Raw genomic sequence first — 71,642 nt, forward strand, 5'->3', positions numbered from 1 at the left:
GATTTCTGAAGGTAATCATCTCCCCTCTGTGACAATAACACACAACTGGGGGATGTTGTTATTACACAGTTGTGATAATAACAGCCGGGAACTCCCTTGGCAGCCGGAAAGGTTTACACAGCAGCACCAGGTACTCCAGATCCGGGGAACAAAAGGGTTTGAGGGCATGGACATTCCGGGGTTCCACCAAGCATTAATGATCATGAAACATACCCTAAATCCTGTTCTCTTCCCAAATAGATGTGTGTGTGTGTGTGTGTCTGTCTGTCTGTCTGTCTGTGAGTGTGTGTGTGTGTGTGTGTGTGTGTGTGTGTGTGTGTGTGTGTGTGTGTGTCTGTCTGTCTGTCTGTGAGTGGGTGTGTGTGTGTGTGTGTGTGTGTGTGTGTCTGTGAGTGTGTGTGTGTGTGTGTGTGTGTGTGTGTGTGTGTGTGTGTGTGTGTGTGTGTGTGTGTGTGTGTCTGTGGGGGGGGGGGTGTGGTGGTACTGGATGACGACACGATTGTTGGTGACGGTAGAGGCCAATTCTGGATCTGTGGACCCGGGAGCAGTTGGGACAGAGGGACAGCTGGGATGCAGGCGCTTGGGTAGTTGGATCCTTCTTGCATCCCCTCTTCTTTCCAGCAGTCGCTCTTCTGGGTTCCTCAGAATTCCTGGCTTTTCCGTGGATCAGCGGCTGCCACTCGTTGACCTCCATATTTACCTGAGAGAGCCTCTGCTTAATTTGGTCCTTGTACCTCCTGCGCGGGGCACCACGATCTCTCTTGCCCTGAGAGAGTTCTCCGTAGAGTACTGCTTTCGGTAACCTGGAGTTATCCATGCGAGACATGTGGCCTGTCAGACGGTGGATCTGGCTGAGCAGCGAAGTGGCTTCAGGGCCTGGAAGTTGAACATATATAGCTGTGCATGTCTGTGTGATTATATGAAATATTAAAATAAATTAGTGTAGAAATAGAAATTTAAAAAGAGATTAGTGAGTCACTATCGATGGGTTCAATGTCCATTCGGAAACTGGATGGCAGAGATGAAGTTGTTCTGAATCGTTGAGTGTGCGCCTTAATCCGATCCTGTACAGTAGTCCCCATGAAGCAGACGGTGATGCAACCAGTTACAATACTCTGCAAGTTACATCTGTAGAAATATTCCAGTGATGTTGGAAACTCCTGATGAACTATAGCCACTGTTGTGCCTTCTTTGTAGCTGTATCGATATATTGGGTCCAGGTTAGATACTCGGAGAAATTGACAGCCAGGAATTTGGAATTGCTCACTCTTTCCACATCAGATCCCTCTGTGAGGACTCGTGTGTCGTGCTCCGTCATCTTGCCTTTTCTGAAATCCACAATTAGCTCTATTGCCATACTTTCATAACGCTAGCAGGATTCAGCACTCCATACAAGCATATGCAAATCTGATAAGGGGTACACATCACTGAACGTAAATGAAAACATAACCCATAAAAGAGAAGAAACTATCATAATAGTAGAAAACGTTAACCAATGGAAGAGTCTGACTCCCCACGGAGGACATCCCCACGATCTGAGCCGATTAGATGTCGACAAGGAAGCGTCGAGCCCCTGGCTCAGAGTTGGAGACCTCTTCCCAGAAACAGAAGGGATCATTGTAGCAATACAGGACAAGGTTGTTGACACATGTAGTTATCAATAATACAGAATAAACGACCAATAGATTCAGGACGATAAATGCTGAAAATTACAAGGGAAACCAGAAACAATCCAACACTTTACAACATCCTGCAGTAATTTAACTGAATCTCATGACTTGCACAAGCACAATCAAGTGGTGGACAACATTCCCAAAAAGCTTGCTTGAACTACAACTGATAAAAAACACGATAACTTACAATAAGTACAAGCCTGCTCCACTTTTAGGTTAGAGTCCTTCATATCATACTGCGTCCGATCATTATTTCGGATAGGATAATACATGATCTGCGTTCGGATGTAATTTTACAGGATAAACAAGCAAAAGCAACTTTTGAAATATATATAGCCATTCCAAACACACATAACTTGCAGAAATGAATTAGTAAAAAACAATACCAGAAATATGTTGAATTGAAAGGGCAAAATGAAAGACTGTGGAACACGAACAGGGTATTATTTATCCCAATCGTAATATCGATAACTGGTATCATCCTAAAGGCTTTACAGAATAGTATTAATAAATTAGGCCCACACGGCGATACTTGTGTAAATCTTCGAAAACCCATAACACGATACACCACGAGAATAGTCTGAAATCTCCGATCAATTGAGACATGAGTGTGCTTGGCTATGCCTGTACCTCAAGTTTTACCAGTTTAGGCTATAATAATAATAATAATAATAATAATAATAATAATGACTTATTTATAAAGCACCTTTCATCCAGACGATGCCGTTCAAACCGCATCACAACGGGATAAAGTGCAAACTAGAAAATAAAAGACAAAATGTGTCAGTCCTAATATACACCTCAGACTTCTGCACAGTACTGTAGTTTAAGGTGTTGAATTCTACAGTTTAGGATCATAGTCACAAAAAAACTCAACGCTGACCTCCCAATGATCCTTTGGCCTTCTACCTTATCGTCTGCCTGCACTGCATTTTCTCGGCAACTGAAACACTGTTTCCCTGAACTATTCTGTTCCATTTTTCCTTGTACAACCTCATTGCACCGATGTGATGTAATGATCTATTTGGATCGCATGCAGAAAAGTTTTCCATTTTACAGTGGTGCATGTCACAATAATAAACCAATTTACCGATTCATTGTCAATAATACAGCGCCCCTTGGTTGCTTAAGATTGTTATAACCGGGGGGGGGGGGAGGGGTGACATTGCGGATCAGCTGCCACGACCTATTAAATGCTCCCAGTGGCGAGTAGCCTCTGTCCAGATCTTGGCCTTCACGTGCGGTTTAGCCACTAATCCCGGTGGAAGCGTTTCTTCCGACAGGAGAAGGGGCAGAGGTGGGTTACTGGTGCCTTACAACCAGTCGCTTTGGGCAGATGGGGCTCATCAGCCGTGATTGGCAGCTCATCCAGGAACAAGAAAACTCTGATCTCAAAACTCCACTGCCTTGTAACTGTAACCCCTCATGGGGAAGAGTTTGGGAGTAAACCCAGTGGGAAAAGCCTGGAGCTGGAGTCCCTGAGTCAGTGTTAAATGGTGTTCAATGCAGACTGGCATCTCCTGCGACACCTCTGGTGCCAAGCTGTGTCAGTCTCTGCCGTTCCTTTGTGTACATCAGATGCATGGAGAGAGGGAGCTTGCTACATCGGCAGAAGCTTCCTCTCCATATCGGAGTGTCCCGGCTTGCAGGGGCAGGACATCCATGGTCGACTCTGACAGACGGAGGCCTCATTAGACAGCGCCCCATACCCCCACAGCAAGACTGATGAGTAGCAGTTGCCAAGACTTCACCACCCTCTCCCACAGACACGATGTACATCACTGAGACAGACGCTTGTGGCTTCTTCCATTCACACAGATTCCACCTTTCCACCAATCCTCCATCACTGCGATTGAAAACTACCCATTTTCATTCCTGTCATTCCGATGGGTTATCGATCCGCAACTTCACTGTGAATTTCCCCCAGACGCTGCCCGACTTGAGTATTTCCCACGTATTCTGCTCCTGTTTTGATGCAAGAGCAGTGGACACCTGTGACTCCCCAGTGTGCAGATTGGCCAAAATGCACAGTGTCCTGCTCTCCATAGTTCCACACCAGATCAACATTAACATCCTCTGTTAATGAGGCAAACAATGCTTTAAATATAGTGAAATGTTGTTGTAACGGGAGTGCTGTCAGGACTGCAATAGGATATTCAAGATTCAAAAACTTGATTGTCATTCCAACCGTACATCAGCTCTGCAGGGCAGAATGAGACAGCGTTTCCCAGGAGCAGTCCAATCATTACGTAACAAACGCAACACTAAATAATAAACACTACAATAAATAGTAAAACACAACAGCCACATGTCGCTTTAAATCAAGTTATAAGTGTCCGGTGCAAGTTAAAAGTGTCCAAAGCAGAGTCAGGTAGAGCAGCTATTTAGCAGTCTGACTGCCTGTGGGAGGAAGCTGTTTAGTAGCCTTGTGGTTTTAGTTTTGATGCTCCTGTAAAGGTTACCTGATGGCAGAAGAATACACAGTTCATGGAGAGGGTGTGAGGGGTTTTTAATGATGTACCGTGTCTTCTGGAGGCATCGACTCAGAAAGAGGTCTTGGACAGAAGGTAGGGAGACCCCAATAACCTCCTCTGCTCCCCTAACCACCCCCTGCAAGGCTTTTTTGTCGGCAGCACTGCAGCTGGAGTACCAGGTTGTGATGCAAAAGGTCAGCACACTCTCAACCACGCCTCTGTAGAATGTAGTTAAGATGTTAGTGGGGAGTGATGCTTGTTTAAGCTTCCTCACAAAGTACAATCAGGGGAATGTTCTCCTTCACAAATAACTAGAACCAGAACATGAGGATTGGATATTTTCAGGGACATCCATTGCTGTCAATTCCGTGTCTGCGAACAGAGTTTTACTTTCTGTCCTAATATCCATGGAAGCATTGAATTTATTCATGTAATCTCAAACACTGAATGCTGAAATACCGTTATAAAGTTCTTTGTCAGATGAGCCGTTTAATGTTTTGAATATGTTCTCTGTTCCCATGGAAGATGTTCAACAGAAACACAAGGAGACTCTGCGTGCACAAACTGAAACACTGAGAGTGAACACAATCCTGATGACGGAGAAGGTGAAGGTTTTCCAGCTGGCTGATCGATACGCTGAGCTCACGGTCATTTCTACTGTTCGAGATCGGACACTGGTGGAACATGAGCTGCTGGCAAGAGGCAGAGACCATGAGGATTATAGAGAGGAACAACTCCGCAGACAGCTGGAAAAAATCCGTACTGATCAGTTATTCCAGAGCAGCTTTTCCCGGAGTAAATCCAAATCTGGGAGTTCAGCAGCAGTGGCCGGAGTCCCGGGGATCGGGAAAACAACGATGGTACAAAAGATTGTTTATGACTGGGCCATGGGGAAAATATACCAACAATTCCAGTTTGTCTTCAGTTTCAAATACCGAGATTTAAACAGTATTAACTGTCGAATAAACCTGAAGGAACTGATTCTGGATCAGTATCCTTACTTTGGGAATATCCTGAGAGAAGTCTGGAAGAACCCAGAGGGATTGTTGTTTATATTCGATGGTTTAGATGAATTCAAACACAAAATCGATTTTGCGGACAGTCGGAGAGATACAGAACCCAAGCACCAGTGCCCAGATCCCGAGTGGAAGTGTGAAGTGTCGGACATTGTGTACAGTTTAATCCAGGGCAAGCTGCTTCCAGGGTGTTCAGTGCTGGTGACCACCCGCCCCACTGCATTACATTTATTGGAAAAGGCGGATATCAGGGTCTGGGCTGAAATCCTGGGATTTCTTGATGAGGAACGGAAGGAATATTTCATGAGACATTTTGAAGATCAGACGGTGGCCGAAGCTGTTTTCAAACACGTGAAGGAGAATGAGATCCTGTACACCATGAGCTACAACCCCTCCTACTGCTGGATCCTCGCTCTGGCACTGGGCCCCTTCTTCACACAAAGAGTCAGGGACCCACAGCGAGTTCCCAAGACCATCACCCAACTGTACTCCTACTATATTTATAACCTCCTGAAAAACCACGGCCGTGAGATTGAGAACCCCTGTGATGTGTTACTCAGGGTTGGTCAGATGGCCTTCAGAGGAGTGTCCGAGAAGAAGATTGTGTTTACAGATGGAGATTTGATCAAGTACAATCTTCAGCCTTCCCAGTTCCTGTCCGGGTTCCTGATGGAGCTTTTGGAGAGAGAGGATTCTGCCCAGAGTGTGGTGTACACATTCCCACACCTCACTATCCAAGAGTTTGTAGCTGCAGTCGCACAATTCCTGAATCCACATCCTGGGGATATCCTGATATTCCTCACTGAAGCCCACAACATGACAGATGGGCGATTTGAGGTATTTCTCCGTTTTGTTGCTGGTCTCTCCTCCCCAATGACAGCTCGGGGCCTGGAGGAGTTTCTGGGTCCATTTCTTCATGAAACAACCTGCCGGGTGATTGACTGGGTGAAGGAGGAGGTTAAACGCAAGAGTGGAAACACAGGGAGTGAAGCTGGTAAAAGGAGCCTCCTGAACACATTGCACTACCTGTTTGAGTCTCAGAATCGTGGACTGGCTCAGGCCGCACTGGGATCTGTGGAAACACTTTCATTCAGTACAGTGACACTGACCCCGATTGACTGCGCGGTGCTGTCTCATGTCATCGGACTCTGTGATACAATAAAACACCTCAACCTGGAGAACTGCCGCATTCAGTGTGAAGGAATCCAGCGGCTGGGACCCGGGCTGCACAAGTGCCAGGAGTTGAGGTAACTTGATTTATCTCTCACTCGGAACTGTGAAACTGTTCTGTTGTGTCATTTCAATGGAAAGAGATTTGGGTTAAACTGTGATAAATCAGATTGTGAAGAATTCTGACAAATGCCCAGGGGATCGGTCAGTAATTCCCCAAGGACGGGAGGGTTCTGTGGTTCCTTGTGAAGGGATGTTGGAGACTTCATCAGATCAGTGAACAACGACCATTGGTTTAATGGTAGAAAATCACAGGAATGGCCGTGTTTCCTGCTGCCTGTGACACGTCCATTGACAATGTTCCTTCTCACTGTTACTGACACCCAGACCGACACTGACTGCAGCAGGTGGGTCAGAGATTCACAACCCCTTCCCGGTGAGGGACAAGAGACCGTCTGCAGACTGTCCCAGTGAGAAGGAAAGAAATACCATTGTGAGATTGTCCTCCACTGGCCTTGATAGTGTGTGACTTTGCTCACTAACAGATACACAGAGAGCGAGGCCGCATATCCTCTGGGACTCTGTTCAGACCCAACACACATGTACAAAAATTTTCTGCATCCTCTCGTCTTGTAGGATTATCGTTTACCCTTGGAATCCTCCTGTGGGACTTTTTATCCCAATCCCCCTTCGATTCTTAGGGATCTCGTCCCCATCCCCTTTCCTCCTGTCGGCTCTCTATTACCCTTTCCTCATCCTCCAGTGGAATGTCTTTTTCCCACCCCTCTTCCTGCGGGATCACCCTTCCCCATCCCCCTTCCTCCTGTAGGATCTCACTCCCCAATTCCCCTTTATCCTGTGGGTTCTCACTCCTCCATCCCCCTTCCTCCTGTGGGAACTCTCTTCCCCATCCCCATTCCTCCTAATGGGATCTCACTCGCCCATCCCCATTCCTCCTAATGGGATCTCACTCCCCCATCCCCCTTCGTCCTGAGGGTGCTCTCTCCTCCATCCCCCTTCCTCCTGTGGGATCTCTCTCCTCCATCCCCCTTCCTCCTGTGTGTTCACTCTCACCTATCCCCCTTCCCCCTGTGGGATCTCTCAAACCCATCCCCCTTCCTCCTGTGGGTTCTCTCTACCCCATCCCCCTTTCTCTTGTGGGCTCACCCTTCCCCATCCCCCTAACTCCTGTGGGATCACTCTCCCCCATCCCCCTTCCTCCTGTGGGATCTCTCATCCCCATCCCCCTTCCTCCTGTGGGTTCTCTCTACCCCATCCCCCTTTCTCTTGTGGGCTCACCCTTCCCCATCCACCTTCCTCCTGTGGGATCTCTCGCCCCCATCCCCCTTCCTCCTGTGGGATCTCTCATCCCCATCCCCCTTCCTCCTGTGGGTTCTCTCTACCCCATCCCCCTTTCTCTTGTGGGCTCACCCTTCCCCATCCCCCTTCCTCCTGTGGGATCTCTCTCCCCCATCCCCATTCCTCCTGTGGGATCTCCCTTCCCCATCCCCCTTCCTCCTGCGGGATCTCTCTTCCCCATCCCACTTCCTGCTGCGGGATCTCTCTCCTCCATCCCCCTTCCTCCTGCGGGATCTCTCTCCCCCATCCCCCTTTCTCCTGCGGGATCTCTCTCCTCCATCCCCCTTCCTCCTGTGGGTTCTGTTTTCACCATCCCCCATCCTACTGTGGGTTCTCTTTTCCCCATTCCACTTCCTCCTGTGTGATCTCTCTCCCCTATCCCACTTCCTCCTGTGGGATCTCCCTTCCCCATCCCACTTCCTCCTGTGGGATCTCCCTTTCCCATCCCCCTTCCTCCTGTGCGATCTCTCTTCCCCATCCCCCTTCCTCTTGTGGGAGCTCACTCCCCCATCCCCCTTCCTCCTGTGGGAGCTCTCCCCCATCCCTCTACCTCCTGTGGGTTCTCTCTCCCCCATCCCCCTTCCTCCTGTGGGAGCTCTCTCCCCCATCCCCCTTCCTCCTGTGGGATCTCTCTCCCACATCCCCCTTCCTCCTATGGGTTCTCTCTTCCCCATCCACCTACCCCCTGTGTGATCTCTCTCCCCTATCCCCCTTCCTCCTGTGGGACCTCCCTTCCCCATCCCCCTTCCTCCTGTGGGATCTCCCTTTCCCATCCCCCTTCCTCCTCTGGGATCTCTCAACCCCATCCCCCTTCCTCCTGTGGGTTCTCTCTTCCCCATCCACCTTCCTCCTGTGGGATCTCTCTCCTCCATCCCCCTTCCTCCTGTGGGATCTCTCTCCTCCATCCCCCTTCCTCCTGTGGGATCTCTCTCCCCCATCCCCCTTCCTCCTGTGGGATTTCTCTCCCCCATCCCCCTTCCTCCTGTGGGATCTCTCTAACCCATCACCCTTCCTCCTGTGGGATCTCTCTTCCCCATCCCCCTTCCTCCTGTGGGAACTCTGTTCCCCATCTCACTTCCTCCTGTGGGACCTCTCCCCCCCATCCCCCTTCCTCCTGTGGGACCTCTCTCCCCCATCGCCCTTCCACCTGTGGGATCTCTCTTCCCCATCCACCTTCCTCCTGTGGGATCTCTCTCCCCCATCCCCCTTCCTCCTGTAGGATCTCTCTCACCCATCCCTCTTCCTCCTGTGGCTTCTCTCTCCCCCATCCCCCTTCCTCCTGTGGGAACACACTCAGCCATCCCCCTTCCTCCTGTGGGTTCTCTCTTCCCCATCCCCCTTCCTACTGTGTGATCTCTCTCCCCTACCCCCTTCCTCCTGAGGGATCTCCCTTTCCCATCTCCCATCCTCTTGTGGGATCTCTCTTCCCCATCCCCCTTCCTCCTGTGGGAACTCTGTTCCCCATCTCCCTTCCTCCTGTGGGATCTCTCTCCCACATCCCCCTTCATCCTATGGGTTCTCTCTTCCCCATCCACCTACCCCCTGTGTGATCTCTCTCCCCTATCCCCCTTCCTCCTGTGGGACCTCCATTCCCCATCCCCCTTCCTCCTGTGTGATCTCCCTTTCCCATCCCCCTTCCTCCTCTGGGATCTCTCACCCCATCGCCCTTCCTCCTGTGGGTTCTCTCTTCCCCATCCACCTTCCTCCTGTGGGATCTCTCTCCTCCATCCCCCTTCCTCCTCTGGGATCTCTCTCCTCCATCCCCCTTCCTCCTGTGGGATCTCTCTCCCACATCCCCCTTCCTCCTGTGGGATTTCTCTCCCCCATCCCCCTTCCTCCTGTGGGATCTCTCTAACCCATCACCCTTCCTCCTGTGGGAACTCTCTTCCCCATCCCCCTTCCTCCTGTGGGAACTCTGTTCCCCATCTCCCTTCCTCCTGTGGGACCTCTCCCCCCCATCCCCCTTCCTCCTGTGGGACCTCTCTCCCCCATCGCCCTTCCACCTGTGGGATCTCTCTACCCCATCCCCCTTCCTCCTGTGGGATCTCTCTCCCCCATCCCCCTTCCTCGTGTGGGATCTCTCTCCCCCATCCCCCTTCCTCCTGTGGCTTCTCTCTCCCCCATCCCCCGTCCTCCTGTGGGAACACTCTCAGCCATCCCCCTTCCTCCTGTGTCATCTCTCTTCCGCATCCACCTTCCTCCTGTGGGATCTCCCCTTCCCATCTCCCTTCCTCCTGTGGGATCTCTCTCCTCCATCCCCCTTCCTCCTGTGGGATCTCCCTTCCCCATCCCCCTTCCTCCTGTGGGATCTCTCTTCCGCATCCCCCTTCCTCCTGTGGGTTCTCTCTTCCCCATCCCCTTTCCTCCTGTGTGATCTCTCTTCCCGATTCCCCTTCCTCCTGTTTGATCTCCCTTCCCCATCCCCGTTCCTCCTGTGGGATCTCCCTTCCCCATCCCGGTTCCTCCTGTGTCATCTCTCTCCCCTACCCACCTTCCTCCTGTGGGATCTCCCCTTCCCATCTCCCTTCCTCCTGTGGGATCTCTCATCCCCATCCCCCTTCCTCCTGTGGGTTCTCTCTACCCCATCCCCCTTTCTCTTGTGGGCTCACCCATCCCCATCCCCCTTCCTCCAGTGGGATCTCTCTCCCCAATCCCCCTTCCTCCTGTGGGATCTCTCATCCCCATCCCCCTTCCTCCTGTGGGTTCTCTCTTCCCCATCCCCCTTCCTCCTGTGTCATCTCTCTCCCCAACCCACCTTCCTCCTGTGGGATCTCCCCTTCCCATCTCCCTTCCTCCTGTGGGATCTCTCATCCCCATCCCCCTTCCTCCTGTGGGTTCTCTCTACCCCATCCCCCTTTCTCTTGTGGGCTCACCCTTCCCCATCCCCCTTCCTCCTGTGGGATCTCTCTCCCCCATCCCCCTTCCTCCTGTGGGATCTCTCATTCCCATCCCCCTTCCTCCTGTGGGTTCTCTCTACCCCATCCCCCTTCCTCCTGTGGGATCTCTCTCCCCCATCCCCCTTCCTCCTGTGGGATCTCTCTCCCCCATCCCCCTTCCTCCTGTGGGATCTCTCTAACCCATCACCCTTCCTCCTGTGGGATCTCTCTTCCCCATCCCCCTTCCTCCTGTGGGAACTCTGTTCCCCATCTCACTTCCTCCTGTGGGACCTCTCCCCCCCATCCCCCTTCCTCCTGTGGGACCTCTCTCCCCCATCGCCCTTCCACCTGTGGGATCTCTCTTCCCCATCCACCTTCCTCCTGTGGGATCTCTCTCCCCCATCCCCCTTCCTCCTGTAGGATCTCTCTCACCCATCCCTCTTCCTCCTGTGGCTTCTCTCTCCCCCATCCCCCTTCCTCCTGTGGGAACACACTCAGCCATCCCCCTTCCTCCTGTGGGTTCTCTCTTCCCCATCCCCCTTCCTACTGTGTGATCTCTCTCCCCTACCCCCTTCCTCCTGAGGGATCTCCCTTTCCCATCTCCCATCCTCCTGTGGGATCTCTCTTCCCCATCCCCCTTCCTCCTGTGGGAACTCTGTTCCCCATCTCCCTTCCTCCTGTGGGATCTCTCTCCCACATCCCCCTTCATCCTATGGGTTCTCTCTTCCCCATCCACCTACCCCCTGTGTGATCTCTCTCCCCTATCCCCCTTCCTCCTGTGGGACCTCCATTCCCCATCCCCCTTCCTCCTGTGTGATCTCCCTTTCCCATCCCCCTTCCTCCTCTGGGATCTCTCACCCCCATCGCCCTTCCACCTGTGGGTTCTCTCTTCCCCATCCACCTTCCTCCTGTGGGATCTCTCTCCTCCATCCCCCTTCCTCCTCTGGGATCTCTCTCCTCCATCCCCCTTCCTCCTGTGGGATCTCTCTCCCCCATCCCCCTTCCTCCTGTGGGATTTCTCTCCCCCATCCCCCTTCCTCCTGTGGGATCTCTCTAACCCATCACCTTTCCTCCTGTGGGATCTCTCTTCCCCATCCCCGTTCCTCCTGTGTCATCTCTCTCCCCTACCCACCTTCCTCCTGTGGGATCTCCCCTTCCCATCTCCCTTCCTCCTGTGGGATCTCTCATCCCCATCCCCCTTCCTCCTGTGGGTTCTCTCTACCCCATCCCCCTTTCTCTTGTGGGCTCACCCATCCCCATCCCCCTTCCTCCTGTGGGATCTCTCTCCCCAATCCCCCTTCCTCCTGTGGGATCTCTCATCCCCATCCCCCTTCCTCCTGTGGGTTCTCTCTTCCCCATCCCCCTTCCTCCTGTGTCATCTCTCTCCCCAACCCACCTTCCTCCTGTGGGATCTCCCCTTCCCATCTCCCTTCCTCCTGTGGGATCTCTCATCCCCATCAACCTTCCTCCTGTGGGTTCTCTCTACCCCATCCCCCTTTCTCTTGTGGGCTCACCCTTCCCCATCCCCCTTCCTCCTGTGGGATCTCTCTCCCCCATCCCCCTTCCTCCTGTGGGATCTCTCATTCCCATCCCCCTTCCTCCTGTGGGTTCTCTCTACCCCATCCCCCTTCCTCCTGTGGGATCTCTCTCCCCCATCCCCCTTCCTCCTGTGGGATCTCTCTCCCCCATCCCCCTTCCTCCTGTGGGATCTCTCTAACCCATCACCCTTCCTCCTGTGGGATCTCTCTTCCCCATCCCCCTTCCTCCTGTGGGAACTCTGTTCCCCATCTCACTTCCTCCTGTGGGACCTCTCCCCCCCATCCCCCTTCCTCCTGTGGGACCTCTCTCCCCCATCGCCCTTCCACCTGTGGGATCTCTCTTCCCCATCCACCTTGCTCCTGTGGGATCTCTCTCCCCCATCCCCCTTCCTCCTGTAGGATCTCTCTCACCCATCCCTCTTCCTCCTGTGGCTTCTCTCTCCCCCATCCCCCTTCCTCCTGTGGGAACACACTCAGCCATCCCCCTTCCTCCTGTGGGTTCTCTCTTCCCCATCCCCCTTCCTACTGTGTGATCTCTCTCCCCTACCCCCTTCCTCCTGAGGGATCTCCCTTTCCCATCTCCCATCCTCCTGTGGGATCTCTCTTCCCCATCCCCCTTCCTCCTGTGGGAACTCTGTTCCCCATCTCCCTTCCTCCTGTGGGATCTCTCTCCCACATCCCCCTTCATCCTATGGGTTCTCTCTTCCCCATCCACCTACCCCCTGTGTGATCTCTCTCCCCTATCCCCCTTCCTCCTGTGGGACCTCCATTCCCCATCCCCCTTCCTCCTGTGTGATCTCCCTTTCCCATCCCCCTTCCTCCTCTGGGATCTCTCACCCCCATCGCCCTTCCTCCTGTGGGTTCTCTCTTCCCCATCCACCTTCCTCCTGTGGGATCTCTCTCCTCCATCCCCCTTCCTCCTCTGGGATCTCTCTCCTCCATCCCCCTTCCTCCTGTGGGATCTCTCTCCCCCATCCCCCTTCCTCCTGTGGGATTTCTCTCCCCCATCCCCCTTCCTCCTGTGGGATCTCTCTAACCCATCACCCTTCCTCCTGTGGGATCTCTCTTCCCCATCCCCCTTCCTCCTGTGGGAACTCTGTTCCCCATCTCCCTTCCTCCTGTGGGACCTCTCCCCCCCATCCCCCTTCCTCCTGTGGGACCACTCTCCCCCATCGCCCTTCCACCTGTGGGATCTCTCTACCCCATCCCCCTTCCTCCTGTGGGATCTCTCTCCCCCATCCCCCTTCCTCCTGTGGGATCTCTCTCCCCCATCCCCCTTCCTCCTGTGGCTTCTCTCTCCCCCATCCCCCGTCCTCCTGTGGGAACACTCTCAGCCATCCCCCTTCCTCCTGTGGGTTCTCTCTTCCCCATCCCCCTTCCTCCTGTGTCATCTCTCTTCCGCATCCACCTTCCTCCTGTGGGATCTGCCCTTCCCATCTCCCTTCCTCCTGTGGGATCTCTCTCCTCCATCCCCCTTCCTCCTGTGGGATCTCCCTTCCCCATCCCCCTTCCTCCTGTGGGATCTCTCTTCCGCATCCCCCTTCCTCCTGTGGGTTCTCTCTTCCCCATCCCCTTTCCTCCTGTGTGATCTCTCTTCCCGATTCCCCTTCCTCCTGTTTGATCTCCCTTCCCCATCCCCGTTCCTCCTGTGGGATCTCCCTTCCCCATCCCGGTTCCTCCTGTGTCATCTCTCTCCCCTACCCACCTTCCTCCTGTGGGATCTCCCCTTCCCATCTCCCTTCCTCCTGTGGGATCTCTCATCCCCATCCCCCTTCCTCCTGTGGGTTCTCTCTACCCCATCCCCCTTTCTCTTGTGGGCTCACCCATCCCCATCCCCCTTCCTCCTGTGGGATCTCTCTCCCCAATCCCCCTTCCTCCTGTGGGATCTCTCATCCCCATCCCCCTTCCTCCTGTGGGTTCTCTCTTCCCCATCCCCCTTCCTCCTGTGTCATCTCTCTCCCCAACCCACCTTCCTCCTGTGGCATCTCCCCTTCCCATCTCCCTTCCTCCTGTGGGATCTCTCATCCCCATCCCCCTTCCTCCTGTGGGTTCTCTCTACCCCATCCCCCTTTCTCTTGTGGGCTCACCCTTCCCCATCCCCCTTCCTCCTGTGGGATCTCTCTCCCCCATCCCCCTTCCTCCTGTGGGATCTCTCATTCCCATCCCCCTTCCTCCTGTGGGTTCTCTCTACCCCATCCCCCTTCCTCCTGTGGGATCTCTCTCCCCCATCCCCCTTCCTCCTGTGGGATCTCTCTCCCCCATCCCCCTTCCTCCTGTGGCTTCTCTCTCCCCCATCCCCCTTCCACCTGTGGGAACACTCTCAGCCATCCCCCTTCCTCCTGTGGGTTCTCTCTTCCCCATCCCCCTTCCTCCTGTGGGTTCTCTCTTCCCCATCCCCTTTCCTCCTGTGTGATCTCTCTTCCCGATTCCCCTTCCTCCTGTTTGATCTCCCTTCCCCATCCCCTTTCATCCTGTGGGATCTCCCTTCCCCATCCCCGTTCCTCCTGTGGAATCTCTCATCCCCATCCCCCTTCCTCCTGTGGAATCTCTCTCCCCCGTCCCCCTTCCTCCTGTGGGATCTCTCATCCCCATCCCCCTTCCTCCTGTGGGTTCTCTCTTCCCCATCCCCCTTCCTCCTGTGTCATCTCTCTCCCCTACCCACCTTCCTCCTGTGGGATCTCCCCTTCCCATCTCCCTTCCTCCTGTGGGATCTCTCATCCCCATCCCCCTTCCTCCTGTGGGTTCTCTCTACCCCATCCCCCTTTCTCTTGTGGGCTCACACTTCCCCATCCCCCTTCCTCCTGTGGGATCTCTCTCCCCCATCCCCCTTCCTCCTGTGGGATCTCTCATCCCCATCCCCCTTCCTCCGGTGGGTTCTCTCTACCCCATCCCCCTTCCTCCTGTGGGATCTCTCTCCCCCATCCCCATTCCTCCTAATGGGATCTCACTCCCCCATCCCCCTTCGTCCTGAGGGTGCTCTCTCCTCCATCCCCCTTCCTCCTGTGGGATCTCTCTCCTCCATCCCCCTTCCTCCTGTGTGTTCACTCTCACCTATCCCCCTTCCTCCTGTGGGATCTCTCATCCCCATCCCCCTTCCTCCTGCGGGATCTCTCTTCCCCATCCCACTTCCTCCTGCGGGATCTCTCTCCTCCATCCCCCTTCCTCCTGCGGGAGCTCACTCCCCCATCCCCCTTTCTCCTGTGGGATCTCTCTCCTCCATCCCCCTTCCTCCTGCGGGAGCTCTCCCCCCATCCCCCTTCCTCCTGTGGGATCTCTCTCCCCCATCCCCATTCCTCCTGTGGGATCTCCCTTCCCCATCCCCCTTCCTCCTGTGGGATCTCTCTCCTCCACCCCACTTCCTCCTGTGGGATCTCTCTCCCCCATCCCCATTCCTCCTGTGGGATCTCCCTTTCCCATCCCCCTTCCTCCTGTGGGATCTCTCTTCCCCATCCCCCTTCCTCTTGTGGGAGCTCACTCCCCCATCCCCCTTCCTCCTGTGGGATCTCTCTCCCCCATCGCCCTTCCACCTGTGGGAAATCTCTTCCCCATCTCCTTTCCTCCTGTGGGACCTCTCTCCCCCATCCCACTTCCTCCTGTGGGATCTATCCTCCCCATCCCCCTTCCTCCTGTGGGATCTCTCTAACCCATCCCCCTTCCTCCTGTGGGAACTCTGTTCCCCATCTCCCTTCCTCCTGTGGGACCTCTACCCCCCATCCCCCTTCCTCCTGTGGGACCTCTCTCCCCCATCGCCCTTCCACCTGTGGGATCCCTTTTCCCCATCCCCCTTCCTCCTGTGGGATCTCTCTCCCCCATCCCCCTTCCTCCTGTGGGATCTCTCTCCCCCATCCCCCTTCCTCCTGTGGGATCTCCCTTCCCCATCCCCCTTCCTCCTGTGGGATCTCTCTCCTCCACCCCACTTCCTCCTGTGGGATCTCTCTCCTCCACCCCACTTACTCCTGTTGGATCTCTCTCCCCCATCCCCCTTCCTCCTGTGGGATCTCTCTCCCCCATCCACCTTCCTCCTGTGGGATCTCTCTCCCCCATCCCCCTTCCTCCTGTGGGATCTCTCTCCCCCATCCCCCTTTCCTCCTGTGGGATCCCTCTCCCCTATCCCCCTTCCTCCTGTGGGATCTCCTTTCCCCATACCCCTTCCTCCTGTGGGATCTCCTCTTCCCATCCCCTTCCTCCTGTGGGATCTCTCTTCCCCATCCACCTTCCTCTTGTGGGAGCTCACTCCCCCATTCCCCTTCCTCCTGTGGGAGCTCTCCCCCATCCCCCTTCCTCCTGTGGGTTCTCTCTCCACCATCCTCCTGTGGGAACTCTCTCACCTATCCCCCTTCCTCCTATGGGTTCTCTCTTCCCCATCCACCTACCCCCTGTGTGATCCCTCTCCCCTATCCCCCTTCCTCCTGTGGGACCTCCCTTCCCCATCCCCCTTCCTCCTGTGGGATCTCCCTTTCCCATCCCCCTTCCTCCTCTGGGATCTCTCACCCCCATCCCCCTTCCTCCTGTGGGTGCTCTCTCCCGATCTCCCTTCCTCCTGCGGGATCTCTCTTCCCCATCACACTTCCTCCTGCGGGATCTCTCTTCCCCATCCCACTTCCTCCTGCGGGATCTCTCTCCTCCATCCCCCTTCCTCCTGCGGGAGCTCTCTCCCCCATCCCCCTTTCTCCTGTGGGATCTCTCTCCTCCATCCCCCTTCCTCCTGCGGGAGCTCTCCCCCCATCCCCCTTCCTCCTGTGGAATCTCTCTCCCCCATCCCCATTCCTCCTGTGGGATCTCCCTTCCCCATCCCCATTCCTCCTGTGGGATCTCTCTCCTCCACCCCACTTCCTCCTGTGGGATCTCTCTTCCGATTCCCCTTCCTCCTGTGTGATCTCCCTTCCCCATCCCCGTTCCTCCTGTGGGACCTCCCTTCCCCATCCCCGTTCCTCCTGTGGGATCGCTCACCTCCATCCCCCTTCCTGCTGTGGGATCTCTATCCCACGTCCCTCTTTCTCCTGTGGGTTCTCTCTCCCCCATCCCCCTTCCTCCTGTGGGTTCTCTCTTCCCCATCCCAATTCCTCCTGTGAGTTCTCTCTTCCCCATCCCCTTTCCTCCTGTGGGTTCACTCTCCCCCATCCCCCTTCCTCCTGTGGGTTCTCTTTTCCCCATTCCCCTTCCTCCTGTGTGATCTCCTTTCCCCATACCCCTTCCTCCTGTGGGATCTCCCCGTCCCATCCCCCTTCCTCCTGTGGGATATCTCTTCCCCATCCCCCTTCCTCTTGTGGGAGCTCACTCCCCCATCCCCCTTCCTCCTGTGGGAGCTCTCCCCCATCCCCCTTCCTCCTGTGGGTTCTCTCTCCCCCATCCTCCTGTGGGAACTCTCTCACCCATCCCCCTTCCTCCTATGGGTTCTCTCTTCCCCATCCACCTACCCCCTGTGTGATCTCTCTCCCCTATCCGCCTTCCTCCTGTGGGACCTCCCTTCCCCATCCCCCTTCCTCCTGTGGGATCTCCCTTTCCCATCCCCCTTCCTCCTCTGGGATCTCTCACCCCCATCCCCCTTCCTCCTGTGGGTGCTGTCTCCCGATCCCCCTTCCTCCTGCAGGATCTCTCTTCCCCATCACACTTCCTCCTGCGGGATCTCTCTTCCCCATCCCACTTCCTCCTGCGGGATCTCTCTCCTCCATCCCCCTTCCTCCTGCGGGAGCTCACTCCCCCATCCCCCTTTCTCCTGTGGGATCTCTCTCCTCCATCCCCCTTCCTCCTGCGGGAGCTCTCCCCCCATCCCCCTTCCTCCTGTGGGATCTCTCTCCCCCATCCCCATTCCTCCTGTGGGATCTCTCTCCCCCATCCCCATTCCTCCTGTGGGATCTCCCTTTCCCATCCCCCTTCCTCCTGTGGGATCTCTCACCACCATCCCCCTTCCTCCTGTGGGATCTCTCTCCCCCATCGCCCTTCCACCTGTGGGAAATCTCTTCCCCATCTCCCTTCCTCCTGTGGGACCTCTCTCCCCCATCCCCCTTCCTCCTGTGGGATCTCTTTCCCCCATCGCCCTTCCACCTGTGGGAAATCTCTTCCCCATCTCCCTTCCTCCTGTGGGACCTCTCTCCCCCATCCCCCTTCCTCCTGTGGGATCGATCCTCCCCATCCCCCTTCCTCCTGTGGGATCTCTCTAACCCATCCCCCTTCCTCCTGTGGGATCTCTCTTCCCCATCCCCCTTCCTCCTGTGGGAACTCTGTTCCCCATCTCCCTTCCTCCTGTGGGACCTCTACCCCCCATCCCCCTTCCTCCTGTGGGACCTCTCTCCTCCACCCCACTTCCTCCTGTGGGATCTCTCTCCTCCACCCCACTTCCTCCTGTTGGAACTCTCTCCCCCATCCACCTTCCTCCTGTGGGATCTCTCTCCCCCATCCACCTTCCTCCTGTGGGATCTCTCTCCCCCATCCGCCTTCCTCCTGTCGGATCCCTCTCCCCCATCCCCCATCCTCCTGTGGGATCTCTCTCCCCAATTCCCTTTCCTCCTGTGGGAACTCTCTTCCCCATCTCCCTTCCTCCTGTGGTATCTCTCTCCCCCATCGCCCTTCCACCTGTGGGAAATCTCTTCCCATCTCCCTTCCTCCTGTGGGACCTCTCTCCCCCATCCCCCTTCCTCCTGTGCGATCTATCATCCCCATCCTCATTCCTCCTGTGGGATCTCTCTAACCCATCCCCCTTCCTCCTGTGGGATCTCTCTTCCCCATCTCCCTTTCTCCTGTGGGATCTCTTTTCTCTATCCCACTTCCTCCTGTGGGAACTCTCTTCCCCATCCTCCTTCCTCCTGTGGGATCCCTCTCCTCCATCCCCCTTCCTCCTGTGGGATCTCTCTCCCCCATCCCCCTTCCTCTTGAGGGAACTCTCTTCCCCATCCCCCTTCCTTCTGTGGGATCTCTCTCCCACATCCCCCTTCCTCCTGTGGGATCTCTCACCCCCATCCCCCTTCCTCCTGTGGGATCTCTCTCCCACATCCCCCTTCCTCCTGTGGGATCGCTCTCCCACATCCCCCTTCCTCCTGTGGGATCTCTCTCCCCCACCCCCCTTCCTCCTGTGGGATCTCTATCCCCCATCCCCCTTCCTGCTGTGGGAAATCTCTTCCCCATCCCCCTTCCTCCTGTGGGATCTCACTCCCCATCCCCCTTCCTCCTGTGGGATCTCTCTCCCCATCCCCCTTCCTCCTGTGGGAACTCTCTCCTCCATTCCCCTTCCTCCTGTGAGATCTCTCTTCCCCATCCCCTTTCCTCCTGTGGGATCTCTCTTCTCCATCCCCTTCCTCCTGTGGGATCTCACTTCCACATCCCCCTTCCTCCTGTGGGATCTCTCTTCCCCATCCCCTTCCTCCGGTAGGATCTCTCTTACCCATCCCCCTTTCTCCCGTGGGTTCTCTCTCCCCCGTCCCCCTTCCACCCCCGGGAACTCTCTGCCCCAACCCCTTCCTCCCGTGGGAACTCTCTAACCCATCCCCCTTCCTCCTGTGGGATCTCGCTCCCCCATCCCCCTTCCTCCTGTGGGATCTCTCTCCGCCATCCCCCTTCCTCCTGTGGGATCTCTCTCCTCCATCCCCCTTCCTCCTGTGGGTTTTCTCTCCCCTATCCCCCTTCCTCCTGTGGGATCTCCCTTCCCCATCCACCTTCCTCCTGTGGGATCGCTCTCCTCCATCACCCTTCCTCCTGTGGGATCTCTCTCCCACATCCCCCTTCCTCCTGTGGGATCTCTCTCCCACATCACCCTTCCTCCTGTGGGATCTCTCTCCCACATCCCCCTTCCTCCTGTGGGATCTCTCTCCCACATCCCCCTTCCGCCTGTGGGATCTCTCTCCCCCATCCCCCTCCCTCCTGTGGGAACTCTCTTCCACATCCCCCTTCCTTCTGTGGGATCTCTCACCCCCATCCCCCTTCCTCCTGTGGGAGCTCTCTCCCCCATCCCCCTTCCTCCTGTGGGATCTCTCTCCCCCATCCCCCTTCCTCCTGTGGGATCTCTCATCCCCATCCCCCTTCCTCCGGTGGGTTCTCTCTACCCCATCCCCCTTCCTCCTGTGGGATCTCTCTTCCCCATCCCCATTCCTCCTAATGGGATCTCACTCCCCCATCCCCCTTCGTCCTGAGGGTGCTCTCTCCTCCATCCCCCTTCCTCCTGTGGGATCTCTCTCCTCCATCCCCCTTCCTCCTGTGTGTTCACTCTCACCTATCCCCCTTCCTCCTGTGGGATCTCTCATCCCCATCCCCCTTCCTCCTGTGGGTTCTCTCTACCCCATCCCCCTTCCTCCTGTGGGATCTCACTTCCCCATCCCCCTTCCTCCTGTGGGATCTCTCTTCCCCATCCCCTTCCTCCGGTAGGATCTCTCTTACCCATCCCCCTTTCTCCCGTGGGTTCTCTCTCCCCCGTCCCCCTTCCTCCCCCGGGAACTCTCTGCCCCAACCCCTTCCTCCCGTGGGAACTCTCTAACCCATCCCCCTTCCTCCTGTGGGATCTCGCTCCCCCATCCCCCTTCCTCCTGTGGGATCTCTCTCCGCCATCCCCCTTCCTCCTGTGGGATCTCTCTCCTCCATCCCCCTTCCTCCTGTGGGTTTTCTCTCCCCTATCCCCCTTCCTCCTGTGGGATCTCCCTTCCCCATCCACCTTCCTCCTGTGGGATCGCTCTCCTCCATCACCCTTCCTCCTGTGGGATCTCTCTCCCACATCACCCTTCCTCCTGTGGGATCTCTCTCCCACATCCCCCTTCCTCCTGTGGGATCTCTGTCCCACATCCCCCTTCCGCCTGTGGGATCTCTCTCCCCCATCCCCCTCCCTCCTGTGGGAACTCTCTTCCACATCCCCCTTCCTTCTGTGGGATCTCTCACCCCCATCCCCCTGCCTCCTGTGGGAGCTCTCTCCCCCATCCCCCTTCCTCCTGTGGGATCTCTCTCCCCCATCCCCCTTCCTCCTGTGGGATCTCTCTCCTCCATCCCCCTTCCTCCTGTGGGATCTCTCTCCTCCATCCCCCTTCCTCCTCTGGGATCTCTCTGCCCCATTTCACTTCCTCCTGTCTGACCTCTCTCCCCCATCCCCCTTCCTCCTGTGGGATCTCTCTCCCCCATCGCCCTTCCACCTGTGGGAAATCTCTTCCCCATCTCCCTTCCTCCTGTGGGACCTCTCTTCCCCCATCCCCCTTCCTCCTGTGGGATCTATCCTCCCCATCCCCCTTCCTCCTGTGGCATCTCTCTTCCCCATCCCCCTTCCTCCTGTGGGAACTTACCCATCCCCCTTCTACCTGTGTGATCTCTCTCCCCATCCCCCTTCCTCCTGTGGGAACTCTCTCCTCCATTCCCCTTCCTCCTGTGAGATCTCTCTTCCCCATCCCCTTTCCTCCTGTGGGATCTCTCTTCTCCATCCCCTTCCTCCTGTGGGATCTCACTTCCCCATCCCCCTTCCTCCTGTGGGATCTCTCTTCCCCATCCCCTTCCTCCGGTAGGATCTCTCTTACCCATCCCCCTTTCTCCCGTGGGTTCTCTCTCCCCCGTCCCCCTTCCACCCCCGGGAACTCTCTGCCCCAACCCCTTCCTCCCGTGGGAACTCTCTAACCCATCCCCCTTCCTCCTGTGGGATCTCGCTCCCCCATCCCCCTTCCTCCTGTGGGATCTCTCTCCGCCATCCCCCTTCCTCCTGTGGGATCTCTCTCCTCCATCCCCCTTCCTCCTGTGGGTTTTCTCTCCCCTATCCCCCTTCCTCCTGTGGGATCTCTCTCCCACATCCCCCTTCCTCCTGTGGGATCGCTCTCCCACATCCCCCTTCCTCCTGTGGGATCTCTCTCCCCCACCCCCCTTCCTCCTGTGGGATCTCTATCCCCCATCCCCCTTCCTGCTGTGGGAAATCTCTTCCCCATCCCCCTTCCTCCTGTGGGATCTCACTCCCCATCCCCCTTCCTCCTGTGGGATCTCTCTCCCCATCCCCCTTCCTCCTGTGGGAACTCTCTCCTCCATTCCCCTTCCTCCTGTGAGATCTCTCTTCCCCATCCCCTTTCCTCCTGTGGGATCTCTCTTCTCCATCCCCTTCCTCCTGTGGGATCTCACTTCCACATCCCCCTTCCTCCTGTGGGATCTCTCTTCCCCATCCCCTTCCTCCGGTAGGATCTCTCTTACCCATCCCCCTTTCTCCCGTGGGTTCTCTCTCCCCCGTCCCCCTTCCACCCCCGGGAACTCTCTGCCCCAACCCCTTCCTCCCGTGGGAACTCTCTAACCCATCCCCCTTCCTCCTGTGGGATCTCGCTCCCCCATCCCCCTTCCTCCTGTGGGATCTCTCTCCGCCATCCCCCTTCCTCCTGTGGGATCTCTCTCCTCCATCCCCCTTCCTCCTGTGGGTTTTCTCTCCCCTATCCCCCTTCCTCCTGTGGGATCTCCCTTCCCCATCCACCTTCCTCCTGTGGGATCGCTCTCCTCCATCACCCTTCCTCCTGTGGGATCTCTCTCCCACATCCCCCTTCCTCCTGTGGGATCTCTCTCCCACATCACCCTTCCTCCTGTGGGATCTCTCTCCCACATCCCCCTTCCTCCTGTGGGATCTCTCTCCCACATCCCCCTTCCGCCTGTGGGATCTCTCTCCCCCATCCCCCTCCCTCCTGTGGGAACTCTCTTCCACATCCCCCTTCCTTCTGTGGGATCTCTCACCCCCATCCCCCTTCCTCCTGTGGGAGCTCTCTCCCCCATCCCCCTTCCTCCTGTGGGATCTCTCTCCCCCATCCCCCTTCCTCCTGTGGGATCTCTCATCCCCATCCCCCTTCCTCCGGTGGGTTCTCTCTACCCCATCCCCCTTCCTCCTGTGGGATCTCTCTTCCCCATCCCCATTCCTCCTAATGGGATCTCACTCCCCCATCCCCCTTCGTCCTGAGGGTGCTCTCTCCTCCATCCCCCTTCCTCCTGTGGGATCTCTCTCCTCCATCCCCCTTCCTCCTGTGTGTTCACTCTCACCTATCCCCCTTCCTCCTGTGGGATCTCTCATCCCCATCCCCCTTCCTCCTGTGGGTTCTCTCTACCCCATCCCCCTTCCTCCTGTGGGATCTCACTTCCCCATCCCCCTTCCTCCTGTGGGATCTCTCTTCCCCATCCCCTTCCTCCGGTAGGATCTCTCTTACCCATCCCCCTTTCTCCCGTGGGTTCTCTCTCCCCCGTCCCCCTTCCTCCCCCGGGAACTCTCTGCCCCAACCCCTTCCTCCCGTGGGAACTCTCTAACCCATCCCCCTTCCTCCTGTGGGATCTCGCTCCCCCATCCCCCTTCCTCCTGTGGGATCTCTCTCCGCCATCCCCCTTCCTCCTGTGGGATCTCTCTCCTCCATCCCCCTTCCTCCTGTGGGTTTTCTCTCCCCTATCCCCCTTCCTCCTGTGGGATCTCCCTTCCCCATCCACCTTCCTCCTGTGGGATCGCTCTCCTCCATCACCCTTCCTCCTGTGGGATCTCTCTCCCACATCACCCTTCCTCCTGTGGGATCTCTCTCCCACATCCCCCTTCCTCCTGTGGGATCTCTGTCCCACATCCCCCTTCCGCCTGTGGGATCTCTCTCCCCCATCCCCCTCCCTCCTGTGGGAACTCTCTTCCACATCCCCCTTCCTTCTGTGGGATCTCTCACCCCCATCCCCCTTCCTCCTGTGGGAGCTCTCTCCCCCATCCCCCTTCCTCCTGTGGGATCTCTCTCCCCCATCCCCCTTCCTCCTGTGGGATCTCTCTCCTCCATCCCCCTTCCTCCTGTGGGATCTCTCTCCTCCATCCCCCTTCCTCCTCTGGGATCTCTCTGCCCCATTTCACTTCCTCCTGTCTGACCTCTCTCCCCCATCCCCCTTCCTCCTGTGGGATCTCTCTCCCCCATCGCCCTTCCACCTGTGGGAAATCTCTTCCCCATCTCCCTTCCTCCTGTGGGACCTCTCTTCCCCCATCCCCCTTCCTCCTGTGGGATCTATCCTCCCCATCCCCCTTCCTCCTGTGGCATCTCTCTTCCCCATCCCCCTTCCTCCTGTGGGAACTTACCCATCCCCCTTCTACCTGTGTGATCTCTCTCCCCCATCCCCGTTCCTCCTGTGGGATCTCCCTTCCCCATCGCCCTTCATCCTGTGGGATCGCTCTCCTCCATCCCCATTCCTCCTGGGGGATTTCTCTTCCCCATCCTCCTACCTCTTGTGGGATCTCTCTCCCCCATCCCCCTTCATCCTGTGGGATCTCTCTCCTCCATCCCCCTTTTTCCTGTGGGATCCGTCTGCCCCATCCCCCTTCCTCCTGTGTGATCTCTCTCCCCCATCCCCCTTCCTCCTGTGTGATCTCTCTCCCCCATCCCCCTTCCTCCTGTGGGTTCTCTCTCCCCCATCCCCCTTCCTCCTGTGTGAACTCTCTCCCCCATCCCCCTTCCTCCTGTGGGATCTCTCTCCCCCATCCCCCATCCTCTTGTGGGATCTCTCTCCCCCATCCCCCTTCCTCCTGTGGGATCTCTCTCACCCATCCCCCATCCTCTTGTGGGATCTCTCTCCCCCATCCCCCTTCCTCCTGTGGGTTCTCTCTCCCCTAACCCCCTTCCTCCTGTGGGATCTCTCTCCCCCATCCCCCATCCACTTGTGGGATCTCTCTCCCCCATCCCCCTTCCTCCTGTGGGATTTCTCTCCCCCATCCCCCATCCTCTTGTGGGATCTCTCTCCCCCATCCCCCTTCCTCCTGTGGGCTCTCTCTCCCCCATCCCCCTTTCTTCTATGGGATCTCTCTCCCCCATCCCCCTTCCTCCTGTGGGATCTCTCTACCCCATCCCCCTTCCTCCTGTGGGATTTCTCTCCCCCATCCCCCATCCTCTTGTGGGATCTCTCTCCCCCATCCCCCTTCCTCCTGTGGGATCTCTCTCCCCCATCCCCCTTTCTTCTATGGGATCTCTCTCCCCCATCCCCCTTCCTCCTGTGGGATCTCTCTCCCCCATCCCCCTTCCTCCTGTTGGACCTCTATTCTCCATCCCATCCTCTTGTGGGATCTCTCTCCCCCATCCCCCTTTCTCCTGTGGGTTCTCTCTTCCCCATCCCCCTTCCTCCTGTGGGATCTCTCTCCCCCATCCCCCTTCCTCCTGTGGGACCTCTATTCTCCATCCCATCCTCTTGTGGGATCTCTCTCCGCCATCCCCCTTTCTCCTGTGGGTTCTCTCTTCCTCATCCCCCTTCCTCTTGTGGGATCTCTCTCCCCCATCCCCCTTCCTCCTGTGGGATCTCTCTCCCCCATCCCCCTTCCTACTGTGGGATCTCTCTCCCCCATCCCCCTTCCTCTTCTGGGATCTCTCTCACCCATCCCCCTTCCTCCTGTGGGATCTCTCTTCCACATCCGCTTCCTTCTGTGTCTTTCCATCCTTTACCTTAGGAGATGTCTCTTTCTCCATCTCCCATCGACATTCCCCGATTCTCAAATCTTCCTCACTGTTTGACTTTCTCCCCTTCACCCCCGTCCTTTCCGACTGTCTCACGTCTGGAACACTTTTCTGACCATCAGGGAATGAGAGAGAATATATGGAGTTTACAGGGTCACACCGACAGACGAAATTACTGACATTCGGTGAATTCATTGGAGCTGGGCGGTGAGGGAGATTGACAGTGATGGTAACTATGATCAGTGAATTAATAAAGCGTTTAATGTTTGCTGAAATATCCGAGTGAGAGAAATTGCCTCAGACCCACGGTTTTAATCTCTACGTTCATCAATCTGTCTGTTTGTTTTTAGACTGAACTATAATAAACTGGGGGATTCAGGAGTGAAACTGGTGTCTGCGGCTCTGAGGAACCCGGAGTGTAAAATACAGACACTGCGGTAAGTACCAGACTGTGGGAGATTGTGTTTACAATCACTGGGTGTCTGACACTGAACATTAATGTGATCAGTAATTGTGTTACTGATAAACACTGGGGATTTGTACCGTCTCCTGTCTCTCTGTGTCCTTCACCCTCACTCTCTCTCATCTCCAGGCTGGAGAATGTCGGTCTCACAGATTCTGGTGCCGAGGATCTCGCCTCCGCTCTCAGTACAAACCCATCACTGACGGGGCTGGACCTGATATCAAACTCGCTGACAGACTAGCCTTATAATCTTCCAGATTCATATCATTACCTAATTTTTGAACCTTTTGGAAGCTCTTCTTTTCTTCTTCACTAGATTTACAACGGCCTTTGTGCACCACGGATCTTGTACCCTCCCATCCTTTCCATGTCTCATTGGAACGTATCTACTCAGAACCCCACGCAAATATCCCTTGAACATTTTCTACATTTCTTTGGTCTGTTTCCCTGAGGACATCAATTTCCAATTTATGCTTACAAATTCCAGCCTGATAGGCTCATAGTTCTCCTTACTCCAATTAGAGGTTTCCCTAACTTGCCTGTTCCTATCCCTCTCTAATGCTATGGTAAAAGAGATAGAATTGTGATCACTGTCTCCAAAATGCTCTCCCACTGAGAGACCTGACACCTGACCAGGTTCATTTCCCAATACCGGATCAAGTGCAGCCTCTCTTCTTGTAGGCTTATCTACGTATTGTGTCAGGAAACCTTCCTGAACACACCTAACAAACTCCACCCCATCTAAACCCCACGCTCTTAGGAGATGCCAATCAATATTTGGGAAATTAAAATCTCCCACTTCAACAACCCTGTTATTGTTACTCCTTTCCAGAATCTGTCTATCTGCTCCTCGATGTCCCTGTTACTGTTGGGAGGTCTATACAAAACACCGAGTCGAGTTATTGACCCCTTCCTGTTCCTAACCTCCACCCACAGAGACTCCACAGACAATCCCTCCATGACTTCCTCCTTTTCTGCAGCCGTGACACTATCTCTGATCAACAATGCCATGCCCCCACCTCTGTGGCCTCCCTCCCTGTCCTTTCTGAAACATCTTTTTGAAATATCAATAAATTAGAGAGAGATATCAATAAATTAGAGAGAGTGCAGAGACGATTTACTAGGATGTTACCTGGGTTTCAGCACTTAAGTTACAGAGAAAGGTTGAACAAGTTAGGTCTCTATTCATTGGAGCGTAGAAGGTTGAGGGGGGATTTGATCGAGGTATTTAAAATGTTGAGAGGGATAGATAGAGTTGACGTGAATAGGCTGTTTCCATTGAGAGTAGGGGAGATTCAAACGAGAGGACATGATTTGAGAGTTAGGGGGCAAAAGTTTAAGGGAAACACGAGGGGGTATTTCTTTACTCAGAGAGTGATAGCTGTGTGGAATGAGCTTCCTGTAGAAGTAGTAGAGGCCAGTACAGTTGTGTCATTTAAGGTAAAATTGGATAGGTATATGGACAGGAAAGGAGTGGAGGGTTATGGGCTGAGTGCGGGTAGGTGGGACTAGGTGAGATTAAGAGTTCGGCACGGACTAGGAGGGCCGGAATGGCCTGTTTCCGTGCTGTGATTGTTATATGGTTATATGGTTATATCTAAAGCCTGGCACTCGAAATAAACATTCCTGTCCCTGCACCATCCGAGTCTCTAATGGCCACCAAATCATATCTCCAAGTACTGATCCACGCTCTGAGCTCATCCGCTTTGTTCACAACACTGCTTGCATTAAAATAGACACACCTCAAACCATCGGTCTGAGAGCGTCCCTTCTCTATCACCTGCCTATCCTCCCTCTCGCACTGTCTGCAAATTTTCTCTATTTGTGAGCCAACCTCCCTTTCCGCCATCAATTCATTTCAGTTCCCACCCCCTCCCAGCAATTCTAGTTTAAATTCTCCCCGATCGCCTTAGCAAACCAGGATATCGGTTTCCCTGGCGTTCAAGTGCAACCCGTCCTTTTTGTGCAGGTCACAGCTGCTCCAAAGGAGGTCACTGTGATCCAGAAATCTGAATCCCTGCCTCCTGCTCCAATCCCTCAGCCACGCATTCATCCTCCACCTCATTCTATTCCTGTACTCACTGTCGCGTGGCACAGGCAGTAATCCCGAGATTACTACCTTTGCCGGTCCTGCTTCTCAACTTCCTTCCTAACTCCCTGTAGTCTGTTTTCAGGACCTCTTCCCTTTTCCTACCTATGTCACTGGTACCAATATGTACCACGACCTCTCGCTTTTCTCCCTCCCACTGCAGGATATCTTGGACGTGTTCTGAAACATCCCGGACCCTGGTACCTGGGAGGCAAACGACCATCCGCGTTTCTTTCCTGCGTCCACAGAATCGTCTCTCTGGCCCTCAAACGACAGAGTCACCTATCACTACTGTCTTCCTCTTCCTTTCCCCGCCCTTTTGAGCCACAGGGCCACTGTTGCCTCCACCAGGTAGGCTGTCCCCACCCCTCTCCAGCAGTACTTGAACAGGGGTACTTATCATCAAGGGGAATAGCTACAGGGGTACTCTCTAGTACCTGCTTCTTGCCCTTCCCTCTCCTGACTGTGACCCACTTCTTCAGTCTCCCGTGGCCCCGGTGTGACCACCTGCCTGTAACTCCTCTCTATCACCTCCTCGCTCTCCCTGACCAGACGAAGGTCATCGAGCTGCATCTCCACTTCCCTAACTCGGTCCCTAAGGAGCTGAAGCTCGACACACCGGGTGCCTTCGGTCATTATGGGGAACGTGAACTCGCTGCCAAATAAATTGGATGAGCTAGCCTCACTAGTAAGGAATGTTAAAGCATACAAGGAATGCAGTTTAATGTGCTTTTCTGAAACATGGCTGACGGCTAACATCCCGGATGTAAATGTAGAATTACCTGGTTTTACTACGGTAAGATTTGACAGAGATGCCAAAAAGTGTGGGAAGAAGAAAGGAGGGGGACTCGCTGTCTACATTAACGTAAGATGGTGTAACCCCGGGCATGTGAGTACAAAGATCTCCGTTTGTGAAAGAGATATTGAGCTGATCGCCGTGAGTATGAGGCCATATTACCTGCCTCGAGAATTCGCAAGCGTCATTGTGGTGAATGTGTAAGTCCCGCCGCGTGCCGAACCAACGGTAGCGTGTGACGTCATCAGCTCCGCTGTTGCTAAGCTACAGACACAACACCCTGAGGCACTGGTGTTAATTACAGGGGACTTCAACCATGTGACTTTGGACAAGACACTACCTGCTTTCTCCCAGTACGTGGATTGCTACACCAGGGGTAATAGGACTATTGACCTACTGTATGCAAACGTAGAGGAGGCATATAGTGCATCCCCACTGCCTTCATTGGGGAAAGCTGATCACAACCTGGTTTTGTTACAGCCCAGATATAAATCAATTGTGATGAGGCATCCCACTACCACACGCTCTTTTAGGAAGTGGACTCCTGAAGCTGAACAGGCCCTGAGAGACTGCTTCGGTACTACTAACTGGGATGTACTGCAAGTGGGGCTCTGTGGGGGCGTTGAGGAGGTCACTGAATGCACAACGGACTATATTAACTTTTGTGTGGATGCAGTTGTTCCTGTTAGAACTGTTCACTGCTATCCCAATAATAAGCCCTGGATCACTAGTCACATCAAAGGCCTCCTAAACCAGAAGAAGAGGGCCTTTAAAGATGGTGATCGGATGGAGCTTAAAAGAGTTCAGAAGGAACTCAGAGTACAGATAAGGGGGGCAAAGGAGCAGTATAGGAGGAAGCTAGAACAAAAGCTGCAGAAAAAAAGCATGAAGGAGGTGTGGGATGGGATGAAGATCATCACCGGATGCGGTGCAAAGCGGGGGGCGAACATAAGTGGAGATGTGGAGAAAGCGAACCAGCTGAACAACTTCTTCAACAGGTTCGACAGCTCAATCTCATCCTCACCGCAGAAATCCACACCAGGCTTACTTCCCTCACAGGAAAATAGCCACTCACAGGAGACCTTGCCCACGCCCAGGATTACGGCTGCACAGGTGGAAGGTCAACTGAGGAAGATCTGTACCAGCAAGGCGGCTGGACCGGATGGAGTTTCCCCACGATTACTGAGGGCCTGTGCGACTGAGCTGGGAGAACCACTACAGCACATCTTCAACATGAGCCTGGAGCAGAGAAGAGTACCCAGACAGTGGAAAACATCCTGTATTGTCCCGGTACCGAAGAAACCACAACCAAAGGAGTTGAATGACTTCAGACCTGTTGCCTTGACGTCGCACGTTATGAAGACCATGGAGCGGCTGATAATACAGAATCTGAGGCCACAAACCAGGCACACCCAGGATCCTCTTCAGTTTGCGTATAAGGAGAAGGTGGGAGTGGAGGATGCTATCACGTATTTGCTGCACAAATCACTCTCTCACCTAGAGGGGGTCAGTTGTGCTGTGAGGATTACATTCCTTGACTTCTCTAGTGCCTTTAACACCATCCAGCCCAAGATCTTAAGGCACAAACTAACGGACATGGGAGTAGACTCTCACATGGTGGATTGGATAGTGGACTACTTGACAGATAGACCTCAGTATGTGCGGTTGGGAGACTGTAGGTCTGACACGGTGGTCAGCAGCACAGGGGCGCCGCAGGGAACCGTACTCTCTCCGGTCCTGTTCACCCTGTACACATCAGACTTCCAATATAACTCGGAGTCCTGCCATGTGCAGAAGTTTGCTGATGACACGGCCATAGTGGGATGTGTCAGGAATGGACAGGAGGAGGAGTATAGGAAACTGATACAGGACTTTGTGATATGGTGCAACTCAAACTACCTGCGTCTCAATATCACCAAGACCAAGAAGATGGTGGTGGACTTTAGGAGATCTAGGCCTCATATGGAGCCAGTGATCATTAATGGAGAATGTGTGGAGCAGGTTAAGACCTACAAGTATCTGGGAGTACAGTTAGACGAGAAGCTAGACTGGACTGCCAACACAGATGCCTTGTGCAGGAAGGCACAGAGTCGACTGTACTTCCTAAGAAGGTTGGCGTCATTCAATGTCTGTAGTGAGATGCTGAAGATGTTCTATAGGTCAGTTGTGGAGAGCGCCCTCTTCTTTGTGATGGCGTGTTGGGGAGGAAGCATTAAGAAGAGGGACGCCTCACGTCTTAATAAGCTGGTAAGGAAGGCGGGCTCTGTCGTGGGCAAAGTACTCGAGAGTTTAACATCGGTAGCTGAGCGAAGGGCGCTGAGTAGGCTACGGTCAATTATGGATAACTCTGAACATCCTCTACATAGCACCATCCAGAGACAGAGAAGCAGTTTCAGCGACAGGTTACTATCGATGCAATGCTCCTCAGACAGGATGAAGAGGTCAATACTCCCCAATGCCATTAGGCTTTACAATTCTACCGCCAGGACTTAAGAACTTTTTAAAAGCTATTATTAATGCTTTTTGAGATAGTGATTTAGATGCATATCATATTTTTTTACTGAGTTAAGTATTGTATGTAATTAGTTTTGCTACAACAAGTGTATGGGACATTGGGAAAAAAGTTGAATTTCCCCATGGGGATGAATAAAGTATCTATCTATCTATCTATCAGATGTTGCCGTCCCGGAGGCTGGGAGTCTCCAGGATCTCCCACAGAATCAGAAAGCACAGAAAACCAGCCTCACACACATACTCTCTGTCTGTATTGTAAACAGATAACCTACCTCGCCTCGACCCTTTATCGCTGAAGCCCCGTTGAGCCAAAGCCTTCCTACTCTGTCTCCCGCTCCTCTGACGCTCGCTCTGTAAATCTGTCTTCCTTTTAAACTCTTCTCGCTGTTCTCACTGGCCGACTTGCGCAGTCGTGCTGAAGGAAAAAATCAGTAATGGTGTTACTGATAAACACTGGGGATTTGTACCGTCTCCTGTCTCTCTGTGTCCTTCACCCTCACTCTCTCTCATCTCCAGGCTGATCGATGTCGGTCTCACAGATTCTGGTGCCGAGGATCTCGTCTCCGCTCTCAGTACAAACACATCACTGACGGAGCTGGACCTGAGTGTTAATAAACTGGGGGATTCAGGAGTGGAACTGGTGTCTGCGGCTCTGAGGAACCCGGAGTGTAAAATACAGAGACTGGGGTAAGTACCAGACTGTGGGAGATTGTGTTTACAGTCACTGGGTGTCTGACACTGAACATTAATGTGATCAGTAATTGTGTTACTGATAAACACTGGGGATTTGTACCGTCTCCTGTCTCTCTGTGTCCTTCACCCTCACTCTCTCTCATCTCCAGGCTGGTCGATGTCGGTCTCACAGATTCTGGTGCCGAGGATCTCGTCTCCATTCTCAGTACAAACCCATCACTGACGGTGCTGGACCTGAGTTATAATAAACTGGGGGATTCAGGAGTGAAACTGGTGTCTGCGGCTCTGAGGAACCCGGAGTGTAAAATACAGAGACTGGTGTAAGTACCAGACTGTGGGAGATTGTGTTTACGGTCACTGGGTGTCTGACACTGAACATTAATGTGATCAGTAATTGTGTTACTGATAAACACTGGGGATTTATACCGTCTCCTGTCTCTCTGTGTCCTTCACCCTCACTCTCTCTCATCTCCAGACTGATCCGTGTCGGTCTCACAGATTCTGGTGCCGAGGATCTCGTCTCCGCTCTCAGTACAAACCCATCACTGACGGGGCTGAACCTGGGATTCAACTCTCTGACAGACCGATCTGTCCCCGCTCTCTGCCGCCTCATACTGACCCTCCCGAGTCTGAAGTGGATCCAGTGAGTGTTTGTGTTAATGTTCAATGTGATAAAATATCAGCGGATCCGCGGGTTTTCTGGTGATATTTGTCTGTGAGTGTTGTTGAAACATTAACCCCGGTCCCCTGTTACTGACACTGTTGTGTAATCTGTTTATTTCATCTTTATTCTCCCATCTGTTTCAGGCTGTGGGGGAATCGGTTCAGTGAGACCGGGGAGAAGGAACTGAGACCTCTGCGGGGACTCAGACCCGGACTGAGAGTGGATCTGAACATCTGAAAGTGTGAACATCCCCGCCCGCGGGATGGGGACATTTGGCCGACTCCCCGCCCTCCCCTTTAACTCCCGCCCTTACCTTTAACGGCCGCGCGCCGGGGCTGATTCCCAACGGTTTTAACGGAACCGGCTCGGGCTCCGCGCTGTGTGCGTCGCTCGCAGGGGTCCCGCAGTGACGTGTTTCCGCCTGCTGTCCGTCGGGGCAGCTTCCGACGGAAGTGCGTGTGCGAGACTCCCCACGTGACACCCCAGGGAATTACCCAGACAGGAAGAGCCCGGGGGTCCGGGGCTCAGTCTGGGACACCGGTGTCCCGGGGTGGGGGGGATGATCCCGGGAGAGAATCCTTTTGCTCCCTTTGCTGAGGACGGTGCATTCGGCAGCCTGGCCGATATAATGATGTTAAATGGACAAATCCCTCGGCAGTGACCCTGGATCTGCAGCGATCCCGGACACGGCCCTGAAGTGTGATTTTATAATCATCGGTTCCCCGATGCAGAGTGACGGTGAGAAACGGGACTGATTATTCAACCGGTCACTCCTTGTCGCCGCTCAGTTAATTGTGTGTGACTGTGAGCAGATTATTTATTCCCGCACGTTAGCAGCTCACACATTGTTTCATTGATATTTCTCATAAAAAATCAATAAACCGCTGTATCTTCCTGACTTGTGTCGGACTCGAGTTTTATTTGAGGTTTCTGTTGCCCTCCACACCCTGTGCACTGCAACAGTGGGTCGGAGCTCCTCACACTGACACAGTAGCGTCTCAGCTCCAGGCTGAGGGAGGTCGGACAAGCAGAGTCTAGGAGCCCAGGATCTCATCTCCACCAGATAGATAGATAGATACTTTATTCATCCCCATGGGGAAATTCAACATTTTTTCCAATGTCCCATACACTTATTGTAGCAAAACTAATTACATAAAAATACTTAACAGTAAACATATGATCTGCATCTAAAATCACCCTCTCAAAAAGCATTAATAAATAGCTTTTAAAAAGTTCAAGTAGTTTACTTAATACATTGAGTCCTAACCCCGGCACTTTAACATATCCTACTCTTGGCGGTTGAATTGTAAAGCCGAATGGCATTGGGAAGTATTGATCTCTTCATCCTGTCTGAGGAGCATTGCATCGATAGCAACCTGTCGCTGAAACTGCTTCTCTGTCTCTGGATGGTGCTATGCAGAGAATGTTCAGGCTTTTCCATGATTGACCGTAGCCTACTCAGCGCCCTTCGCTCTGCTACCGATGTGATACTCTCCAGTTCTGTGCCCACGACAGAGCCCGCCTTCCTTACCAGCTTATTAAGACGTGAGGTGACCCTCTTCTTAATGCTGCCTCCCCAACACGCCACCACAAAGAAGAGGGCGCTCTCCACAACTGACCTATAGAACATCTTCAGCATCTCACTACAAACATTGAATGACGCCAACCTTCTAAGGAAGTACAGTCGACTCTGTGCCCTCCTGCACAAGGCATCTGTGTTGGCAGTCCAGTCTAGCTTCTCGTCTAACTGCACTCCCAGATACTTGTAGGTCTTAACCTGCTCCACACATTCTCCATTAATGATCACTGGCTCCATATGAGGCCTAGGTCTCCTAAAGTCACCACCATCTCCTTGGTCTTGGTGATATTGAGACGCAGGTAGTTTGAGTTGCACCATATCACAAAGTCCTGTATCAGTTTCCTATACTCTTCCTCCTGTTCATTCCTGACACACCCCACTATGGCCGTGTCATCAGCGAACTTCTGCACATGGCAGGACTCCGAGTTATATTGGAAGTCTGATGTGTACAGGGTGAACAGGACCGGAGAGAGCACGGTCCCCTGCGGCGCTCCTGTGCTGCTGACCACCGTGTCAGACCTACAGTCTCCCAACCGCACATACTGAGGTCTATCTGTCAAGTAGTCCATGTTAATGGGTTTCACGGCCTAACATCAGACCTCCCCGCTCCGGACCTGCTTCAATACTCACCGAAAGGAAAATCTTGGTGTCGCCCCGCAGAGAATGATCCGTCCCCGGCTCCCCGCCCCAAGGGGCGAGGGTGAGGACCCCCTCCCGATCCCGCTTCAACAAAGAACGAAAAACAACACCGCCCTTCCCGGACTGAGCATGCGCGATGTCGTCAGCGCGTCACCGGGTAAGTGGGCGGGGCCTCGGAACGAAGCTGCAGATCCATGGCTGCCCTGTGCTTTCAACCCCAGTGTTACCCCCCCCCCCCCGCCATCCCCAACTCAATTTGACAGAATTAGAGAAAATGTATCAATTTTGATTCCTTTCAATGAGGCTGGTGACATGACTTATATTATTCTTTATGTAAATAAGTGCCATTGGGCATCACCCCTGAATGGACTTGTTCCACCATCCACGTGTTCAGACTCTTCCATCTGAGTAGCTCACCCACCTCTTCCATTTTCAAACACATCACCCTGAAAGTCTTCTGTATACAAAGGAATCAATGTTCCACTCTACGAAGCTAGTCCTTGGAATGTAACAGTTGGTCCAGATGTGATCTGATTCAAACAGATTATCATTTTGTTTGCTCAATCCTCTTAACCTCTGTTACTGAAATCTAACTTGCTTACTCTGTTTCATAGTTTTGACAAAGGACATGGACATTAACTCCAATTCTCCTTGCAACACGAAAAATGCTGGAGGAATTCAGTGGGTCAATTAACATCATAGAGGGAAACAGACAGTTGATGCTTCAGGTCGAGACCCTTCAGCCTTTAAACTGCTGCAGCACTAAGGATGCTTTACAGAATACCTTTCTAGGCAAAATTAATGTTTATCTGGATAGTCAGCTTACCCTGTGATTTCCTCATCTCCTTTGTAGCTAAAGCACGACTCCCACGCTGAATGCTGCTTACATCAGTGGTCACTTTGTTAACCTTCAGCTCTTGCCCCAGTGACTTCCGACCATAAGCGTTTTCACCAAGTCCTCCATTCACATCGTCTCTGCCTGTAAAGAAAATCACATTGCTCAGACAAGAAAAAAAAGCAGCAACCTTCTTTCTACTGATTCTTGCCATTAAAATTATAGTTGTGCCAAATTGAGACGTACAATACAGCACTCGAAAACTATTCAATTGAACATTAACCTTATGGCTTGTAAATCAATCCCACTACCATTCTGGGAGAGAAAAGTATATCTGCACACATTGGAGTATGTTTTTTCCCTAAGAAAGGGATACTCATTGCTGGCACCAGGAACTGTTGACTATCTGTAAAACTGCTTTCTAAAAGGAACTATCCTTAACAAAGAAGCTTCTGCTATAAACAACTTTTTTTTAAAAAAAAATACCAGATTTTTAATTCTTCTTTCAGGCCTTCAAGCAAATACTGTTAGCTCTTGAATTGAAAGTATTGGAACATAGATCAATACAGCACAGTATAGGCCGCAATGTTACGCAATCCTTTTAACCCAATCCAAGATCAATCTAACCCTTCTTTCTCACATAGCACTCCAGTTTTCTTTCATCCATGTGCCTATGCACATGAATGTCTTAAATGTCCTTATTGTATCAGCCTCTATCATCATCCTCAGCAGTGTGTTCTGTGCACTGAGCACCATGTTAAATTAAAAAAGGCGCTGGCTGTCCACTATCTCTGCCCTTTATCTTACACACCTATCAAATTGCATTTCATCCTCCTTCGCCCCATACAGAAAAGCCTTAGCTCACCAAACCTTTCCTCATTAGACATGCTCCAATCCAGGCAGCATCCTGGTAAATCTCCTCTGCATCCTCCCTTAAGGCTTCCACATGCTTCTAATGATAAGGTGACGGGTCTGAACACAAGACTCCAAGTGAAGTCTAAATAGTTTTACAGAGCTGCAGCGTCACGGCTCTTGAACTCAAATCACCCGGCTGATGAAGGCCAACACACCATATGCCTCCTTATTAACCTCATCAACTTGTGTGGCAACTTGAAGGGATCTATAGATGCGGACCACAAGATACTTCTTTCCTCTACGCTGTCAAGAATCCTGGGAATACAGATTCAACTTTGTATCACTTCACACGTGGCAAGGATGAATTCCAGCTTCAATTCCACGTGCCATCTCTCAGCCCATCTGTACATCCTATCAGTGCCCATTGTACTTTATGACGAGCTTCTACACCATCTACAACATTATGAACCCTTGTTATCAAACTTACTAACCCACCCTTCAACTTTGACATTCAAGTTGTTTATAAAGATTACAAAAGAGCTGGGGTCCCTGAATAGATCCCTGTGGAAGACCTCTAGTCACAGACCCCCAGGCAGAATACACTCCGTGTATTACCATCCTCTGTCTTCCATGGGCAAGCTAATTCTGCATACATGCAAAGCTTCCCTGGATCCCATGCCTACTGATTTTCTGACCTAACATTGGAAAGCTTATTGAATGCCTTACTGAAATCCATATGCACAATTACTGCCCCATCTTCAGTTTGTAACTTCCACAAAGCAGTAAATCAAGCTCGTGATTTCCAACCTGCTTCACTCAAAACTATGCTGATTATCCCTAATCAGCCTGTCCTCCTCCAAATGCTCACAAATCCTGTCTCTAAGAATCCTCCCCCCATTAGTTTGCCCAGTACTGACGCAAGTCTCACTGGTCTGCAATTCCCAGGGTAATCCTTATTACCTTTCCTGAAGAAAAGGAAACATTTGCCACCCTCTGGTACAACTTCTAGTACTACGCCAGTGGCCGAGGATGCAAAGATCACTGCCAGTGATATGAATCTCCTCTTTCACTCCCATAGTAACTTGTGGTACAATCTATCCAGCCCCAGAGACTTACCTACCCTGATATTTTTTTTTAAAGTTCCAAGACATCTTCTTTCTTAACCTTCATATGTTCCAGCACATTGAACTGTTCCTCACTGACTTCACATTTATCAAGATTCCCCTCACTGAAGCAAAATATTTAATGACCTCCCCCAACTCCTCTGACTCCAGGCATGTTTCTTCGCTCTTCCCTGATCAGTCCTGCCGTCACTCTAGCCATCCTCTTTTTCATATACTTGTAAAACATGGGGTTTTACCATAAGACACGGGTGTAGAATTAAGCTATATGGCCCATCGAGCCTGCTCCGCCATTCAATCCTGGCTGATCCTTTTATTTCTCCCCTACTCAGCCCCACTCCCCAGCCTTCTCCCCGTAACCTTTGATGCCTTGTACACCCAACAACCTGGCCTCCACAGCTGCTTGTGGTAATAAGTTCCACAAATTCACCACCCTCTGGCTAAAGAAATTTCTCTGAATCTCGGTTTTAAATGGATCCCCAGCTATCCTGAGGCTGCGTCCTCTTGTCCTTGACTCCATCATTGTAAACATCCTTTCCACATCTACTCTGTCAAGGTCTTTCAACATTCAATGAGATCTCCCCCCCCCCCCCCACCCTTCTAAATTCCAGCAAGTACAGACCCAGAGCCATCAAACGTTCCTTGTACAATAACCCCTTCATTCCTGGAATCACCTTTGTGAACCTCCTCTGAACCTCTCTAATGCCAGTACATCTTTTCTTAAATGATCCCAAAACTGTTCATATTACTCAAGATGAGGCCTCACCAGTGCCTTATAAAGCTTCAGCATCACATCCCTGCTCTTGTTCTAGACCTATTGAAATGAATGCTAACATTGCATTTGCCTTCCTCACCACCGACTACCTGCAAGTTAGCCTTTAGGGTGCTCTGTACAAGGACTCCCAAATCCCTTTGCATCTCAGATGGTTGGATTTTCTCCCCATTTAGAAAACACTCTGCACATTTATTTCCTCTACCAAAGTGCATGACCAGGTGCAACCCGTCACTTTTGTACAGGTCATACCTCCCCCAGAATAGATCCCAATGATCCAAGAATCTTAACCCTGCCCCCTGAACCAGCTTCTCAGCCATGAATTTATCTGGCAAATCATCCAGTTTCTATGCTCGCTGGCACGTGGCACAGGCAGCAATTCAGAAATTACTACCCTGGAAGTCCTGCCTCTCAGCTTTTCACCTAGCTCTCTAAATTCTCTTTTCAGGACCTCTTTGCTTTTCCTTCCTACGTCATTGGTACCTATAAATACGGAGACATCTGGCTGCTCTCCCTCCCTTTCCAAATGATACAATGTGAGTCATCCCTGACTCTGGCACCTGGGAGGCAACGTACCATTACGGTGTCCTGTTCACGCTCAGAGAATCCCTTGCCTATTCTCCTGACTACTGACACTCTCCCACGTCACCACCACTCCTCTCTTCTCCCTCTTTCCCTTCCGCACCACAGATCTATGCTCAGTGCTAGCAGTCTGGTTTCTGTGGCATTCCCCTTGGAGGTCGTACCCCACAACAGTATCCAAAGTGTGTTACTCATTGAGAGGAATGGCCACAGGGGTGCTCGGCGCTAACTGCCTATTCACTTTTCCATTTCTCCTGATAGTCACCCAACTACTTGCCTTCTGCAACTTTGGAATGACTGCTTCCCTGCAAATCTGATCGATTATCTTCTCACTCTCCCATACAAGCAAGTCATCCAGCTGCTGTTCCAGATCCCTAGCATGGTCTTCAAGGAGCTGCAGCTGGATGCACTTCATGCATCCTAACAGGACTCCAACACCTAACAGGAACACACAACAGCCATTTACTACACTATGTACAGTGAGGGGAAAAAAGGGAACCTTAACAGAAGCTTACCCAGAGCCAACGCCTCTTTCGAACTGGTCTTTCCCTAATCCTAAGCCTTCAAGTCCCATCCTAGCACTGTTAAATCACTTCTTGAGCTCCTTCTTAGCTACCTTAGCTGATCTTTGTTTTCTAAACCTCAAGTACTCTTCCTTCTTCCTTGACTAAATGCTCCATTTCTCTTGTCAACCATGATTCTTTCATCTTATCACCCTTTACCTGCCTCATAAGGACAAACCTATCTAGAACCCTACACAAGTGCTCCCTAAAAAATATTCAGATTTTCAATATACATTTGCTTGAGAACATCTGTTCTCAATTTATGCTGTCAAGTACCTGCTTAATACCATTGTAATCAACCCTCCCCCATGAAATACTTTCCCATACTGTCTGCTCCTATTCTTGTCCAAGGCCAGCTAAAGGTCATAGAGCTGTGATCACTCCTGAAATCCTCACCCATCAAGAGAGTCGTCACCTGACCAGCTTCACTGCCTAGTCTAGATCCAGTATGGCCTCTCCTCTAGTTGGCCTGTCCACATATCACAACACTTTCCTGGGCATACCCAACAAATTCTGCCCCTCCTACATCTCTTACAACAGAAGTGCCAATCAAAATGAGGGAATCTGATTTCTCCCACGACTTTTCCCTGTTAATTTTATATCTTTCTAAAATTTGCCTACCAACCTGCTCCTTAGTGTCTACTGGGGGAACTATGGAATACTTGCAAAAGGATGATTGCTCCATTCCTGGTTCTGTTACCCACACAGACTCTGTAGATGATGCCTCGTGTCGCTCTCCCTTTATGTAGCTATGATATTTTCCCTCATTAGAAGTGTTCTCCCCAACTTCAATTCCCTCCCTCCCTGTCCTTTTTGACCCCAGAAAACGTGTTCTGAGAGGTTGGTGACCAAACATACCAATTGCTGCCTGAGCAGTGACTTAGATCCATTCTAATTTACCTTTCACCACCACAGGTCCATAGCAGAAGCCATTTCATTAGCTCTTCACTTACTACAGTTTTGCATTCAATACTATTAACCCTTCAAAACAAATCAATTTGCTTCAAGACCTAGGCCTCAACACCTACTTGTGCAACTGTTTATTATTTACTGTAATGCCAGTGCTGTTTTTGTGCACTTTATGCAGTCCAGTGTAGGTCTGTAGTCTAGTATAGCTTTCTCTGTGTTTTTTTTTAATTTACGTAGTTCAGTCTAGTTTTTTGTACTGTGTCATGTAAACCATGGTCCTGAAAAACATTGTCTCATTTTTACTATGCACTGTACCAGCAGTTATGGTTGAAATGACAATAAAAGTTGACTTGACTTGAATCGAATCCTCAATTTCCTCACTTGCAGACCCTAGTCAGTTCAGATTGGCAACATCTCCTCCACAATCACCATCAACACTGGTGCACCTCAAGGTTGTATGATTAGTTCCCTGCCCTACTCACTTTATACTGGGAGGCCAAGCAAAGCTTCAACGCCAGGTTTAAGTTTGCTGATGACACCACTGTCCTTGGGCAAAGCAGCATATAGGAGGGAGATTAGACACAGCTGACTGGTGCCCACAACAACAACTCTCATTCAACGTCAGCAAGACCAGGGAGCTGAGGAAACCGATGTCCAAGAGCCTGTCCTCATTGGAGGATCAGAGGTGAAGAGGGTCAGCAACTTCAAATTCCTTAGTGTTATCATTTCAGAGGATCTGTTCTGGGTCCAGCATAGCATGCAGTGCCATTACAAAGTACAAAGAAATGCCTCCACTTCCTTAGAAGTTTGCAAAGATTTGGTATCTAAAACTTTGAAAAACTCCAATAGATGTGAGGTGAAGAGTATATTGACTGGTTGCATCAAGACCTAGAATGGAAACACCAATGTACAGAAAAAGCCTACCAGAAGTAGTGGATACCTTGAACCTGCCTGTCCAGGTGGACCCATTGTCTCAGATTGCTCCTGCCCCACCGAGCATGCACGTCACCAGGTAAGTGGGCGGATATATATCCACCAAACTCATTTCTGCATACCTTGATACTGTCCTATCCCCCCTCCTTGTTCAATCCCTTCCCACCTGTGTTCGTGACACTTCTCACGCTTTGAATATTTTCGATGATTTTAAGTTCCCTCGCCCCCACCGCCTTATTTTCGCCATGGACGTCCAGTCCCTATATACCTCCACCCCCGACCAGGAAGGTCTCAAAGCTCTCCGCTTCTTTTTGGATTCTAGTCCTAAACAATTCCCCTCTACAACCACTCTCCTCCGTCTAGCGGAATTAGTTCTTACTCTCAATAATTTATCCTTTGTCTCCTCCCACTTCCTTCAAACCAAGGGGGTAGCCATGGGCACCCACATGGGTCCCAGTTATGCCTGCCTTTTTGTTGGTTATGTGGAACAGTCCATGTTCCAAGTCTATACGGGTATCCATCCCCCTCTTTTCCTTCGCTACATCGACAACTGCATTGGGTCTGCCTCCTGCACGCATGCTGAGCTCGTTGACTTCATTAACTTTGCCTCCAACTTTCACCCTGCCCTCAAATTTACCTGGTCCATTTCCGACACCTCCCTCCCCTTTCTTGATCTTTCTGTCTCCATCTCTGGAGACGGCTTATCTACTGATATCTACTATAAGCCTACAGACTCTCACAGCTACCTGCACTATTATTCTTCCGACCCTGTCTCTTGCAAAAATGCTAATCCCTTCTCACAATTCCTCCGTCTCCGCCGCACCTGCTCTCAGGATGAGGCTTTTCATTCCAGGACGAAAGAGATGTCTTCCTTTTTTTAACAAAGGGGCTCTGACGGTGGTGTCGGAAAAGAGGATGCTGTCCAAGTTGCATGCCATCTTGGACAATGACTCCCATCCACTCCATAATGTACTGGTTAGACACAGGAGTACATTCAGCCAGAGACTCATTCCACCGAGATGTAACACTGAGCGTCATAGGAAGTCATTCCTGCCTGTGGCCATCAAACTTTACAACTCCTCCCTCGGAGTGTCAGACACCCTGAGCCAATAGGCGGGCCCTGGACTTATTTCCACTTGGCTTGATTATCTTATTATTATTATTTAATTATTTATGGTTTTATATTGCAATATTTCTTCACTATTCTTGGTGGTGCGTCTGTAACGAAACCCAGTTTCCCTCGGGGTCAATAAAGTATGTCTGTCTGTCATCACCTCTGCTCTGAAACGCATCTCTCCCATTTCCCGCACATCTGCCCTCACCCCATCTGCCCACCACCCGACTCGGGATAGGGTTCCCCTTGTCCTCACCTACCACCCCACCAGCCTCCGGGTCCAACGTATAATTCTCCGTAACTTCCGCCACCTCCGACGGGATCCCACTACCAAGCACATCTTTCCCTCCACATTCCCTTTCTGCTTTCCGCAGGGATCGCTCCCTATGCGACTCCCTTGTCCCCCCATCCCTCCCCACCGATCTCCCTCCTGGCACTTATCCTTGTAAACAGAACAAGTGCTACACCTGCCCTTACACTTCCTTCCTCACCACCATTCAGGGCCCCAGAAAGTCCTTCCAGGTGAGGCGACACTTCACCTGTGAGTCGGCTGGTGTGGTATAATGCGTCTGGTGCTCCTGGTGTGGCCTTTGGTGAGACCCGACGCAGACTGGGAGACCATTTCGCTGAACACCTACGCTCGGTCTGCCAGGGAAAGCAGGATCTCCCAGAGGCCACACATTTTAATTCCACGTCCCATTCCCATTCTGATATGTCTATCCATGGCCTCCTGTACTGTCAAGATGAAGCCACACTCAGGTTGGAGGAACAATAACATATACCGGCTGGGTAGCCTCCAACCTGATGGCATGAACATTGACTTCTCTAACTTCAGTTAATGACCCTCCTCCCCTTCTTACCCCATCCCTGATATATTTTGTTTTTATTTTCCACCCTCCTCCTTTTTTTCTCTCTTTCTGCCCGTCACTCTACCCGTTCTCCATCTCCCTCTGGTGCCCCCCTCCCTCTTTCTTTCTCCCGAGGCCTCCCGTTCCATGATCCTCTCCCTTCTCCAGCTCTGTATCCCTTTTGCCAATCACCTTATAGCTCTTAGCTTCACCCCACCCCCTCTGGTCTTCTCCTATCATTTCGCATTTTCCCCTCCCCTCGTACTTTCAAATCTCTTACTATCTTTCCTTTCAGTCAGTCCTGACGAAGGGTCTCGGCCCGAAACGTCGACAGAGCTTCTCCCTGTAGATGCTGCCTGGCCTGCTGCGTTCCGCCAGCATTTTGTGTGTGCTGCAGATGCTGCGGATCCGCGGTAAAACGGGATCACGTGACGGGTGGAGGGTCTTCCACGTGACCCGGTGACTCCACTCCTCGCCCCTCACACGCTGCCCGACCTCCCCACCGCATCTCCCACATTATTCCATGTTTACACCGGGTACACGTTTAACATTTTCCCTCCGTATATTCCCGTCCCATCCCTCCACCTCCCTGGGTCACTGTTACGGGTTCGAATCCCATTCCGATCCGACTGACATTTTAGATCCAGAACAGAATTGTGCAGGTTTCATGTAAATCAGTCTATGTTTATAAGCACTAATTTCTATTCACATTCCTCCTGCCTCACTGGACAGGAACACTGAGACATCAAGTGAGAAACAGCAGGAGGTGGCCATTCAGCCCCTCTAACCATCAACAAGATGGCGGCTGCTCTCCCATGTCGGCCACATGTTTCTGCCCGATCCTCATTTCCTCCATCCCTTCCGTCTCCACACATCTGCCGGCCTCTGTTTTACGTGGGGACGATCACCGAGTCTTCACCGCCCTCTGTGGTGGGGATTTACAGACATTCACCACCCTCGGAGTGGAGGCATTTCCCCTCATCTCAGTCCCGGACCGTCCACTCCTTTTTTCAGAGACTGGGATCCCTGGTCCAGCCGGTAATGATGTTGTGAATCTCAATGTGTTCACCTCTCAGTCCCCGATTCTCTAAATGAAAGGGCTATTACATTTGATCTTTCTTCATATGATGACCCCACCACCCCAGGGATCAGTCTGGTGAATCTTCATCGCACTCTCTATAACAAATACTCTCTTTGTTCATTCTCTGTGGAATTAATTTCCACCTTCTGCAGCCCCGTGTTGCCCCAACCACTCACCTCTCACCCCTGTCACTGTTTCCACCTTCCCACCTCCCCCCTCACCTGGATCCACCTCTCACTCCCCAGCTCTTACCCCATCCCCACCCCTCACCTCTTTTCTCGGACTATTTCCCGACCACTCTCAGTCCAGAGGGAGGGTCTCGGCCCGAAGTGTTGACGGTCCATTTCCCTCCACAGATGCGGCCCGACCCTCCGGCAGTTTGTCCTTTGGTCTGTATAACCCGTGTTAGTGTGGGGATCGGGATTTTACACCATATTCCAGGTACAATCCCAACAAAACACAAATAATTGTCACCCTGCCCCGACCCTCCGGCAGTTTGTCCTTTGGTCTGTATAACCCGTGTTAGTGTGGGGATCGGGATTTTACACCATATTCCAGGTACAATCCCAACAAAGCACAAATAATTGTCACCCTGCCCCGACGCTCCGGCAGTTTGTCCTTTGGTCTGTATAACCCGTGTTAGTGTGGGGATCGGGATTTTACACCATATTCCAGGTACAATCACAACAAAGCACAAATAATTGTCACTCTGCCCCGACCCTCCGGCAGTTTGTCCTTTGGTCTGTATAACCCGTGTTAGTGTGGGGATCGGGATTTTACACCATATTCCAGGAACAATCCCAACAAAACACAAATAATTGTCACTCTGCCCGACACTCCGGCAGTTTGTCCTTTGGTCTGTATAACCCGTGTTAGTGTGGGGATCGGGATTTTACACCATATTCCAGGTACAATCTCAACAAAACACAAATAATTGTCACCCTGCCCGACCCTCCGGCAGTTTGTACTTTGGTCTGTATAACCCGTGTTAGTGTGGGGATCGGGATTTTACACCATATTCCAGGTACAATCTCAACAAAACACAAATAATTGTCACCCTGCCCGACCCTCCGGCAGTTTGTACTTTGGTCTGTATAACCCGTGTTAGTGTGGGGATCGGGATTTTCCACCGTATTCCAGGTACAATCCCAACAAAACACAAATAATTGTCACTCTGCCCCGACCCTCCGGCAGTTTGTACTTTGGTCTGTATAACCCGTGTTAGTGTGGGGATCGGGATTTTACACCATATTCCATGTACACTCCCAACAAAACACAAATAATTGTCACTCTGCCCCGACCCTCCGGCAGTTTGTCCTTTGGTCTGTATAACCCGTGTTAGTGTGGGGATTGGGATTTTACACCATATTCCAGGTACAATCACAACAAAACACAAATAATTGTCACTCTGCCCGACACTCCGGCAGTTTGTCCTTTGGTCTGTATAACCCGTGTTAGTGTGGGGATCGGGATTTTACACCATATTCCAGGTACAATCTCAACAAAACACAAATAATTGTCACACTGCCCGACCCTCCGGCAGTTTGTACTTTGGTCTGTATAACCCGTGTTAGTGTGGGGATCGGGATTTTACACCATATTCCAGGTACAATCTCAACAAAACACAAATAATTGTCACTCTGCCCGGACCCTCCGGCAGTTTGTCCTTTGGTCTGTATAACCCGTGTTAGTGTGGGGATCGGGATTTTACACCATATTCCAGGTACAATCTCAACAAAACACAAATAATTTTCACTCTGTCCGGACCCTCCGGCAGTTTGTCCTTTGGTCTGTATAACCCGTGTTAGTGTGGGGATCGGGATTTTACACCATATTCCAGGTACAATCACAACAAAGCACAAATAATTGTCACCCTGCCCGACCCTCCGGCAGTTTGTCCTTTGGTCTGTATAACCCGTGTTAGTGTGGGGATCGGGATTTTACACCATATTCCAGGTACAATCCCAACAAAACACAAATAATTGTCACTCTGCCGCGACCCTCCGGCAGTTTGTCCTTTGGTCTGTATAACCCGTGTTAGTGTGGGGATCGGGATTTTACACCATATTCCAGGTACAGTCTCAACAAAACACAAATAATTGTCACTCTGCCCTGACCCTCCGGCAGTTTGTCCTTTGGTCTGTATAACCTGTGTTAGTGTGGGGATCGGGATTTTACACCATATTCCAGGTACAATCACAACAAAACACAAATAATTGTCACTCTGCCCCGACCCTCCGGCAGTTTGTCCTTTGGTCTGTATAACCCGTGTTAGTGTGGGGATCGGGATTTTACACCATATTCCAGGTACAATCCCAACTAAACACAAATAATTGTCACTCTGCCCGACCCTCCGGCAGTTTGTCCTTTGGTCTGTATAACCCGTGTTAGTGTGGGGATCGGGATTTTACACCATATTCCAGGTACAATCCCAACAAAACACAAATAATGGTCACTCTGCCCCGACCCTCCGGCAGTTTGTCCTTTGGTCTGTATAACCCGTGTTAGTGTGGGGATCGGGATTTTACACCATATTCCAGGTACAATCACAACAAAGCACAAATAATTGTCACTCTGCCCCGACCCTCCGGCAGTTTGTCCTTTGGTCTGTATAACCCGTGTTAGTGTGGGGATCGGGATTTTACACCATATTCCAGGAACAATCCCAACAAAACACAAATAATTGTCACTCTGCCCCGACCCTCCGGCAGTTTGTCCTTTGGTCTGTATAACCCGTGTTAGTGTGGGAATCGGGATTTTACACCATATTCCAGGTACAATCACAACAAAACACAAATAATTGACACTCTGCCCGACACTCCGGCAGTTTGTCCTTTGGTCTGTATAACCCCTGTTAGTGTGGGGATCGGGATTTTACACCATATTCCAGGTACAATCTCAACAAAACACAAATAATTGTCACCCTGCCCGACCCTCCGGCAGTTTGTACTTTGGTCTGTATAACCCGTGTTAGTGTGGGGATCGGGATTTTACACCATATTCCAGGTACAATCTCAACAAAACACAAATAATTGTCACCCTGCCCGACCCTCCGGCAGTTTGTACTTTGGTCTGTATAACCCGTGTTCGTGTGGGGATCGGGATTTTCCACCGTATTCCAGGTACAATCCCAACAAAACACAAATAATTGTCACTCTGCCCCGACCCTCCGGCAGTTTGTACTTTGGTCTGTATAACCCGTGTTAGTGTGGGGATCGGGATTTTACACCATATTCCAGGTACAATCACAACAAAACACAAATAATTGTCACTCTGCCCCGACCCTCCGGCTGTTTGTCCTTTGGTCTGTATAACCCGTGTTAGTGTGGGGATCGGGATTTTACACCATATTCCAGGTACAATCACAACAAAACACAAATAATTGTCACTCTGCCCCGACCCTCCGGCTGTTTGTCCTTTGGTCTGTATAACCCGTGTTAGTGTGGGGATCGGGATTTTACACCATATTCCAGGTACAATCACAACAAAACACAAATAATTGTCACTCTGCCCGACACTCCGGCAGTTTGTCCTTTGGTCTGTATAACCCGTGTTAGTGTGGGGATCGGGATTTTACACCATATTCCAGGTACAATCTCAACAAAACACAAATAATTGTCACCCTGCCCGACCCTCCGGCAGTTTGTACTTTGGTCTGTATAACCCGTGTTAGTGTGGGGATCGGGATTTTACACCATATTCCAGGTACAATCCCAACAAAACCCAAATAATTGTCACTCTGCCCGACCCTCCGGCAGTTTGTCCTTTGGTCTGTATAACCCGTGTTAGTGTGGGGATCGGGATTTTACACCATATTCCAGGTACAATCTCAACAAAACACAAATAATTGTCACTCTGCCCGACCCTCCGGCAGTTTGTCCTTTGGTCTGTATAACCCGTGTTAGTGTGGGGATCGGGATTTTACACCATATTCCAGGTACAATCTCAACAAAACACAAATAATTGTCACCCTGCCCGACCCTCCGGCAGTTTGTACTTTGGTCTGTATAACCCGTGTTAGTGTGGGGATCGGGATTTTACACCATATTCCAGGTACGATCCCAACAAAACACAAATAATTGTCACTCTGCCCCGACCCTCCGGCAGTTTGTACTTTGGTCTGTATAACCCGTGTTAGTGTGGGGATCGGGATTTTCCACCGTATTCCAGGTACAATCACAACAAAACACAAATAATTGTCACTCTGCCCGACACTCCGGCAGTTTGTCCTTTGGTCTGTATAACCCGTGTTAGTGTGGGGATCGGGATTTTACACCATATTCCAGGTACAATCTCAACAAAACACAAATAATTGTCACCCTGCCCGACCCTCCGGCAGTTTGTACTTTGGTCTGTATAACCCGTGTTAGTGTGGGGATCGGGATTTTACACCATATTCCAGGTACAATCTCAACAAAACACAAATAATTGTCACTCTGCCCGGACCCTCCGGCAGTTTGTCCTTTGGTCTGTATAACCCGTGTTAGTGTGGGGATCGGGATTTTACACCATATTCCAGGTACAATCTCAACAAAACACAAATAATTTTCACTCTGTCCGGACCCTCCGGCAGTTTGTCCTTTGGTCTGTATAACCCGTGTTAGTGTGGGGATCGGGATTTTACACCATATTCCAGGTACAATCTCAACAAAACACAAATAATTGTCACTCTGCCCGACCCTCCGGCAGTTTGTGCTTTGGTCTGTATAACCCGTGTTAGTGTGGGGATCGGGATTTTACACCATATTCCAGGTACAATCTCAACAAAACACAAATAATTGTCACTCTGCCCGATCCTCCGGCAGTTTGTCCTTTGGTCTGTATAACCCGTGTTAGTGTGGGGATCGGGATTTTACACCATATTCCAGGTACAATCCCAACAAAACACAATTAATTGTCACTCTACCCGACCCTCCGGCAGTTTGTCCTTTGGTCTGTATAACCCGTGTTAGTGTGGGGATCGGGATTTTACACCATATTCCAGGTACAATCCCAACAAAACACAAATAATTGTCACTCTGCCCGACCCTCCGACAGTTTGTCCATTGGTCTGTATAACCCGTGTTAGTGTGGGGATCGGGATTTTACACCATATTCCAGGTACAATCCCAACAAAACACAAATAATTGTCACTCTGCCCCGACCCTCCGGCAGTTTGTCCTTTTGTCTGTATAACCCGTGTTAGTGTGGGGATCGGGATTTTACACCATATTCCAGGTACAATCCCAACAAAACACAAATAATTGTCACCCTGCCCGACCCTCCGGCAGTTTGTCCTTTGGTCTGTATAACCCGTGTTAGTGTGGGGATCGGGATTTTACACCATATTCCAGGTACAATCCCAACAAAACACAAATAATTGTCACTCTCCCCGACCCTCCGGCAGTTTGTCCTTTGGTCTGTATAACCCGTGTTAGTGTGGGGATCGGGATTTTACACCATATTCCAGGTACAATCACAACAAAGCACAAATAATTGTCACTCTGCCGCGACCCTCCGGCAGTTTGTCCTTTGGTCTGTATAACCCGTGTTAGTGTGGGGATCGGGATTTTACACCATATTCCAGGTACAATCCCAACAAAACACAAATAATTGTCACTCTGCCCCGACCCTCCGGCAGTTTGTCCTTTTGTCTGTATAACCCGTGTTAGTGTGGGGATCGGGATTTTACACCATATTCCAGGTACAATCCCAACAAAACACAAATAATTGTCACCCTGCCCGACCCTCCGGCAGTTTGTCCTTTGGTCTGTATAACCCGTGTTAGTGTGGGGATCGGGATTTTACACCATATTCCAGGTACAATCCCAACAAAACACAAATAATTGTCACTCTCCCCGACCCTCCGGCAGTTTGTCCTTTGGTCTGTATAACCCGTGTTAGTGTGGGGATCGGGATTTTACACCATATTCCAGGTACAATCACAACAAAGCACAAATAATTGTCACTCTGCCGCGACCCTCCGGCAGTTTGTCCTTTGGTCTGTATAACCCGTGTTAGTGTGGGGATCGGGATTTTACACCATATTCCAGGTACAATCCCAACAAAACACAAATAATTGTCACTCTGTCCGGACCCTCCGGCAGTTTGTCCTTTGGTCTGTATAACCCGTGTTAGTGTGGGGATCGGGATTTTACACCATATTCCAGGTACAATCACAACAAAACACAAATAATTGTCACTCTGCCCGGACCATCGGCAGTTTGTCCTTTGGTCTGTATAACCCGTGTTAGTTTGGGGTTCGGGATTTTACACCATATTCCAGGTACAATCTCAACAAAACACAAATAATTGTCACCCTGCCCGACCCTCCGGCAGTTTGTCCTTTGGTCTGTATAACCCGTGTTAGTGTGGGGATCGGGATTTTACACCATATTCCAGGTACAGTCTCAACAAAACACAAATAATTGTCACTCTGCCCCGACCCTCCGGCAGTTTGTCCTTTGGTCTGTATAACCCGTGTTAGTGTGGGGATCGGGATTTTACACCATATTCCAGGTACAGTCTCAACAAAACACAAATAATTGTCACTCTGCCCCGACCCTCCGGCAGTTTGTCCTTTGGTCTCTATAACCCTTGTCAGTGTGGGGATCGGGATTTTACACCATATTCCAGGTACAATCCCAACAAAACACAAATAATTGTCTCTCTGCCCGGACCATCGGCAGTTTGTCCTTTGGTCTGTATAACCCGTGTTAGTGTGGGGATCGGGATTTTACACCATATTCCAGGTACAATCTCAACAAAACACAAATAATTGTCACCCTGCCCGGACCCTCCGGCAGTTTGTCCTTTGGTCTGAATAAACCGCGTTAGTGTGGGGATCGGGATTTTACACCATATTCCAGGTACAATCACAACAAAACACAAATAATTGTCACTCTGCCCCGACCCTCCGGCAGTTTGTCCTTTGGTCTGTATAACCCGTGTTAGTGTGGGGATCGGGATTTTACACCATATTCCAGGTACAATCCCAACAAAACACAAATAATTGTCACTCTGCCCCGACCCTCCGGCAGTTTGTCCTTTGGTCTGTATAACCCGTGTTAGTGTGGGGATCGGGATTTTACACCATATTCCAGCTACAAGCCCAACAAAACACAAATAATTGTCACTCTGCCCGACCCTCCGGCAGTTTGTCCTTTGGTCTGTATAACCCGTGTTAGTGTGGGGATCGGGATTTTACACCATATTCCAGGTACAATCCCAACAAAACACAAATAATTGTCTCTCTGCCCGGACCCTCCGGCAGTTTGTCCTTTGGTCTGTGTAACCCGTGTTAGTGTGGGGATCGGGATTTTACACCATATTCCAGTTACAATCCCAACAAAACACAAATAATTGTCACTCTGCGCCGACCCTCCGGCAGTTTGTCCTTTGGTCTGTATAACCCGTGTTAGTGTGGGGATCGGGATTTCACACCATATTCCAGGTACAATCCCAACAAAACACAAATAATTGTCTCTCTGCCCCGACCCTCCGGCAGTTTGTCCTTTGGTCTGTATAACCCGTGTTAGTGTGGGGATCGGTATTTTACACCATATTCCAGGTACAATCCCAACAAAACACAAATAATTGTCTCTCTGCCCCGACCCTCCGGCAGTTTGTCCTTTGGTCTGTATAACCCGTGTTAGTGTGGGGATCGGGATTTTACACCATATTCCAGGTACAATCACAACAAAACACAAATAATTGTCACTCTGCCCCGACCCTCCGGCAGTTTGTCCTTTGGTCTGTATAACCCGTGTTAGTGTGGGGATCGGGATTTTACACCATATTCCAGGTACAATCACAACAAAACACAAATAATTGTCTCTCTGCCCCGACCCTCCGGCAGTTTGTCCTTTGGTCTGTATAACCCGTGTTAGTGTGGGGATCGGGATTTTACACCATATTCCAGGTACAATCACAACAAAACACAAATAATTGTCACTCTGCCCCGACACTCCGGCAGTTTGTCCTTTGGTCTGTATAACCCGTGTTAGTGTGGGGATCGGGATTTTACACCATATTCCAGGTACAATCACAACAAAACACAAATAATTGTCTCTCTGCCCCGACCCTCCGGCAGTTTGTCCTTTGGTCTGTATAACCCGTGTTAGTGTGGGGATCGGGATTTTACACCATATTCCAGGTACAATCCCAACAAAACACAAATAATTGTCACTCTGCCCCGACCCTCCGGCAGTTTGTCCTTTGGTCTGTATAACCCGTGTTAGTGTGGGGAGCGGGATTTTACACCATATTCCAGGTACAATCCCAACAAAGCACAAATAATTGTCACTCTGCCCCGACCCTCCGGCAGTTTGTCCTTTGGTCTGTATAACCCGTGTTAGTGTGGGGATCGGGATTTTACACCATATTCCAGGTACAATCCCAACAAAACACAAATAATTGTCACTCTGCCCCGACCCTCCGGCAGTTTGTCCTTTGGTCTGTATAACCCGTGTTAGTGTGGGGAGCGGGATTTTACACCATATTCCAGGTACAATCCCAACAAAGCACAAATAATTGTCACTCTGCCCCGACCCTCCGGCAGTTTGTCCTTTGGTCTGTATAACCCGTGTTAGTGTGGGGATCGGGATTTTACACCATATTCCAGGTACAATCCCAACAAAGCACAAATAATTGTCACTCTGCCCGGACCATTGGCCCCCATACAGGGCAACAGTCTGCCGGTGTTTGCCCCCCAAGGTGGTGAATCCCTCCGCTCGACACCACCGTGGGCTCAGACATTTCCACAGATGAGCCCCTCCTGTCCCCCCCGGGACAAACATCCTGTCCGCCCCCTCTCTCACCATCTTCACCCTCTCAATGAAATCCCCCCTCCCCGGGGAGCCGGCATCACACCGACGGGCCGAGCGGTCTCCTCCTACCTCCCGGCGACACATCGGAGTCCGGCCGCGGGAGACGCTTCACAAACGCCCCAACTTCCCTCGGAGGGAAATGGAAATCAATCAGAAAGCGGACATTTACTTTGAGCTTTTCTCCGAGCGGGAGACGGACTCAGCGGGGGTAACGCCCACTCGGCCTGTCCGCCTCCGCGACTGGTTGTAACCGGTGATTGACATCGGTCCGCACCAATGGGAATAGCGCAGCGCCTGAATCCTCTGTCGACAGCGGTGCGGGAGGGGCTGGTCACGTGATTATTAGCCCAGCCGTTCAACCGATAAAGCTCGAGCGCAGCAGCGCGTGGGTGACGTAAGACACCGCACACGTGAGGGCAGATCCCGGTGTGGGGAGCCCGTGTGTGACGTCAGGCGCGTGGGGGGAGGAGCTGTGTGACGTCACCTGTGGGAGAGCGCTGGCATTTAATGGACCTTTCAGTGGGACAACAACATTAATGACGGGTTTCATCACTGAGTCCAGTGTTGTGGGATGTAAAGTCCCCTGTTATGTGTCCGGCTGTGCCGTGTTGTTGGTGGAGTGGGCAGCGTGGTGTTTGTCTCGATTCGGGTCACAACACCAGAATTGCCAGCGGGGTCCCCACACAGTGTATTAGTCAACAGAAAACCTCTCGTCCCTGCAGTCTTTGTCTCCTGGTAAACTCAACAGTGTGACCATAGATACCCCTTCCTCTCAGAGTCAGGGGATCACTCAGACAGCTGATCGCTGAGAGGAGTTATATTTATTGGTCATTAAAGTTCACCCAGATTAGTTTGGACGGATTTGATGTGGAGGTCGGGGTGTCACAGTGAAAGGGCCGGACGGCCGAACTCTCTCCGTTGTCCAAACATCCTTCCAGGTGAGGCGACACTTCACCTGTGAATCTTCCGGGGTCGCCTGTTGTGTCCGCTGCTCCCGATGCGGCCGCCTCTACACTCGTGACACCGGCTCCTCCGAATTTATGCGGGGTAGGGTTTTTTTTTTTGCGAGGGGCATCAATATTATAGTTCCCTTTTGTCTGGAGGGGTGGGTTTGGGGGTTGGTGATCAGGATGACGTTCTGTTTTATGCGGGGGGTGGGGTGGGAGTTTGATTTTTCTCCCTGAGCGACTTTCATGCTCTTTCTTTGTTTCGTGGTTCTCCGGAGAAGAACAAAAAAACTCAGAGTTGTTTATGGATACCTGCTTTATAATAAATTAAACATTGAACTATCCGCTCCGAGCGGGAGTTCCCGGTGTCCAAACATTTTCATTCCGATTCCCATTCTCGTTCCGACGTGTCAACCCATCGCCCCCTCTTGTGCCAAGATGAAGCTACCTTCAGGGTCCAGGATCAGCACCTCATATTCCGTGTATGTACCCCCACTCCCACAACCTGATGGCATGAATATCGATTTCTCCTTCCGGTGAACAAATTTCCCTCACACCCCTCCCTCCCACTCCCTCTCTTCCTCTCTGACTTTTCACGTCCTCTCACCTGCGTATCACTTCTCTCTGGGTCCACTGCTCCATATCTTTCTCCTATTCTCCACTCCCCTCTCCTATTAGACTCTATTTTCTTCTGCTCTTGAGCTTTCCCACCAACCTGGCTTCACTTATCACCTTCCAGCGAGACATTTCCTGACCCGCTCCGATTTTATTCAGATATTTCTCCCATCCCATCTCAGTCCTGAAGGAGGGTTCAACTGAAACTCTTTTCGATAGATGCTGCCCGGCCTGCTGAGTTCCGCCAGCATTTTGTTTGTGTTGCTCTGAATTTCCAGCATCTGCAGACTTTGTGGTGTTTGTGATTTGCCTCTCCGTTGTCCCTCCCGCCTCCAGCCACTGGTGGCGCTGCATGGACCACCAGAGACTGGTGGCGCTGCATGGACCTCCAGAGACTGGTGGCGCTGCATGGACCTCCAGAGACTGGTGGCGCTGCATGGACCTCCGGCCACAGGTGGCGCTGCGGAGAAACGTCTGCTATACGCATGCGCAGTGCTTTCTGCAGCTGTTGGCAGTTCTCCGATGCGAGCGGAGGTGAGTCGGGGCTGATCCCGAAATTGTGTAAATGTGGGTCGGTTGCATCATTGGGAAAGGGCCGGGCCCGAGCTCTGCCGGACGGCTGGAGCAGGGGTGCAGTGGGAATTTTTTAGGTGCCGGAGCTGTACGGGGGGGGGGAGGCGGGTGTGGTTGATAAGTTCGCGGCCTAAGTTAGAAGGCTTAAAGTTATACAACTCTCGGTACCTGCACGTGGTTCAACTCTTTGAGTGATTATGCATAAAGTTTTGTAAGAAACGAGCCACGCTCCCGAATAATGGCTTCAAGACAAATTCAAGGAAACAAAGTTTATTAACAGTTCTGCAGAGCTGGGCCCCCTCAGAGAAGGGAACCCCGAACCTTACAGGCAACAGGTTTTATCCTTCTTCCTTACTCCTCCCCTCCCTGACTCGGGAGGTACATAGTCTTATCCCATTCCATATTTGGAGTTGTTTTTTTACACATTTCTGTAAAACAATAGTCCATATCTCTGGACTTCAATGATTCCACAAGCAATTAATCTCGTCAGGGCTTCTGCATTCCTGCTTATCAGACATAATTAAATCACATTTGTTTACTGCACCGACCCCCCCCAACCTCTTTCAGAAACGCACATCTTAATTTATGGCTTCAGCTCTCACAGTTTGAAATTAATAACTTTTCCGGTATTTCTGTTTCAGATATTTCAAAATTGCTCGGTTTTGTAAAATTGACTCGTTCCACCTTAGGCCACGAAGTTATCAATCACCTCTGGTGTGTGACACCCAATTTGTCTACCTGTTCATTTCATGTACTGGGCAACTTCCTTGCCCCATTCGTGTAATGAGCAGGTACACAAATTGGGTGTGACATATATAGGGCTTCTTATAATGTCAAGCAGTAAACCAAGATGAAAGAAATATGTGAATTCCAGAGCTCCACAGAAATATAGTGATAGCTAAGACATTAACAAGATTACAGCCTCTCACTACATTTCAGTGTATAACTGGTACAATTAAACATATAATACTTAATTTAATAATATGACAAAGTATTGCACGGTTGCACTTAACTGATTATCATAAAATATAATTATCAAGCAAGTAAAATAACTTTGTTTGCTTAGAAGCCAAAGGGTTGTTAGTGAGAAAAATTTACTTTAGGATTAGCGAGTAATCCACGGACCACCACAGATGTAGCCTTACTAATACGAGTGAGTCGGAGCAGACGGCAGGGCCCGCAGCGCTTAGCAGTGTTCCTCAGAGGTATAAAAATAACAGAAATAAAGCCATTCATTTTTTTTACACTTTTAGCCACCTAAATTGGAACCAAGTAATCAAGTATGAAAAAAGAACGTCTGACGAACTATTGCTAAAGCCAGGAATATTGCTGAATATTAGTCTCAAAGGTGGTAGGTTGGCAACTCTGCCTCGTACCGTTTCTCTCACAGAAATGGTTGGACGGGAAGTGTACCTGTGAGTGTCGATACTCACAATATTCTCACAAGTTGGGTGTTACGTGGTTCGATCTTTACAGATTCTGTTTAGTCTTTAAATATATAAAAAGTTAAAGAAGCTTGAATCTTTACATGAATTATTATCGCATTTATACAAATAGAAAATATCGTAGTTTGCAAGTGACAAATGTTAACGGGGAGGACAGCAACTATTTGGGAGTTTTGGAAATGCATTTCATCTCGTTCATTGCCTCACTAAATTACTCTTTTTCCTATCAACACAAAGAGAAAAAGAGCCTCTTTCCCATCAGCTACAGTTGGTGGAGCGAGGCCAAGGGGTTGATTCGCTATTAATGATAGTTGAAATGACGTAAAACTAGCTTATAGCCCAGAAATGCTTTTTTTTCCATTTAGCTTGTAAAACAAAACTAAATTTATCCAGGTGTAGAAGAGGATTTTGGATGATTAGCTTGTGTATTTGATCAAAATCAGGAAGAAGATGAGCGAGCAGTGAATTTTTCTTTCATTGTTTTCGACTTTTAAACTTGGGTTTCTATGTTCATTCCTTGCTTAATATAGCTCCTTCCTGGAATCCAATGGTACCCATTGGAAAGAGCGGAAAAATGCTCACACTTGTGTACAGGTATTTCCCAGCTTCCTAGGACAACGGGTCGAGCGAGAAGGAATTTCACAAATACCTAAATAAAAAACAGTCACAGCTCCAGGATTTCACCAAAAACGATCAAATATCCTAATGTTATTAGTGGTATTTTTCCCCACCAGCCAACACCCCCTCTTCCCAACCCCCGCTTCCGTAAAATTCCCTCTATTTAATATCCGGGGGTTGTTAAATTCCGCGCTTGTTTATTTTGACTTTTTTACAGAGGTGTCGGAGCGGCTCTCCGGTGAGCTCTGGTAGCACTGCAGCCCTGAATGTATGAGACAGTACAGTGTTAAACGCAAAACCCTGAACAGTGTCGATAATCAGAGGGATCTTAGACTCCAAGTTCATCGCTCCCTGAAAGAGACTGCACAGATTGATTGGTGGTTAAGAAGGCAAATGGCATGGTTGTCTTTATTAGTTGAATTAGTTCAAAAGTCATGTTGTTGTGTTGCAGCTTTGTAAAACTTGTTAGCCCTCATCTGGAGTGTTTCATACAGTTCTGGTCGCCCCCATTCTCGGAGGGATGTCGGGGCTTTGGAGAGGGCGCAGAAGAGGTTTACCAGAACCCTGCCTGGATTAGAGGGCATGAGCTATAACGAGAGGCTGCACAAACTTGTGTTGTTTTCTCCAGAGCGGCGCAGGCTGGGGTGAGACTGGACGGACGTTTACAAGATTACGAGAAGAATAGATAGAGTGGACAGATGATATATTTTTCCTGGGGGTTGAAATGTCTAATACATTTAAGGTGAGAGGAGTTGTGAGGGGCAAGTTTGTTATTTCCACAGAGTGCTAGGAAGCTGGAGACTATGCCTGGGGTGTTAGACCCCACCGGTCACGTGATCCCATTTGCCCCTCCCATTTAACCACAGATGTAACAATCTCTTTGTGCATGTTCACAATCTCCAGATTGGTGGTCATGCATCCTCCATGTTGTGTTGGGAAATCTGATGTTGGCCACTGAGTCCCGTTAACTTCCCCCAACTCGCCTCGCTTCCTGAGGCTCCTCACATTTGTCCTGGAGCTTTATGGCTGTTGTGTCTTCTCCCGGACTGGGGTGGGTGAGAAAGGAGAACGTCCCAGGTTGTGGGGATCTTTGATTTCACTGCCTGCTTTACCGAGGGACTGGGAAGTCTAGGGGGGAGAATGGTTTCTGTGATGTGCTGATCTGGATCCAAAGGTCTCTGCAGTTCCTCGCAGTCACGGGCAGAGTAGTTACCGTGCAAAGCGTGAAGTGTCCGGATGGGAAACTTTCAATGTTGTGTTGATAAAAATTTTGGTGAGGGTCAAAGTATATCTGGCAAAGTTCTTGTTATTTTTGCTAATTCTGTCATTTTAGAATCTTTTGTACAATAGTATGTACTATTCATTCAGTACCTATGTGTTGCTGGAGGACCATCAGTGATCGTCCTTGATCCCTTCTCCCACCTGGTTCCATCTGCTCATCTTGTTCAACCTCTGTCCAGTCTCCTCATACCCCCCCCCCCCCCCCCCAGTTTCAGTGATATACATCTCCCATCTGGGTCATCCTCAGTCCGCCTTGTATCCCACCTCCTCAATGTTATATATCTGCAAACTTTCTTCCAACCCTTGTCTTCATTGTGAAGTGTTCTTTTGTACCTTTGGCCTTGCTGAGTTATTTCCAGAATCGGTTATTGTTAGTTGGAATGTCGGAGGGTCATCAGGTCCCAGTTCTGTTTTGCATTGGTGTGGAGGTGCTAGTTTATGAACAGTGACGGGCTGACACACTGCAGCATTTTACTGGCAGCAAAGCGTACTGGGAGAGTTGGTGCTTGGGCTCTAATCCTGTGATCGGCATTCCAGGCAAATGGAACTATTGGTGTTTTGGCTTTGACTTTGGTTTGAGCTTCAACAGATGGGGCTGTAAGATACAGATCCTGCAATGAAGCAGAAATTTTGAGCAGCTGGACATTGGTTGTGGTGAAATCTTAGATTGCACTACCCAGTGTGAGATGTGGGGACGATGTGTGAGACTCTTAGGGTCGGTGAGTGGCAGATTCAGCTGTTTGAGTCTGTGAGGTTGTGTCCTGGGAGATCACGGTTTTTGATCCAGGTAAAGTGGACCCGGGATTGAGCTGTTTGGGCTTGTGAGGTGTTGATCGAGTATTTCTGGTCTGGGATCAGATGTTTGTTTCTGGAGTTCCTTTGGAAGCAATGACTGCCAATCTGAGGAGAGGATGAGTTTCCATTTCATCCTCACAGGGAGAGGCTGTGAGTAAATGGGCTGTTTCGTGTTTACAACAGTAGAAATAGACCCTGAGTCTGGTGTTCAAACTGTGTTTGGAAATCCCACCCCCCCACTGTCACAGAGTGGAAATCAGGCAGCTGTGCTGGAGATCTGCACTAAAAACTGAAAATGTTTGAACTCAATCTGATGAAATGTTATTAATTGAATTGTATTGTAAGCTGTTCCTTACCTGCTGAGTGTTTCTGGTAATTCCAGTTTCTTTTTATTTCTTGGTTTATATTTCATGAAATGGACCTGTTTTAACCTGGAAATGAAAATGGCTGTGATAATTTGTAGGCCTCCGTTAGAGTCTCTGCAAGTCTCCCCTCTCCACACCACCGATGTTGTCCAAGGGAATGCCATTAGGACCCATACAGCTTGGCACCGGTGTCGTCGCTCAAGGACACACACGCAGCCTCAGCCAAGGCTCGAACCAGCAACCTTCAGATCACTAGACCAACGCCTTAACCACTTGGCCACGCGCCAACACATGTGATAGTAGAACAGTAAAGAAAGCACAACGTTTCCCTTTAAATTATCCTGGTACCAATTTGTCTGTTATTCCTGGAAATGTGTTCAGTACAGTTGTTGCTAACAAGGTTTACATGAATAATCTCAGGAATGATCGGCATTATGTATGAGGAGCATTTGATGGTTCTGGACCTGTGCTCGATGGAGTTCAGAGGGACTGTGGGGGTGGTGGAGGGATGTATTGTTAAGTAAACTTACCGAATGCTGAAAAGCCTGTATACAGTGGACATGGAGAGGATGTTTCCATTAGACAGAGTCTGTGATCTGACAGCACAGTCTCCGAATAAAGATGCTGCCTGTTAAAATTCAGTTGAGAAATTTTTTTTTGCCAAAATATGTCTGATCTATGGAATTTGTTGCCGCGGAGTCTGATTGAGGCTGCCATTTGGGTATATTTATGACAGAGATTAATATATTCATGATTGCTAAGTAGCTTCAGGGTTACAGGAGGAAGGCAGGAATATGGTGTTGGAATAAAAATCAGCCCTGGTTGAGTGGTGTGGCAGACCAGATGGATTGAATCATCTAATTCTGTTCCTTCGTCTTATGTCTTACCATGACTGAATGATGGCTCCTTCTTATCCCATATCGTTTTGTGACATATGAGGAACAATAAAAGATTGTTCACTGAGATCATTATATTTGCCTTCAACGTTTAAATTTCAGTGAGTTTTGTTCCTAGTAACATTAAGCAGAAATGTTTGGTCCTCCTTTGTAATGTTAATGTGCTTCATTATCTTTCATGTTAAAGTTAGACCTGCAGTGAGAGATTTATTGGAAGAAAAACCACGACTGAAGACGAGGGAACAGCAACAAGTGAACCAGCCCGAGGACTGAGAGCACCAACTGGAGAGAACCCATCTGACTCAGGGTTTCCATTGATTCAGTCAGGAGAAAGTTTGGTGAGTCTCGTTTACTCAAACACTGGTCCTTTAGACATTACGTACCTGCAGTGAGACAGAATGTGCCCAGAAGAACCAGTTATGCCTCTGTCAGAACCAGTTGTGAAGAAGCCCCCTCCCCCCAATGTTCCCTTTAAACTTTTTGCCCTTCACCCTTAACCCGTGTCCTCTGGTTTTTTTCTCCCCTAGCCTCAGTGGATAAAACCTGCTTGCATTCACTCTATCTAAACCCATCATAATTTTATATACCTCTATGAAGTCTCCGCTCATTCTTCTACGCTCCAAGGAATAAAGTCCTAAACTATTCAACCTTTCTGTAGCTCAGTTTCTCAAGTCCCGGCAACATCCTCGTAAACCTTCTCTGCACTCTTTCAACCTTATTAATATCCTTCCTGTAATTCGGTGACCAGAGCTGCACATGATACTCCAAATTCAGCCTCACCAATGCCTTATACAACCTCACCATAACATTCCAATTCTTATACTCAGTACTTTGATTCATAAAGGCCAATGTACCAAAAGCTCTCTTTACTACCCTATCGACCTGTGACGCCACTTTTAGGGAATTTTGTATCAGTATTCCTAGATCCCTCTTCTACTGCGCTCCTCAGTGCCCCACCATTTACCTTATCTGTTCTACATTGGTTTTTCCTTCTGAAGTGCAATACCTCACACTTGTCTGTATTAAACTCCATTTGCCATTTTTCAGCCCATTTTTCTAGCTGGTCCAGATCCCTTTGCAAGCTTTGAAAACCTTCCTCACTGTCCACTATACCTCCGAGCTTTGTATCATCAGCAAATTTGCTGATCCAATTTACCAAATTATTATCCAGATCATTGAGATAGATGACAAATAACAATGGACCCAGCACTGATCCCTGTGGCACACCACTAGTCACAGGCCTCCACTCAGAGAAACAATCCTCCACTACCAATCTCTGGCTTCTCCCATTGAGCCAATGTCTAATCCAATTTACTACCTTACCATCTATACCTAGCGACTGAATCTTCCTACCTAACCTCCCATGCGGGACTTTGTCAAAGGCCTTACTGAAGTCCATGTAGACAACATCCACTGCCTTGCTTTCATCCGCTTTCCTTGTAACCTCCTCAAAACACTCTAATATATTTGTTAAACATGACCTACCACACACAAAGCCATGTTGACTCTCCCTAATAAGACCCTGTCGATCTAAATAATTGTCGATCCTGTCTCTTAGTACGCCTTGAATATTTTACCCACTACCGACATCAAACGTACCAGCCTATAATTTCGAGAATTACTTTTAGAGCCTGCTTTAAACAACGGAACAACATGAGCTATCCTCCAAATCTCTGGCACCTCACCCGTAGATAACGACATTTAAATATATCTGCCAGGGCCCCTGCAATTTCAACACTAGTCTCCTTCAAGGTCTGAGGGAATACCCTGTCAGGTCCTGGATATTTATCTACTCGCCTCAAGATAGCAAGCACCTCCTCCTCTTCTATCTGTATAGGTTCCATGACCTCAATACTTGTTTGCCTTATTTCCATTGACTCCATGCCAGTTTCCTTAGTAAATACAGACGCAAAAAAAACATTTAAGATCTCCCCCATTTCTTTCTGTTCCATACATAGCCGACCACTCTGATCTTCAAGAGGACCAATTTTATCCCTTACTATCCTTTTGCTCTTAACATACCTGATGTAGCTCTTTGGATTATCCTTCACCCTGACTGCCAAAGCAACCTCATGTCTTCTTTTAGCCCTCCTGATTTCTTTCTTAAGTATTTTCTTACTCTTTTTATACTCCTCTAGACCCTTATTTGCTCCCTGTTTCTTATACATGTCATACATCTCTCTTTTTCTTTATCAGAGTTCCCTCGAGAACCAAAGTTCCTTATTCTTATTCATTTAGCCTTTAATCCTGAGACTTTGTTCCCAGGGTGTCCTCATGGGGCGTCCAGAAATGATTTCAGCTGGTGACAACCCTGTTTTCCCCTGTGGGGTAACCCTCATGTGGAATCAGGCTAATGGTCGGACCTTCAACCAAGTGAGTCCAGTCTCCGCTGTTAGTCTGGCCAGTTTACTCTTCAGAGTTGCATTGGCTCTTTCCACCATACCGGTGGCCCGTGAGTGGTGTACACAGTGGAATTGTTGCTTGATAGCTAGTTCGTTACATACCCCTTCGTTTGCTTTCACCACAAAGTGTGGGCCATTGTCAGAGCTCAGCATCTCTGGCAGGCCGTACCTGGGAATTATTTAATACCTTCACAACAGTCAGCAGTATTAATGGTCGTTGGAAAAGCTTCAACCCATCTACTAAACACGTCCATAATAACTAAGCAGTATCTATAGCAATGTACTCGAGGCAATTCAATGAAATCAACTTGTAGACACGAAAAAGTTTCACCTGTCAAGGGAGTCGTACCCGGTGTGCAGGGTACAGGTTACCAACCATTCCCTCCTTTTCCAAGTGTGTACAGTTATGTACATAATTGACCAATGTAAGTAAAAACTGTGTAGGAACACAAACCTGTCCCACTGGGTGATCCAAAAACCTAGGTCGGGGTCTTTCTGGCATCCCATCTGGGACCACAGTTTGCGCTCATCCTCAGAGATGTCCCACTGAAAAGTACGTACCTCCCGCATGTCTGGCAAACCCGTCCTGCTTGAATCATGGAGGATTGCTTGACGGGAATCCGAGCGGACGACAACTACCAAGGATTGTGCCGCAATTTTCGCTGTCTAACCTGCTAAAGCATTGCCTGTAGTGACCAGGTTAGACATGCGGACGTGGGCTGCACACTTAATAATAGCCGAAACTCGAGGTAGCTGTAGAGCGGTGAGTAAGTTGTTTACAAAGGTGGCATTACTAATGGGGTGGCCAGAGGAAGTCAGGAATCCCCGTGTTCCCAGAGAGCCCTGTAGTCATGTACCATTCCAAACGCATAACGGGAGACTGTGTGAACGTTCCCATTTCTGTCTGTTGCTGGGATACGGACGTGAGTCAGAGCAAACAGCTCAGCCTTCTGGGCGGAGACAGCTGCTTCAAAAGAGGCCTGCTCAATTACTTCACTGTCCGTCCCTATCGCATAGTCAGAATGTCATTTTCCTGATGGATCCACAAAAGAGCTTCCATCCTCGTAAAAAGTTGCCTCAGGCTTGAGGGGGCATTGCAGAATGGATGGGAGAGTCTGTCCTTCTTTCACTGTGATCCAGACAGGGGGCAGTTGGTGCGGCCGACTTAATGGCCTGAAATTGCCCAGAGATGTGGTGCAACATCTTGGGTTTTGTCAACATTAAAAGAGAGTTTTACCAGATGTCCCGTCTTCACTTCCGACTCCTTCCAGTATCAGAGTTGGCCCACAGGAAATCTTGCCAGTCTCCTTTCGTGCTGGAGGCTTGTTTTGTCAGGGTGTAGGCAGGGAACCCAGGGCAAACCCTGATGCTGGTATGGGCAGCCACCAGTCCTGTCTGTCGCCAAAGGGAATCCAGAACTTCAGACAGTAATGAACTGCCCTCTCTTCCTTTAACCTGTCCAATCACCGTGAATGGGAACTTCTGTCCCTCGAGGGCTGCATAAATATGGCTTTCCTCAGTTGAGCACCCCGTAGGGTCAAAGTACAGAGTCACATGAGAGTCGGCCGCTGGCAGAAGGGGTTCAAACTCAGTGGAGTCCGGATTAAGTGCCCACCACTGGGGGGGGGGGGGTACAGAAATTGGGGAAGCTGTCGGTTGTTCGCTAGTTGCAGGGTGATACCATTGTCTCTGCAGAGGATCTCGACTTCCAACAGACAGAGCAAGTCTCTCCCTGCTAGATTACACCCCCGACTGGTGGTGACTGTGAATGAAACCTCACACTGGTTCCCCTGGAATTCCACCTGCAGTGGCTGGTTATGTGAATACGTACATCCTATGCCCTCAAAGCCAGACACAGTGATTGTAGCGTCTGATAGCTGGAATCCCTTTTCTGATACTGTTTCCTGATCGAGAGTGGTTGTGGTTGCCCCCATATCAATCATAAACAGAATTGGAATTCCAGCAACTTGCAATATTACATTGGGCTCTTCCTGAGGGGTGGAAATCACAATAGGAAGCATCCTTGCTTGTCCATTTCTAAACGGGTTGTTTTCCCCACCTGTCCCGTGGCAGCTTTCTGTTCTTCTGTTCCCATTTCTGATCCCCAGATATAGCCCGCTCACATCCTTCTTTCCACTGAACATATTCTCCTTTAATATTAGTTCCCTTCAGGGTCGATCGGGATTCGAAAGTCGGGTCGAAATGATATGTCAAAGCTCAACGTATTCCATTTCGGACATTGTCAGGCCAATCCATATTATTTTTAATCCTGTTGGTTATCTATATTGTTAAGCGATAGATCAGTAGGGCATTAAACTGGGGGGACAGATTCCCATTATTAAAGGCTTGGTCTCCTGCGAAAGTGCCATAGCAGGCCACAAATCACTCCCAATAGTCTGGTCCCGATTCCCCAGGGTTAGGTTTGCATTCAACTACTTTAGTGATGTTTACAGGTTGCTGGAGAGCCCTTTCCAAGGCTTGAATAATCTGGTCTGTCTGTTCATTCTCATTATGCTTTCCCGCCTGTAACTCCTGATAGGTTTGGTTTCTCAAATCTGCCTTCCATTTCCTCCCCTCAGCAGCTGAGAGAATCATGCAGCAGAGACCGAATAAATCTTGTGGAGTTGCATTAAACATTTTTGTATTGCGGACACACTGTGCTGGGTTTTCTTTTCTATCTGGGGCCTGATTCATGATCATTATCGTTTCTTGAGGCTTCCAGGGAGCAGACACAGGGATCACTGAGGGCTGTCCCTCCTCCTGCTCGTGGATTGGGCAGCATTCAGGTGGGAATTGTCTTTGTGGAGCCATTAACTGGGGTTTTATTGGATTCTTCCCTCCCTGTCTCGGAATATACCTCTGTATTCCCTTTCAGGATCACATGGTAAAGTGACACCCCCCCCCCCCCCCCACCCCTTCCCTGTCCCGCTGTTTTACCCGAGCGGCCACCGTTGGGGTTTGGGATCACTGGGTGAACTTGGCCCCTGGTAAGGTAGGAGAGGTACGGTGGGTGCCCACTCCTCATCACGGTCACTGTCCTCAAACAGGGTCGGTATGACACACATGGGTTTGGGATCCCTTGTTTCCCTATCAGTATGTAACGAAACCCAATTTCCCTCGGGGTCAATAAAGTATGTCTGTCTGACGTTCCTGCCCTTCTCTCCTATCTGGGCCGGCCTTGGTTTGCTTACGTTGTTCTTCCTGCTCTCATTTTCGGCATCCATCCACCCATTCACACTTCACTTTTAGCATCTCCCAACCTTTGCATTACATACCTCTATCCTGTTGTCACATGCATTATTCCTCCAACTTGCTAATAATATACTGTTGCACTTCATATCTGCTTTTCCTTCCATTCCCTTTTCAACAATTTTCACTTCTTTCCACAGTTCTTTTTCCATATCAAATTTACTGCTTGTTCTCATGATGTAATATCCCAGGCTCCTGCACCCTCCCCCGTCCGTGGCCACATTTTGTTCCCCAATTTCTTATTCAGCGCTGCACTCAACATTTGAAAATCTTTTTCCTTGTCTGGAAAACTCTCAATCGACTGCAATTGACCCATGTTCTCTTTGTCATTTACCCGGCACAAAGCCTCCTGCTCAATTATCGATCAGGTAACTTTACCCGGCTGGCACCTCCTGCTCAATTAATGAAATTACCTGGCATGTAAGCCTCCTGCCCACTTAGTAAAATTTACCTGGTACCGCCTCCTGCCCACTTAGCAAAATTTTGCCTTATACGAGCCTTTCGACAGATTCTTTTCTGATCCCTTCAAGCTAAGCAATCAGCCTTGGGCGAGGGACCGTACCTCCAAATGAACTAACGGAGAGTGACAAAAGGTAAAATACCTATTGGGCACACGGTCACTCTCCGTAGTCCCCAGAGTGGTCCAGCCACTTGCTCAGCCCGTCTGCTTGGCACTCCCTGTATTGGGATCGTGTTCCTGGTGACAAATGTTAAAAGTTGAATCCAGTTAAAACTCGGGAGTCCAGTTTCTTATCATCACCACAGTTTATTGCGCATTCTCCTGCAGGAGTTTGAGACCCAGTTGTCAAAGGGAAGGCATGTAAGCACTGCCACCATCTGACAAGTGGACTGACTTAGTCAGGTTACAGCCGTATACCTGTACATAGTAAGCCCATACATTACAATTGCAATATGTTGTCTGAACTGGTACACCCAAGTCTGTTGGTGCAAAACTTAATTACTTAGAATTCAGAGTTCACTAAATCAAGGTTTTAATTACAGATGGATGTACAGTCCAGTCCTTGTCAGTTATTCCCCTTGCAAGCCCCTGATTTAATTACAAACAGAAGTTCATTCCTGTCTCTATCAGTGAGTCCTCCTCCACTTACTCAAACAAGAGTACAGTGTATAATGTTATCAGCTAATGACAGTACAATGTATAATGTCATCGGCTCTCAGTGTGTCTCTCTGCAAGCCACAGAGAACTGGTTATGAGCCTGTCTTAGCTAAATGCTGAAAACGGAGTTCACTTCAGTTCAAAATTCCTATTCAGTCCCAATTATTCTTTTAGCCAGAGGTTACATAGGTTCAAAATGATTTTTTTATATATCCTCAATTCCTCAGGAGGGTTCAGGGGAAATACTAATGTCCAATATAGAAACTACTGTTACCTGTGTGTATTGTGGCGATGCAAAAGTTGCTGGAGAATTTGCAAGTGGGAAGAAGTGGAGTGATATTTGGAAATCTGACTTTTTAAAGCGTAGTTTAGCAAGCAAACCACATATGGACAATGTGCAAAAGCTCTGGTGAGAAAATCCTTCATTACCCGTTACAGGCCTGCTACATAGGTTGTGTGAGAGTGCAGATGAACTCGATCACGTATAATGTGTAAAATGTCCTTGTTTATGTTAAGAGCTTTTTTAGTTGTATAAGATGATGAGGGGCATTGATCGTGTGCATAGCCAGAGGTTATTTTCCCAGGGCTGAAATGGCTAACACAAGAGAGCAGAGTTTGAAAGGTACTTGAAAATTGATACTGAGGGGATATCAGGGGTAATTTTTTTACACAGAGGATGGTGGGTGCATGGAATGCATTGCTGGCTTTTTGTGTGAGAGTGTTTCAGTTACTGTGGGAACAGGAAACCATGTGGCTCAGTGCGAACAGGGAATAATACCAATGGAGAGAGTCAAACTGAGTCAGGTCACAGATTGGAGATGGCAGAAATGCCCCATTCTTATAGACACAGGAAGAGCATCAGAGAGTTTGAGGGTCATTCCAGATGCCAGCACTGTGCCCAGTTAGAAGGTGATTTCTCTCTCCAACTTGGGTTGAACTTCACTGTAACAGTGTGTTGCCAGATCACACCTTGACAACTCAAGTGATCTCATCTGAAATGTTGTCCTACACCCATTGATTGATTCTGTAAGTCTTTTTACAGGTTAAAAATGATAAGGAATTTGTCTACGGGAATCTCGAACACAACACGCCAGTTTTGCTGTCTCTGTCCAGATATTTAGGAAGTGGAGCAAGGGATTCAGTCGATCATCCTTCCTGCTCAGACTGTGGGGAGGGATTCACTCTATCATCTGACTGACTGCCATGCCTGTCATTTTAAACAAGGGGGGGAACCCATTCATCTGCTCAGACTGTGGGAATGGATTCAGTTGGACATTTCAACTGAAGGGACATCAGCAAGTTTACACTGGGGCAAGGCCATTCACCTGTTCTGTGTGTGAGAAGGGATTCAGTCGGTCTTCCCACCTGTGGACACACCAGTCCGTTCACTGGGCAGAGGCTGGTCATTTGCTGAATTTGTGGAGAAGGATTCACTCAGTCATCTGATCTAATGGCTCACCAGCGAGTTCACACTGGGGAGCGGCCATTCACCTGCTCAGACTGTGGGAAGGGATTCACTCAGTCATCTAATCTGAAGAAACATCAGCGAGTTCACACTGGAGAGAGGCCATTCACCTGCTCAGACTGTGGGAAAGGATTCACTTGCTCAGATAAACTGAAGATACATCAGCAATTTCACACTGGGGAGAGGCCGTTCATCTGCTCAGACTGCGGGAAGGGATTCACTCGGTCATCCGACCTGCTGGCACACAAGTCAGTTCACACTGGAGAGAGGCCTTTCACCTGCTTAGACTGTGGGAAGGGATTCACTTTGTCATCCCAACTGAAGGTACATCACCGAGTTCACACTGGGGTTTGGCCGTTCATCTGCTCAGACTGTGGGAAGGGATTCTCTCAATCATCCCAACTGAAGGTACATCAGCGAGTTCACACTGGAGAGAGGCTGTTTACCTGCTCAGACTGTGGGAAGGGATTCACTTGCTTATCTAATCTGAAAGGACATCAGCGAGTTCACACTGGAGAGAGGCCATTCACCTGCTCAGACTGTGGGAAGGGATTCATTCTGTCACACGAACTACTGGTACACAAGTCAGTTCACACCGGGGAGCGGCCATTCACCTGCTCAGACTGTGGGAAGGGATTCACTCGGTCATCTCAACTACAGAGACACCAGCGAGTTCACACTGAGTAGAGGCCGATCAACTGGTCAGTCTTTGGGAAAAGTTTCTCTCAGCCAAATCAACCAAAATGTGCATCAGCGAGTTCACACTGGGGAGTGGCCGTTCACCTGCAGTGAATGTGGGAAGTGATTCACTAAGTAATCTAAGCGTATGTAACTCTCGCTTCAGCTAGCAGCTTAATATAGCTTAATTTGGCCCCCCCAGCCCGGCCAAACTTAAGAAATCTCTTTTGGGTGGATGCTGTGTGATGTGTCCCCTGTTACAAATCAGTACCCTGAAATTACAAACAGTACACAATATGTGATTAAACAATTGAGATTTATAATTCTTACTTTGACTACAGGGTTAGTAAAGACAACAAAAAAAAAGAAAAAGAGCCCACTCTCTCCATTCGCGTCTTCTCATCTCTCCCCAGCAAAAAAACCATGAAAATCTCTCTTCCAGACTCAGAAGAAGGAACATTTCTCTCATTGGATAGACCCGCACTCCAAATCCCTGTTTTCTCTAGTCGTAACCTAAACATTGTTAAACTTGTGACAGACTACCGGGTTCACACTGGGGAGAAAGTTTCAATGAGCTGCATGCTGGATATTTGTCCATCACCGTTGCTGAATGCAATTTCGAGAGTGACTGTCGGTGCTGAACTCTGCAATTATTGCTGCTGCTCACCACACCCAGGTCTGCACCCTGGTCACTGGGCACGGGAGGAGTTTCTTCTGCTGCATATTCACCTTTAGTGGGACTGGAGTTTAATATTCTGGATCTGAGACAAGTAAATCAGTTCTATTTTAAACTCTGTCTCCGGTCCTTAGTGAATCTTTAACACACCCAGTGCACAGTAGAGGGTCAATTCAGGCCGGCTGGCCCCTGCCAGTGATTCTGTTCCAGGACAGTCCTTTTAAATCCTCCCCTGTTGTTCCCCTCTCGCTCTCCCTGTGGTGATGGGTTCCAAACCGTCACCATCCTGTGGATGAAGAGGTGTCCCTGAATTCTCTGCAGACTGAAGAAATTGAGCTGACTGCAGTTCTGTCTGAGATGTTCTTCGCCCCTGAAATATCTGGGCTGAGGAAGAATGAATTTGGGAGTTACCCTCCTTATTCACGGCTCATTTCCAGATTATGGGTCGTTTTCCCTGCTTCTAAAGTGATGTTGAAAACACCGCTGTCCTCTAAAGACTGAAAGCAGAATGGGAAACCATCCGTTGGATGTCCAGCGGAGCAGGGTCAGAAACCAGAGGCGGGTCTGCACAGGGCAGAGTTTGGGGCTCTGGACGATGGTCGGGGTAAGAACGTATGATGAGGGGAAGGGAATCAGCAGCGGGACGTGGCAACGAATGACAGAGTAGCAACATTTGGAAGCTGATTGACAGAGAAAATATTTCGGTTGTCTGACTGATGACACAAACAATGCCTGTGGTGAGGTGCTCCACTGGTTGAGGAACGTATGTGTGTTTGGAATGGTTTTATCTATTGGGGGAGTTGTTCCTGCTTGTTTATCCTGTAATGTTATATCTGAATGGTTATTATGGATTGTCCTATCTGAAATAATGTATTGATTATAAAACATATAGAACAGTACATCACATTACAGGCCCTTCGGCCCACAATGTTGTGCTGACCCTCAAACCCTGCCTCCCATGTAGCCTCCCACCTTAAATTCCTCCATATGCCTGTCTAGTAGTCTCTTAAATTTCACTAGTATATCTATCTCCACCACTGACTCGGGCAGTACATTCCACGCACCAACCACTCTCTGAGTGAAAAACCTTCCTCTAATATCCCCCTTGAACTTCCCTCCCCTTACCTTAAAGCCATGTCCTCTTGTACTGAGCAGTGGTGCCCTGGGGAAGAGGCGCTGGC

At 50.3% G+C, this 71,642-nt stretch overlaps 2 protein-coding genes across 2 annotated transcripts; both read left to right on the top strand.

The window, feature by feature from the left end:
* Positions 1-4,672: 4,672 nt before the first annotated feature.
* Positions 4,673-33,596, top strand: LOC140722518 (NACHT, LRR and PYD domains-containing protein 3-like). Its single transcript, XM_073037237.1, has 6 exons — positions 4,673-6,410; positions 25,833-25,919; positions 31,861-32,031; positions 32,187-32,357; positions 32,513-32,680; positions 32,845-33,596. Exons 1-6 carry the CDS (start codon positions 4,741-4,743, stop codon positions 32,936-32,938), a joined length of 2,361 nt encoding a protein of 786 aa, XP_072893338.1. The 5' UTR covers positions 4,673-4,740; the 3' UTR covers positions 32,939-33,596.
* Positions 33,597-55,412: 21,816 nt separating this feature from the next.
* Positions 55,413-70,624, top strand: LOC140722478 (uncharacterized). Its single transcript, XM_073037207.1, has 3 exons — positions 55,413-55,435; positions 61,062-61,212; positions 68,685-70,624. Exon 3 carries the CDS (start codon positions 69,093-69,095, stop codon positions 69,792-69,794), a length of 702 nt encoding a protein of 233 aa, XP_072893308.1. The 5' UTR covers positions 55,413-55,435; positions 61,062-61,212; positions 68,685-69,092; the 3' UTR covers positions 69,795-70,624.
* The last annotated feature ends 1,018 nt before the right edge of the window (positions 70,625-71,642 follow it).

The sequence above is a fragment of the Hemitrygon akajei genome, unplaced genomic scaffold (assembly GCF_048418815.1).
Source record: "Hemitrygon akajei unplaced genomic scaffold, sHemAka1.3 Scf000078, whole genome shotgun sequence".
NCBI lineage: Eukaryota > Metazoa > Chordata > Chondrichthyes > Myliobatiformes > Dasyatidae > Hemitrygon > Hemitrygon akajei.

Coding starts and splice junctions, on each gene's coding strand:
- LOC140722478 (XM_073037207.1), top strand. CDS start 69,093: ATGGCTCACCAGCGAGTTCACACTGGGGAGCGGCCATTCACCTGCTCA.
- LOC140722518 (XM_073037237.1), top strand. CDS start 4,741: ATGACGGAGAAGGTGAAGGTTTTCCAGCTGGCTGATCGATACGCTGAG. Junction 25,920..31,860: donor TGTAAAATACAGACACTGCG/GTAAGTACCAGA, acceptor TCTCATCTCCAG/GCTGATCGATGTCGGTCTCA. Junction 32,681..32,844: donor CCGAGTCTGAAGTGGATCCA/GTGAGTGTTTGT, acceptor CATCTGTTTCAG/GCTGTGGGGGAATCGGTTCA.